General features: G+C 38.5%; 1 protein-coding gene across 1 annotated transcript; it reads left to right on the top strand.

The window, feature by feature from the left end:
* The first annotated feature begins 6,318 nt into the window (after nucleotides 1-6,318).
* LOC103194406 (flavin-containing monooxygenase 5-like) lies at nucleotides 6,319-41,536 on the top strand. The gene is made up of 8 exons (XM_007937792.1): nucleotides 6,319-6,453; nucleotides 20,028-20,216; nucleotides 25,958-26,120; nucleotides 27,965-28,107; nucleotides 32,502-32,701; nucleotides 36,379-36,731; nucleotides 36,875-36,947; nucleotides 41,161-41,536. The coding sequence occupies exons 1-8, from the start codon at nucleotides 6,319-6,321 to the stop codon at nucleotides 41,534-41,536; spliced, it is 1,632 nt and encodes a 543-aa protein (XP_007935983.1).
* Nucleotides 41,537-61,543: the final 20,007 nt, after the last annotated feature.

Raw genomic sequence — 61,543 nt, 5'->3', positions numbered from 1 at the left:
AAACTGTGGGCAATGACATGAGACAAAGTATATGCGAACTGCTGTATGGAAAGTGAATTTGCTCTGTAAATCTTCACCCAAATCACAATAAAAAAAAAATTGTGAAGCAATATTTACAGTGTGAGTTCATGTATGTAAAATTTACAAATACATGTTACTGTAGATTACTAATGTACTTAAATGTGTAACTACAGCATTACATGTGCACATGAAGGACACACACCACTCAACAGTTAACTTTGGGGGGGGGGATTGGAAAGCAGTGATGGAGAGAGGGGCTAGCTGTATCCCTAATGTTTTATTCCTTCAAAAAGTATTCTAAAGCAAATGTGCCAAAATGACAATATATGTAAAATCAGACTGGTGCATACATAAAATCTTGTAGCAGTATTTCCCAGTCCTTTTTACTTCATGGAACTATTCTTCATGGAAGTATTCATATTAAAATGATAAAACTTTTATGGCATAATGAGTCAACACTTGAGCTTGGTTATAGTTCAGTGTGACTGGCCTGGAGGAGTTAACAGCCCCAGGACTCTCCTAGTCACCCCCAAGGGCAGAGGGATTATAATATCCCAGAACCTACCAATTGTCACACACCAGAGCCATTCTACACACACTTGGGATGCTCTGCTTTATATTATGTCTTCGTTTTTTTCTGTAGGTTTGAGCTGTTCTAAAGTGAATTGGAAGCCATATTTCTCAGGTACCTCAGCAGAAGATTCCAAACAAAATAAATTGGACAGAAAGGGGGGTGATGATATTACCTCTTCCTAGGCACAATAAAGCTAACACATAGTTCCTACTCCTTTATGCCTTCACAGAAAGCCTGGTGGAGTTTCAGCTGCACTGAGTAGGGGGTAGAAGTACACCATGGTGGTAATGTTTGACAATGCAGAGACTAGAGAGGGATCTGGGAGTGCATTCCAGTCATACTGCTACTTTAATGCATCTGTAACTAGCATCTTAAACCAAAAAATCAAACCAGTTGTCATCAGGTTGACTCCAGTTCATAGTGACCCCACGTGTGTCAGAGTAGAACTGGGCTTCATAGGGCTCTGAAGCAGATCATCAGGTCTTTGTTCCAAGGAGCCTCTTGGTGGTTTGAACAGTCAATTTTCTGGTTAGTAGCCCAGCACTTAACTGTGATACCCAGGGGCTCCTACCAAACCAAACCAAACCCACTGCCATTGAGTCAATTCTGATGCATAGCAACCCATATTGGGTTTCCAAGGCTCTAAATCTTTAGGAAAGTAGATTGCCTCATCTTTCTCCCGCAGAGCAGCTGGTGTGTTTGAACCACTGACTTACTGGTTAGTATCCAAATGTCTTACCCACTATGCCACCAGTAGACATAAAGTGCTACACTATGCTAATGGTATGTTGTTGTTGTTGTTATGTGCCATCGAGTCGGACCCAATTCATAAGGACCCCTCCTTGGGTTTCCAAGGCAGTATCATTACGGAAATAGATTGCCCAACCTTCCTTCTGAGGAGTGGCTGGTGGGTTAGCAGTCACGTGCCTTAGGTACTATGCTGCCAGAGCTCCTTCCTCATGAATAGAAAGCCTACTGGCTACTTATTTTTAGAGGCACTGGCACAGAAACAATACCATAACACTTTTTGCAATCCTGTCTTTCTAGTCTCTTTTTGTCCTTTTCTTCTTATTATGAGGAGACCTGGTGTCACAGTGATTAAGCATTTGGCTGCTAACCTAAAGGTCAGAAGTTCAAACCCACCAGCCATTCCATGGGAAAAAAGCATGCCAGTTGCTTCCGTAAAGACTGTAGCCTTGGAAACCCTATGGGGCTGTTCTCTGTGCAATAGGATTGCTATGAATTGGAATGGACTAGATGTTTTTGGTATTCTTATTATGCAGATGAATGATAAAGACTCTGTAAGAATTTCATCTTGTTGTAGAGGTGCAGGATACATAAAAATACAAAAATACAGTGAAATCAAATGTATCCCAGGTAAGTGTTGAGGGTGTGCTCTCAGAGAAGACTTTCTAAATGGAAGGAGCACCGAGTGGTGGTGGTGGTGGTGGTACTGTTGGAACTGGAACCAGAGAGAAGAAATCAGGATAACACAGCAGTTGTGACAACAATCCTCAAACAAGTTTACACTATCAAATTAATATTTTTTTGAATATTATCAGTGAGAGTAAACAATTCATAGAAGATTATTTTCTTTAATGTGAACCTTTAACTCAATTCAGCCCTGTAGAGTCAACTGGAATTAGAAAATGTTGACAGCATGCTAATTTGTACAAGTGTATCAAACGTACTAAAGCCAAGTGGTGAACAAAGATAAACAAGGAGTCATCTTCATACATAAACCACCACAAAAAAAATTAAACTTAATGCAGAAGAGAGCAAAGTAGACAATGTATTCACTCTTCATGTTTCAGGAATATTCACATTCATTTCTCTGTCACACTGAGGACTTCAGAGTCAAATCTAACTTTTCTGTGGGGACCAGGTTTGCTGGTCCAATAGAGCCTGGTGGAACCACTGAGACTATGACCCCTAGCTGACCTTCAGGTCTGGAATTGAACCCACACCTGTTGTTTCCAGCCAAACAAAATACAGACATATGAGTTAAACATTTACCTCAAGTAGATACACTCCTTGGAGAGAACAATCATGGGAGAATGAAGGGCTGCTTATGCACAGGGAGACAGCTCAAGGGGCAGGAGGGTATGGAGGGATAGACACAGGGAAGAGGTAACTATGGGGAGGAAGTGGTAGGGGAGCTGTTGCATTGTGGTAAACTGTGGTCAATGACATGAGACAAAGTATATGTGAACTGCTGTATGGAAAGTGAATTTGCTCTGTAAATCTTCACCCAAATCACAATTAAAAAAAAAAAATCTGACTTTTCTTCTTACTTAAGGTTAGTTTTAATGTGTTTTATATTTTTCTCTGATTTTTTTTCTTCTGAAAGCCACCCCAGCTTGTTTCATGTACATATCTTCTTTTGTCTATATAAAGATATTTTATCTTTTGCTTTATAATTTTTTTTTCCCGTCATTATCCTGTTTATCTGAGTTCCTTTTTCCCTCTTTGTTTGGTTTCTATTTTTTTGTGTTATAGTCTTTCTTTACATACCTCTGGTACCCATTCATATTTAAGAGTGAAGAGAAAGGTTTATTGAAAATCCTATAGGCATAGGTAGGGCCCATCTTAGGGTGATTTCCACTGTATGGTCATCAGACAGAAATAGAGATTTCTTAGTGGAAAGTTCTAAAATGTCGATGGCACTGAGTCTGGGTTTTTTGGTTTAGTACTGGTCAACTCAACAACTATTTATTTAGGACCCAGAATAGCTATTATGCCATACATTGTGTTTAGAGAACAGTTGAGTAAATTGTTAAAATTTCCGTGGTTAAAGAGGTTATATAGTATATGACACCTATCTTTAAGAGTCATCCACAGGAAACAGAGGGAAAGTGTAGAATGAAGACTTTTATGTATGTTTTAGAGAAGTAGATGTCAATGTAAGATAAAACAAAGAACTTCCTAATGACTAGAATTTTTCAGAAACATAATGTACTACATTGTGAAAAGGGGCTCTTGTGGTACAATGATTAAGAGCCTGGCTGCTAAACAAAAGGTTGGCAATGCGAATCCACTCACCTGGCAACCTGCACCCATACTGCCTAGGAAACCCTACGGGGCAGTTTTACTCTGTCACATGGGGTCGCTAGGAGTTGACCCTATGACACCCAATAGCAATAACACGTTGTGAAGCAGTAACAGCTTCATCATTGCATGTAGTCTGGCAGGGGGAAAAAAACCATGTAGTCCAGACCTTGATAAGTACATGTTTAATGCTGTAAACTGAAATCCTATGTTTGGTAGAAGGTTGGACTAAAACACCTCTCTATTCCTTTCTAAGATAGGAACCTATCATTCTTCCTGAGTTAAAACTGAGAGCCCAAAGCTCAGATATTCTATCACCATCACTTTGTTTTAGATATATGTATTTTTTAAAGCAGAATGATAGAAAGATTAAAAATACAATCACTCATTACCCAAAGCCATTACCCAAATACAATCATTCATAAGATTTGCTGTATTTCTCTTTTTTTGATTTATAGTTTATTTTTTAACATAAAAGTGATATTATAAGCATTTATTGGAGATTATTTTCATTGTCCACTCTAAAAACTTTCTTAATAAAAATTATCTGAAGGGATCAAAAAAGTTTCAACTTGTCATCAGTGAGTTAACAACATTGCTTATTTCCCAAAACCTTGGCTATGTTTTCCCAAGCCAATGCAAATGATATTGCTTAGACAGTCTTTTCAAGTGCCAATTAGTATTAAAATTAACTGCAGACCAATACCGGTAGGTGAGTTGTAAATACCATCAAATTAGACATGGTCCCTTCCCTAAAAGGCTCATGGCGATTTTTTTAATCCAAATTAGAAGAGTCGTGGGAAGGGATCACACATTAACTAATTCAATAAGCTATAAAAGCCCGTACATTGCTGTGCAATGACTGTTTTCAAGAAGACAAAGGGAGCAACATAACTACTTTCACTGAGAAGCTGAAATTAAACTCGGATTTCCTTCTTTCTGAAGGTTGGTCTCTTATCTTTCCCTTATAATATATGTTGGGTTTTTTTGTGTGTGTGTGTGTGTGTTGGGGGGAATTGTGAGGATAATAATTAAAATCTTTTATCTGGTTATAGTTGTATGGTAAAAAATAATGCTCTTACTATTCAACCATGTTAGCAAGTGAAAAAAGAAGAGTTTAGAAATTAATTCAGTCACTTCAATTCAATAGACATTTATTCGGTGTCAGCAATGAGTCTCATATCTTTCTAGGTAGTTATTACTTGGTCAAAATAAGATAGACAGGATAATAAATAATAAAATCATGTGCTAGATGTAATAATAGCGGTCTATACAAGTCACTGCGTGTTCCCTAAGAAGAATGAACGTTAATATGCTTGAGAAGTTCAGGAAAGGTTTTACACAGGAGATAACCAGTAGAAGAGGGAGGACATCCTTGCAGTGGAAACAGCATTTGCAACATAGGGCATTACCAACAAGGCACTGTATATATGGGTTGCTACATGGTCACTACAAGTGAGTCAGCAGAGTAAAAGCACAATTTGCATGTATTTTAACCTTCACAGTTCCAATGTGGTGGATTTAAGTTTGTCTGTACTCCTTTCGATGGAGTTCTTGAGGTCAAACACTTTGTAATATTCTTATTTGTGGCCTCAGCAGCAGGCACAGTACCCAATACATGACTGGGACTCAATAAGAATTTGTTGAATGAACAAATAAATGAATAAATAAATGAATGAACAAATAAATAAAGCTAAGGCTCAAGGATCTTTAGTGACTTACCCAAAGCTAGATTTATCGATACTTTCCTAATAATTTTTGACTTACAAATTTTTCAAATTTCCCAATTATTTCAGTTAGTTGGTTTTCCTAGGTTGTTAAAGGAGAGAGAAAAATAGTAATATGTTGGTTTATTTTGTTTGCATTGGTTTTTCTGAAGCATGTTTAACATTTACTGCATCTTCTTTCTCTGATCTTATTTTTTCTTCAAATTGCTCTAAGATGGTTTCTGCTTCATTTTTTACTGAAACTTCTCTGGAAAAGATCAATGATGACCACTACAATGACAAATCTAATATTCAATCCATTTCAATTCTTACGGTACAAAAGTCACTAGACTACTTTTGCTCTTACTGTTATCTGCTGTCTGGAATGTCACACTCACACATACACCACACACACCACCACTACCACCATCACCACCACCCTTCCTGGTCTCTTACCTAGCTAACTCCTACACACCCTTTTGTTTAAGCTCTTGTGTCCCTTTCTCCAGAAGTTCAGATATTCCTTCCCAGTGCTACTGTGGAACATTATACTATACCACAAAGTATAATGTTATCATTGCACTTATCACATAGCATGGTAATTGCATGCTTGTCTCTCCCTGACTGTACAGAGAACTTTCTGAGAAACTAATTTTACTTTCATTTGTGTTTATACCTATCATAGGCTCTGATAGGTGTAATTATATTCTTCTTTCTCTCTCCCTGAACTATATAGAGAATTTTCTGAGAGAAGAAATTGGTTTTTGTATACTTTTGGTATGTAAGAGTGTCCCTTATATTTACCATAGACCCTGATGAGTAGTCAACATATTGGTGTTTTCATTGTCCATAAGAACCATCAAACTTTAGGACAGGAAACTATAGGTCTTTGCAACAAAGTAGTTTGTGTTTAAATGGAATGGAAGTTGATAAGAGAGCTCTCAGTTTCTGCCAGCCAGCTGCAGCACTATGGCCAAGAAAAGGATTGCTGTGATTGGAGCTGGAATTAGTGGACTGGGAGCCATTAAGTGCTGCTTGGATGAAGACTTGGAACCCATTTGCTTTGAAAGAAATGATGATATTGGAGGTCTCTGGAAATTTCAAGTAAGTTTCCATTTTGTCTGGTTTTAAGTATGTAACTTTTAAAAATGGCTGAAACCATTGGGATGATGGTGTTCTCAAATGGTATACAGCACTCCACATTTTAAGAATTACTTCTTCTTGTTGTTGGGTGCCATTGAGTCAGTTCCAACTTACAGCAGCAGATTATAACTGCCCCATGAAATTTCCCTGGCTGTAATCTTTATAGAAGTAGATCACCATGTCTTTCTCCTGTGGAGCTACTGCGTGGGTTTAAACTGCCAACCTTTTGATTAGCAGCTGAGCTTTGAACTATTGCACCATTAGGGTACTTTCAGAAAAATTACTTAAAGACTATAATACTCTTTCTTACATTACTATTTAAGGAAATATATAAATATCTGTCAATTTCAGGCTTACGCATGAAATTTGTAGGATTCTATTTTGGATAGCTAAGATTCCATATGACCATCAGAAATATTACAATGCACTGGAACTCTTAATTGAAAATTCTTTCAACTGATCAGGTGATATTATGCTCAATATTAGAGATGTCACACATTGTTTCTCTTGATTTAGCATGGTTATAGGTGGATTAAGGAGTTCTGGTAATGTAGTGGTTAAGGCTATTGGCTGCTAACCAAAAGGTTAGTGGTTCAAACCCACCAGCTGCTCCGCAGAAGAAAGATGCTTCTATAAAGATTTACAGCCTTAGAAACCTAATAGAGGTTGCTATGAGTCAGAGTTTGCTTGATGGCAGTGAGTTTGTTTTTTTTATTTCATAGGTGAGTTAGGACTGTCCATTGCTGACTTCTAGCATACAATTTTACATTCTCTTCTGGTCAACCCCACTGACCGGCTTCTCTTCTCTTAACTATCAGCTGAATTTTTTTTTTTTCCTCTCAGCTCTTGGTAGCAAGAGATTTACTGCCTTGAGCGGTTCAAGCTTGGTTTCAAATGTTGAATAGGCTTAAATTCCAAGTGACTCCAACTTATTTTGGTATTTCACTCATCTGTCATTGGAAATGTCCTTGACAGGTGACACTCTGATCAATATTTTCCAGTTCTGATAACCCTACACAGTCACCCTGCTCTGATGAAGGAGTGTTTTTGCTCACCAGTCATGATTGGCATCCTTATGGGTGTGATGGATGGGTTTATTTTCTTATCTTGCTCTTGGCTTTTATTCCCACCTAGACCATGTGTCAAGGGCTGAAATATGAGACCTTTCCAATCCTGTGGAGAGTGGGCTTATTGGCACTGTAACTGACATCACTGTCCCATAAGAGCTCTGATGGTGTAATGGTTAGAGCATTCAGCTGCTAACCAAAACATTAGTGGTTCAAATCTACCATCTACTCCACAGGAGAAAGATGAGGCAGTCTGCTTCTGTAAAAATGAAAATCCTATAGGGAAGTTCTACTCCATTGTATAGGGTTGTTATGAGTCAGTATTGACTCAATGGCAGTGGTTTGGTTTGGTTTTTTGGTCCCATAAAAGCCATTTCCTGGTGCCTTTGGAGTAAACCCATGGCCAAGGAACATTCCTAGCAGCACTCAGATGATCCAACCTTGTGTGGGGTCATGCAAATTTCTCTCTCTTTTTATGTATTGCTTTAATTGTCATTCAATTCTAAATAATCTATAACACTTATTTTGTTTATTTAATTCAAGAATTCATTCATTCATTCATCAAATATTTATTGAGTGTTTGCTATGTGCCAGACACTTTTCTAGATGCCGGAGGATATATTCGTAAATATAACATACAAAATGTCCAAGGGAGTATACATTGTAATGGAGTGTATAATAAATAAATAATATGATCCGTGGTGTGAAATATACTACTGTTGTTATTGTCATTGTTAGGTGCTGCAGAATCAGCTCCAACCCATAGTGATCTATGTACAACAGAACAAAGCACTGCCTGGTCCTACACCAGCCTCACAATCCTTGCTATGCTTGAGCCCATCATTGCAGCCACTGGGTCAATCCATGTCATTGATGGTCTTCGCCTTTTGCACTGACCCTGTACTTTATCAAGCATGATATCTTTCTACAGGGACTGGTCCCTTCTGACAACATAACCAAAGTCGGTGAGACAAAAGTCTGGCTGTTCTCCCTTCTAAGGAGCATTCCAGCTACACTTCCTCTAAGACAGATTTCTTCATTCTTCTGGCAGTCCATGGTATTTTCAGTATTCTTCACCAACACCACAGTTCAAAAGCATCAACTTTTCTTTGGTCTTCCTTATTCATTTTCCAGTTTTTACATGCAAATGAGGTGATTGAAAAAACCATGGCTTGGTTTAGGCACACCTTAGTCTTCAAAGTCTTTTGCAGCAGATTTGCCCAGTGCAATATGACGTTTGATTTCTTGACTGCTGCTTCCATGAGTGTTGATTATGGATCCAAGTAAAATGAAATCCCTGACAACTTCAACCTTTCATGTTAAGTATACCAAAAAGAAACCAAACTCACTGCTGTCAAGTTGGATCCGACTCACAGCGACCTTTCCTTGGTTTTTGGAGGTGGTATCACTACAGAAGAAGATTGCCCAACCTTCCTTCTGAGGAGTGGCTAGTGGGTTTGAACCACCAGCCTTCCAGTTATCAGTCAAATGCCTTAGGCACTACACCACCAGATCTTTTTGTGTTAGAATAGTAGAGAAAAATAAAACAGAAAATGAGTTTGAAGAGTATAATTTAAATAAAGGGTCATAGAAAGCCTCAGTAAAAAGTGATTTTGAAAAACAAATAAGAAAGCAATCCTTGACACTATCTAGGGAAAAGCATTCAATAGAATTTTCAAGTGCAAAGCCCAGAGCATTCCTGGCATGTGAGGGGAAGCACCAAGAGGCCAGTGCAGTCGAATGGTACTGCAGAAATATAAAAGATGGTTGAGGGGTAATGAGAAACATATAGACCATGATAAAGACTTTGACTTGGATGGACATTGAAAGCCATTAGTGGTTTTAAACAGAGTAATAATGTTATTTGACTTATGTTTTAAAAGAACCACCCCAGCCTCTCTGTTGGAATAGATCAAAGTGGGAAAGGGCTGAAAAAATCTGTCCTGTTTGAAAACTACTCAGTAATTACCCAGGTGTGAAATCATGGTAGACTGTACCAGGAGTAGATCAGAAGTATTTTTTCAAATTTCCAAATGCATGAATTAGTTTTTGGGAGGGGAGGAGGGATGTGTTATAGTCTTATATGTGTTGATTTTTTCTATTTTTCCTTGCATTTATATCATATATATGAAAGTTCTGTGGCTGTATTAGTTTCCTAGGGCTGCCATAACTGCTTACCACAAACTAAGTGACTTAAAACAACAGAAATATTTCCTCAAAATTCCGGAGGCTACAGGTCCAAAATCAAGTTGTCATCAGGGTCATGATCTTTCTGAAGGCTCTAGGAGAGGATTCTTCATTGGCTTTTTCTAGCTTCTGATGGATACCAGCAATCCTTGGCATTGCTTGCTTACAGCCAGCTACATCACGCCTATCTCTGCCTCCATTTCTACATGGCCTTCTTCCCTGTGTCTTTCTTTGTGTCTCCTCTCCCCTTCTTAAAAAGACAGCAGTCATATTGGATTAGGTCTCATGCTAATCCACTGTGACCTCATCTTAACTTGAGTACATCTGCAAAAACCCTATTACCAAACAAGGTCACAGTCACAGAGACTTCAACATATCCTTCTTGGAGGACACAATTAAATCAACACTAGTTGCTAAGCTTTTTAAAGTTTCTTGGCTGTTACATGTTCTTGGTGAATTGCTCCGATTATTAATGTGAAACATCTCTTTTCATTACTTTTATTTTCAATTATATTGATTTGGTATTAATATTACTGCACTAGCTTTTTTGTTAGAATTCAATAGCTTATCTTTTTCCATCACTTCATTTCCTAGGATGGTATGTCATTTGTTTTAAGTTTGTCTACATATACCCTGACTTTCTTTTATTATCTGATATGAGAGTTTCTATATATGTATAGTACTAATCTTAAATCTACAGATTGATCATTATTATTTGTGAATACACTTATATAACCACTACTCTGATCAAGATATAGACTATTTCAAACCACGTAAGACTCATTGGAATTCCAGAACAAGAAGATGTGAAAAAAACCATTGAGAAAATTGTGGAAGAGCTGCTAACAGAAAATATCCCCCATATCATGAAAGAAGAAAAGATATTATCCAAGAAGTTCATAGAACCCCACACAAGAGCAATCACAAGAAAAAACACCAAGGCATATTATAATCAAATTCTCCAAAATCAAAGACAAAGAAAAAATTTTGAGAGCTGCCCAGGAAAAAGAAATATTACTTATAATAATCAAACAGTTAAGCTGAGCTCCAATTACTTGGCGGAAACCATGCAGGCAAGAAGACAATGGGATGGCATATATAAAACACTGAAGGAAGAGAACTCCCAACCAAGAATCCTATATCCAGCCAAATTATCCATCAAATATGAGGGTAAAATCAAGGCATTCTCAGACAAACAGAAATTAAGGGATTTTGTAAAAACCAGACCAACCTTACAAGAAATGCTTAAGGAAGTTCTTCCAATAGAGAACCCACAACAGGGATCAACAAAATCAGGATACATGGTATCAACACTAAAACCAAATCAGAAATAGAAACTCAAAATAAAACCATAAAACATTGTACTCTAAAAACCAAGGAATTCAATCAGTACACAACAAAGCAGCTAACCTATCAGAAGGAACAAAACTTATAGGTACAAACTTCCAAATGGAGAGGAAAACAGGACAATGACTTCACAGTACGCACTGTTCTAAAAATGTAGAGACAAGAATATACTCCAAGGTAACCACAGAGAAAAGTAACAATCCCCCTAAGCAAATCCAGAAAGAAGGAAAACATATGGGTTTACTAAGCACAAAACCAACAATAAAGAAGAAAAGGGAGAAAAGCATTGGCCAACAAACTGAACTTAGCACAGAAAAGTATATGGACCAAGGAAACACCAACAACATAACAAAGAAACACAATAGAATGACAACAATCAATTCATATCTATCACTAATTACACTCAGTGTGAATGGACTAAAGGCACCTATCAAGAGAAAGAGAGTAGCAGACTGGATAAGAAAAGAAGACCCGTCAATATGCTGCCTAAAAGAGACACACCTTAAACAAAAAGATAAAAACAAATTAAGAGTTAAGGGATAGAAAAAATATATCAAACCAATGGAAACCAAAAAAGAGCAGGAGTGGCAATATTAATTTCTAACAAAATAGACATTAAGGTGAAAAATATCATAAGAGATAAAGAAGGACAGTATATGATGCTGAAAGGGTCAACTGACAAAGAAGACATTACAATAATAGTTATGCACCCAATGAAAGTGCTCCAAAATACGTGAAGCAAATATTAAATGAATTAAAAGGGACAATAGACAACTCTACAATACTAGTAGGAGACTTTAATGCATCACTTTCAAAGAGGGACAGGTCAAGTAGGAAAAAACTCAACAAAGATATAGAAGAACTCAACAATACAATCAACCAACTCAACCTCATAGACATATACAGACATATACAGAGCACAAAAGCACAATTCACATTCATCTCCAGTGCACATGGATCCTTCTCCAGAACAGACCATATGTTAGGACATAAAACAAGCCTCAATAAATTCAAAAGCATTGAAATAGTGCAAAGCATCTTCTCAGACCACAATGCTATAAAATTAGAAATTAATAATAGGAAGAGCAAGGAAAAAGCATCAAACACATGGAAGCTGAACAACTCACTGCTCAAAAAGTACTGGGTAATAGAACAGATAAAAACTGAAATAAAAAAATTCCTGGAAACAAATGAGAATGAAGATACATCTTACCAAAACTTATGAGATACAGTGAAAGCGGTACTGAGAGGACAGTTTATAGCAATAAATGCATACATCAAAAAAGAGGAAAGAAACAAAATCAACACTGTAACTCATCTACTCCAACAACTAGAAATAGAACAACAAAAGATCCCTACAGTATCTAGAAGCAAGGAAATAACAAAGATCAGAGTAGAAATAAATGAAACAGAAAAAAAAAAAATAGAGAAAACCAACAAAACAAAGAGCTGGTTCTTGGAAAATATTAATGAAATCGATAAACCATTGGCAGATCTAACAAAATAAAAGAAAGAGAAGATCTAAATTACAAGAATTGTAAATGGGAATGGTGTCATCACAACAGAACCAACTGAAATTAAAAAGATACTGACAGAATATTATGAAAAACTGTACTCTAACAGATTTGAGAACCTAGAAGAGATGGACAAGTTTCTAGAATCACAAGACCTACCTAAACTATCTCACTCAGAGATAGAAAACTTGTACAGACCTATAACAAAATAAGAAATTGAACAGGTCATAAAAAAAACATCCCACAAAAAAAAGCCCTGGTCCTGATGGCTTCACTAGAGAATTTTATCAAATATTCAGAGAAGAGTTAACACCTATGCTACGCAAGCTATTCCAGAACACAGAAAAAGATGGAATACTCACAAATTCATTTTATGAAGCAAGGCATAACACTAATACCAAAACCAGGGAAAGACCACTAGAAAGGAAAACTACAGACCAATATCCCTCATAAACATAGATGCAAAAATCTTTAACAAAATCCTAGCCAACAGAATCCAACAACTTATCAAAAAATTAATACACCCGGACCAAGTGGAATTCACACCAGGTTTACAAGGATGGTTCAACATCAGAAAATCAATCAGTGTAATCCACCACATAAACAAAACAACCATATGATTATATCAATCGATGAAGAAAAGACATTCGATAAAATCCAACATCCATTTCTATTCAGAACTCTCAGCAAATAGGGATAGAAGAGAAATTCCTCAACATAATGAAGGTTATATATGCAAAGCCAACAGCCAACATCATTATTAATGGAGAAAGACTCAAGGCATTCCCCTTACGAATGGGAAACAGACAGGGGTGTCCTCTATCACCACTTCTATTTAATATTGTATTGGAAGTCCTAGCCAGGGCAATAAGGCAAGAAAGAGAAATAAAAAGCATACAAATTGGCAAAGAGGAACTAAAACTATCTCTATTTGCGGATGATATGATCCTGTACATAGAAAACCCAAGGGACTCAATTCAAAAAACTACTGGAACTAATAGAGAGGTTAAGCAAAGTGGCAGGATACAAGGTCAACATACAAAAATCAGTTAGATTCCTCTTCACCAGCAAAGAGTCCTCTGATAAAGAAATAAGGGAAACAATACCATTTACTATAGCTACTAAACAGATAATATATCTAGGAATAAACCTCAGCAGAGACACAAAAGACCTATACAAAGAAAACTATAAAACACTGCTACAAGAGACAACAAGGGCACTACATAAATGGAAGAACCTACCTTGTTCATGGATAGGTAGACTAAATATTGTGAAAATGTCAATGCTACCTAAAACAATCTACACATTTAACACAATCCCTAACCAGATTTCAACAAATTTTTTAAGGACATGGGAAAACTAATTACTAATTTCATGTGGAAAGGAATGAGACCTGGGATAAGCAGAGCACTTCTCAAGAAGGAAAACAAAGTGGGAGGTCTCACACTCCCAGATCTTAAGAACTACTATACAGCCACAGTAGTCAAAACACCATGGTATTGGTACAATGATAGACAGATAGACCAATGGAACTGAATTGAAAGTCCAGATATAGACCCATCCATCTGTGGACAACTGATCTTTGACAAAGGTCCAAAACCCATTAAATGGGGAAGAGATAGCCTCTTTTACAAGTGGTACTGGCAAAACTGGATATCCACCAGTAGAAAAATTAAACAAGACCCATAGCTCACCCTATACACAAAAACAAATTCAAGCTGGTTCAAAGACTTAAATGTAAAACCCAAAACTAAAAAATTCATCAAAGATAAAATAGGGGCAAATCTGGGAGCCCTAATTTACAGCATAAATAGACTGTCAAGCACAACCCAGAATGTACAGGAGATAGAAGAGAAGCTAGATGACTGGGACCTTTTAAAAATTAAAATCTTATGTGCATCAGAAGACTTCATCAAAAGGGTAAAAAGAGAACCTACAAATTGGGAGAAAATATTTGCCTATGACATATCTGATAAAGGACTTATCTCCAAAATCTATAGAAAACTTCAACACCTCAACACCAAAAAGACAAATAACCCAATTCACAAATGGGCAAAAGACTTGAACAGACACTTCACCAAAGAAGATATACAGGCAGCCAACAAACACATGAGAAATTGCTCACGATCATTAAGCATTGTTGTTGTTGTTATGTGCCGTGGAGTCAGAGCCGACTCATAGTGACCCCTCCTTGGGTTTCCGAGGCAGTATCACTACGGAAATAGATTGCCCATCTTCCTTCTGAGGAGTGGCTGGTGGGTTTGAACTGCCAGTCTTCTGGTTAGCAGTCAAGTGCCTTAGACACTATGATACCAGAGCTCCCAATTAAGCATTGTTGTTGTTGTTGTTGTTGTTGTTGTCGTTATGTGCCGTCGAGTCGGCCGCGACTCATAGCGACCCCTCCTTGGGTTTCCGAGGCAGTATCACTACGGAAGTAGATTGCCCCATCTTCCTTCCAAGCAGTGGCTGGTGGGTTTGAACCGCCAGCCTGCTGTTTAGCAGTCAAGTGCCTTAGGCACTATGCTACCAGGGCTCCCGGAGGACATTATGCTGAATGAAATAAGTCAATCACAGAAAGAAAAGTACTGTATGAGCCCATTACTGTAAAAAGACAAAGGGTTTGCTTGAGGAAGGGAACCCACTTAGTAGGTTATCGGGATGGGGAGGGAAGAGGAGGGATTAATTTCGGGCTAGTTGGGGCCCACATGCTGATGTGGGTAGGGGGAGGTATATGCGGGAAGGATCTGTGACCATCATGATTACATTAGGAAATGGAGGACACCAAATTGTGCACATAGAGATAGATGACAGATGCTAATACCAATCAATGTGTCCACAGTATTGCATTGCCATTAACACCAAACACTAGGCTACAGATACATACATAAACACTTGAGAGGATCAGATTGGGGTCAGTGAACAGGAGTAAACTCTAGACCAAGAATAGATTCAGCTGGGGCTAATCTTGCACAGACACCAATGATACAAAATACCTGCATTCCTTAACAGAAACAATAGAGGAGAGACACAGAGTAATCTCTCACAGACAACCAGACACTCTGGGAGAGAGATCCAATAGATCTACTGTCTCAGGACCATAGTACAGGGGACACCAGACTCAATTGGAACTATAAAATACATAAAAGCCTAGCTCTGCATCCTACATTGGTGAGTAGCGACTGGGGTCTTAAAAGCTTTCAAGAGGCCTTCTAGGATGCACCTAATGGTCTCCTAGTGTCGGAAGCAAAGAAGAACGCAAAAAAAAAAGGGGGGGGGCATTTGAAAGCAATCAGCCAAAGGACACAATGGCCCTTGAGACCAGAAGAACTAGATGGTGCCTGGCTACCAGTGCCAACCACTCAAGAAAGGATCAAATCTGGAGATCCTGGATAGAGTGGGAGGGAAAACGTGGAACCAACTCAAAAAAACTCAATGACCAGAATTACTGGCCAGATGAAGTCTCGTGAGACCCCCAATACTATGCCTGGAATACGTTCTGTGCCTGGCGTGAAGCGCACCCCCAGGGGCTGGCTCTCAGGCCAATAGTTAACAAGATGTACATGCAAACCACTCAATCCAGGATGATGCACCCACATACTCTATGGTAATACATCTCTTAGAGCAATAAACCACAGGGCACCAGAGGACCAACATTCAAATTGAGGAAATGCAGGACAGACAAGAGCATATGAATATGAGGGGCACAGGGGGAGGGTTACAGGGTAGGGAGGGGAGGAGACTGGGTTAGGGTTGAACATGGTGAATGGGGAGTGAAACTGAATGTTCACATAGTGTTCAATGTAAAACAAGCTCTTAAATATATATAGAATATTTCCAGAACTTTAGAAGGTTCCTGTCAATGCCCAGTTACCCCTAGAAGTAACCACTGTTTTGATTTCTACCACCCTTCATTAACTTTGCTAGTACTTGGAATCATTCTGTTATACTTTTTGCGTGTTGAGTCTTTCACTTGTCATCTGTGTACTGAAATTCATCCAAATTGTGTGTGTGGGAACAGTTAATTTTTAAATATTTCTTTGTTATATACACGCGTGTGTATATACTGTAGTATTGCAGTATATGAATATACTGCAATTTATTAATCTATTCATCTGTTAATGATTACTTGGGTTATTTTCACTATGTGGTTTTTGTGTCTCATTTCTTTCACTCATCATTTGTGTATGTGATATATTCATGTTATAAGTATAGAAATAGTTCATTTTTAATTTTTCCTTCTGTGTAGTACTTCATTATATGAATATAACATAATTTACTCAGCCATTCTTCTGTTGATGGCCATTTAGGTTGTGTTTATTATTTGGAAATTATGAATAAAACTTTTGTAAACATGCTTATACATGTCTTTTGATTAATATGCACTCATTTCTCTTGGGTATATACTAAGGAGTTAAATTCCTGGGTCAAAATATAGACATATATTTAACTTTAATGGATACTACCAAACAGTGCTCCAAAATGGTTGTATCAATTGACATTTCCACTAATAATGTAGGAGAGTTCTAGTTGCTCCATGTCCTTGTAGACACTTAACATTGTCAATATTTTAATTTTGGCCATTCTACTGGATGTATGGGAGCTCTGGTAGCATAGTGCCTAAGGCACTTGACTGCTAACCAGGAGGCTGGGGGTTGAAACCCAACAGCAACTCCTCGGAAGGAAGGTTGGGCAATCTACTTCCGTAGTGATACTGCCTTGGAAACCCAAGGAGGGATTGCTATGAGTTGAGTCCAAATCAACGATGCATAACAATAACAATTAGATGTGTAGTAAAGGTTTTGTTTCACATTTCCCTCGTGAGTGTTGAGATTGAACATCTTTTTGTATGTTTATAGGCAATTTGGATATTTTCTTTTGTTAAAAGCTTGTTCAAGTCATTTTTAATTTAGGTTGTCTGTTTCTTTTTGTAAGAATTTGTTACACATTCTGTATATGAGTGTTTTGTGAATACATATATTGTGAATACCTTCTTTCAGTATGTTAACTTTTTGCTATCTTAATAGTTTATTTTAATAAATTTTATTTATTAAAAATAAATTCTTATTTATCAAATAAATTTAATAAATTCTTAATTTTAATAAGGTGCTCTAATACGTGCATCTAGAGCTATAAGTTTTCTTCTAAGCACTGTTTGATTTCATCTACTAGTTTGATGCATTGTCTTTTCACTATTGTTCAATTCTAAATATTTTCTAATATCCTTGTAATATATTCTTTAAATGTGTTGCATAATTTATAAACAAAAGGGAGATTTATAATTATCTCCCTCTTATTGATTTTTAAGTTAATTCCACTGTGGTTGGGAAATATATTCTGATTTTAATCTTTTGAAATTGTTTCAGTGGCCCAGCCTATGGTTTATATTAGTAAATATGTCATGTGCCCTTCAAAAGAATGCACAGTCTGCAGCTGTGGGGTTTATTTGTCTATATATGCCAATTACATTAAGCTGTTTAGTTGTGTTCTTTAATCTTCTATACCCTCAGCAATTTTTGTTTTATTGGTCTATCATTTGTTTGGTGAAATGAGTTAAATTCTCTAGCAATGATTATGAGTTTATTTTTCCTATTAATTCTGTTGATTAAATTCTGTCTTATACTAGAATTGACCTTTATATCATTATAATCTCTCCCTTCTTATATCTAAACTTGTCAGAATGTCTATCTTGTGTTCACTTGATATATCCATATTTCAGTCTAACTTTATCTATTATAAACAACATAAAAGAGCTCTGGTGGCACAGTGCCTAAGATATTTGACTGCTAACCAGAAGGTTGGTGATTCAAACTCAACAGCTGCTCTTGAAGGAAGATGGGGCATTCCACTTCTGTAATGATTTACTGCCTTGGAAACCCAATGGGGGTTGCTGTGAGTCAGAATTGACTCGATGGCAGTAGGGTGGGGTTTTTTGCTTTTAAACAGCATATTGAAGGATTTTGTCTGCTATTATTTATTTTTTAATTTGAATAACTATAGGTAATGAACTGTGAACAGTTGAGCTTTAGTTTACTATATTCTTTATTATTATTATTTATCTCATATCTTTGTTGCTTCTTTATTCTTTATTTCCTTCTTTGGTTTTATTCGAATATTTTTATTCTTCTGTTTTTTTCTACGCTATTTATTTATAGATCTAGTCTTGCATTACTGTTAGTGGTTATCTTAGAAATTTCAGTACGTATTTCTGACTTACTACTCTCTAGTTTATGTTTGTATTTTTATCAATTTTCCGAATAAAGCAACGATTTTATAACCATTTTAGTTCATTTACCCCTTTCCATTCTTTGTATTGTTATCATGTATTTTACTCCTTAAATATGTTATAAACCTTAGAAGATTTAAAAAAAAAAAAAAAGTCAATCTTCTTTTGTGCTTATCCACATTTTTATGTTTTCTAGTTTCCTCCAGTCCTTCCTGTATTTACATGCTTCCATCTTGGTTCATTCCCATTCAGCCTGAAGAACTTTCTTACATATTTCCAAAAGTGCTGAATTTCTGGCCAAAAAGTCTCTCAGCTTGTTTGTCTGAACATGTTTATTTCACCTTCATTTTTGAAAGATGTTTTTACCAAGTATAAAAGCCTAGATAAACATTTTTAATTTCAGCCTTTTAAATGCAGGTACGTGTCACTTAATGTCAGTTAAGCCAAGGACACAGCATACTTCTCCGTAGTTCCATAAGGTTTTAGTTTTCCTTTGTTTTTTAAGAAAAAGTAGTAGCTCTCCTTTTGTTTATTTCCCCCTACTAGTTTTAAAGACCCCAAACCCAGACTCTTGCAGCACTGGGCTGCAAGGGTGGGATACAGGCAGGAGAGGCAGAGAACGTGGCTCTGGGTATAGGGTCTTGGGCTTTGTCCTGCAGGCAGGCAGGGGGAAGAGTGGGCCAGGCTGTGTGCAATCCACTCCCTCCCCACTCTCTTCCCCTTACTTCTGAATCTCAGTCAGCTCACAGCACCCTCTCAGCCACTGCAGTTACCGCTGCACATTCCTCCAGCCTCTCCCAGCACCAATGGCAGTGGCGGTATCAGCAAGGATGACCAGAAGTGGGCTCCCATATGATCTTAATATGTTTTCACACAAGTCAAAATCACACAACGTTCTGTTTCACAGAATGTATTATGGACAATAAACAATGCATACCTGTATTTCATTGCATTATTCTTTACTTCCATTTTTTCTACTCAGAAGTCAGTCAAAAGCCTTATTGTTGATTCAGTGTAACTTTTCTCTCTAGCAGATAGGGACTGAAGGAGAAAATATTTATAGAGAAAATGAAAGACAAATTACTGGCTTATTATACTTGAGATTATTTGTCTCCTTTACTTAAACGATGTTATTTTTATTTCATTGTTATTTAAAAATTTGATATTAAGAAAGGTTTTTTTTTTTTTCCACTGTAGAAAAATACTTCAGAGAAAATGCCTAGTATCTATAGATCTGTGACCATCAACACCTCCAAGGAGATGATGTGCTTCAGTGACTTCCCCATACCTGATCATTTCCCCAACTACATGCACAACTCCAAACTCATGGACTACTTCAGGATGTATGTCAAACACTTTGATCTCCTGAAATACATTCGCTTTAAGGTAAAATATAAATGAAATATTGAATTGTGTGTTTCAGTGTTTGTGTGTATGCAAGTACACATATGTAGACATGAGAGTTACACTGGGAGCTCTGGCAGCATAGTGCCTAAGGCACTTGACTGCTAACCAGAAGGCTGGCAGTTCAAACCCACCAGCCACTCCTTGGAAGGAAAGTTGGCCAATCTACTTCTGTAGGGATACTGCCTTTGAAACCCAAGGAGGGGTCACTATGAATCAGGTCTGACTCAATAGCATATAACAACAACAACAGTATCAAAAGAAGAGAAGATTAATGAATTTCCACCCCTGGAAAATCATCATTTTAATGAGGTAGTGTCTTGAAGATTCATTTGAATGTGAAACTGGAAATTATTGCCCATAAGGATCCATTCTGATAATACATTAGTGTGGCGTGGTAAAGGTCCTCTCTTGTAGCCTCAAATTCAAAAGGTTTAAGGACTTATGATAATTCCAATAATAATTGACCCAAACTATACAGCCTGAGGAACATATCCATTTATGTATCTACCTCCAAAACCCAAAAAACAAACCTATTGCCTTCTCTTAGTCCTCTAATGCTGCTATAACAGAAATACCCCAAGTGGATGGTTTTAACAAATAGGTATTTATTCTTTTATGGTTTAGAAGGCTATAAGTCCAAATTCAGAGTACTAGCTCTAGGGGCTGGGTGAAGTCCCCTTGACCTTGGGCTTCAGTTCTGCCTCTTGTTCCAGGCCCATTGGAGCTGGAGGCATCTCCTAACTCATGCAGCTGCTGGCTGCTGAAGCTGGCGAACCCGAGGTCAGCAGGTAAAATGGCATAATCCCAAGATCAGCAGGCAACACTTCAGATCACTGGTTTAAGTCCAGGAACTAGAGATGAAGACTCAGCCAGATGCAGGACCCAAATGTGCCAAAAAGCCAGAAATATTTTCCAAAGCTCTCTCATATATACTGGAGGCAGGCCACACCCCCAACTCAACTCCCCTTCAACTACTTAGCTGCTCACAGCAGATTCCACCATGGAAGTGATTACAATCTCGTCATGGGGAATAACTACACCCAATTGCCAAGCCATTCAAAACCACAGCCCAGCCAAATTGACACACAACCTTTACTACCATAGCTGTCAAGTCAATTCTGACTCATAGCAACATTATAGGATAGAGTGGAAATGTCCCATAGGGTTTTCAAGGCTATAAATCCTTACAGAAGCAGACTGCTACATCTTTCTCCCACAATATGGCTATGAACTGCCAACTTTTCAGTTCACCGATGAGTGCTTTAACCACAGCACCACCAGGGCTCCTTTATCTACCTCCACCATCCCTAATACACACATATAAAATACATCTCTCTAAAAGATATGATCTAATTAGAGTTTTAAAATGCCCATTCTGGAAAATGGATTGGAGATGGTCAAATGTGTAAGCAAGGAGGCCATTTAGAAAGCTTATTGCTGTAGAACCCCTGGACCAACAGTTCTTCACCGGGACCATTGTCTCAACAAATGGAAACCCCTCTTTCTCAAAGTTATAGCCAATGAAAATAGAATAGTCAAAAAGCATGTGAACTCCTCACAGCTACTAGAAATAATTTTTTTTAAATGCAAATTCAAAGAAAATTTTTAAACTGTTAAAATAGTAGGCAATAATCATAATGATAAGATGCTCAGTACTCAGGGGGGCACAAACTGGCATCCTCTACAATGCTAGTATAAATTTATTCAAAAGTAATTTGGCACACAGCTTCAAAAGGCTTAAAACAGTCAAATCTTTGACTCTTACATTTGGGGAAATGTGCTCTAAAGGAAAAATAAGTAGTAATGGGAGTTGAAGACAGGGAACCAGGTTTCAGTTTTCTACTGTCTTAGGGATAAATTACCACAAAATTATAGTTGTGAAGAAAACCCAAACCAAACCCAAAGCCATTGAGTCAATTCCAACTCATAGTGATACCCACCGGGTTTCTAAGGCAGTAAATCTTTATGTAAGTAGATTGCCCTGTCTTCCTTCAGCTAGGAGTGAAGAAAGGAGATTTTTATTTGGCATATGCAGCAAAGAAAAACAGAGATGGAAAATGGACAGACATGTCATCAGAACATTGTCTACTGAATCTGAGGAGTATTACAAAACCAGCAGTATATGTTACAAATTACAAATCTATAAAAGTTTCATCTTTCCATAGATACGCACAAATTGTTGAATCATCGTGATTGTTTCTGTCAGTTAATCAATGGTACAAGTTTTCAGTAACAACAGTCAGGAGGGTCTTCATTGGTCCCACAACCCAAAACAGGAACAAGATAAAGGTGGTAACTGTCCTTTATCAAATGTCTTCTCTGTTATAAAAAGATATACCTAGGTAAGTTCCATAGTTCTTTGTGTGAGGCCCTTTTCTGTCTAGCTTTCTGAGAACAACCTGCCCCTCCCTGGGTGTTCCCAGAATTATCTCAGCTACTGTCTTCTCTGGCAGCATAGTACCTAAGGCATTTAACTACTAAGCAGAAGGCTGGTGGTTCAAACCCACCAGCCACTCTTCGGAAGGAAGGTTGGCCGATCTACTTCTTAGTGATACTGCCTCGGAAACCCAAGGAGGGGTCACTATGAGTCAGGTCTGACTCAACGACACACAGCAACAACAACAACACTGCCTCTTCTTAGCCTTTCTTGGAATTATCATTACCATATGGGTGAGTAAAGTTAGAAAGGTTGGGGAAGTAATACAGAAAACTCAAAATGGAGTCTGAACTTAGGTCAAGGTTCAAGGTGGTATTAGGGTTCCAACTGTACGTCTTCTGCAAACCAAATATCTTTAGATTTTAGGCTCTAATGCACTACAACAATCAGTTCTTAAATAAGCTAATAAAATTATGTTTCTGAACTTGAAAGGAGAAGATAAGCCCCTGAGCTTATGATGAGTCCACAAATTCAGACTCCAAGCAGCAAGGCAGTCATGCTCCAACACCATCATTTAAAATGGAAAATGTTACTCATTTGGATCTAATTACAAAAGTCATACACATTACACAGAAATGTGGGTGGGAAAAGCAGGGAGGAGGGGAAAATGACACATACAAAAAAATTTTTCATAATTCCTCTACCCAGAGCTAATAAAACTTAAGATTTTGGTGTGTGTTTTGACATCTTTTTCCTAATATAAGTATAGCATGCTAACCCCCCCCAAAAAAAGGGTAATACTGAACATAGTATACTACATATACTGTTATTTAACCTCCTCTTCACCACTTAATATATTATGAATATCTGTTCATGCCTTTAAATATTCTTCTATGGTGTAGTTTTAAATAATTATATAATATTCCATTCATATGAGAGTTCCAAAAGTGAAGTGCTTATGGGATGACATATACAAAATGCTGAAAGAAAAATATTGTCAGCCAAGAATTATATATTCAGAAAAGCTAACCCTTCCCTTGGGTTTCCGAGGTGGTATCTCTACAGAAACAGAATAGATAGGCACTATCCCACCAGAGCTCCCATTTCTCAAATATGATGGTGAAATTAGAACATTCTCAGATAAACAGAAATTAAGAGAATTTGCAAAAATCAGAACAACCAAATGCTAAAAGGAGTCCTCTGGATAGAGAAGGGCAGACTACAACCAGAGATTAAGATATATGGCAACATCACCTGGAAATCAACCCAGAAATAGAAGTATCAAAAATAAAATTAACCTACAAGATAGAAAATAGAGAACCAGAGATACCAATTTGGAAATGATGATAACTACAAAGCAAAAAGAGGGAATAAATGATTTAGTTACAGAGCTTCCAAATGGAGACGAAGTCAAAACGACATCAAGATAGAATGAAAAATAAAAAAACTCACTGCTGTGAAGTCGGATCCAATACATAGTGACCCCTCCTTAGGTTTCTGAGGTAGTATCACTATGGAAGTAGATTGCCCAATCTTCCTTCCAAGGAGTGGCTAATGGTTTGAACCTCCAGCCTTCTGGTTAGCAGTCAAATGCCTTAAGCACTATGCTACCAGAATAGACTGCTTTAAATTGAGAAGATAATGATAAATGACAGTGTAACCTCAAAGAACATTAATAAATCTTCACACCAAAATAAAAAAGAGAAAAATCATAAGGTCTCAGAAAACACTAAAACAATAGTAATGAAGGAAATGATTTTTTTTTTAAAAAATCCATAAACAAAATGACCTCAGCACAGAATAAGCTAAAAAATCAAAGGATACAAAAATATATATCAAGCAAATGGCAACCAAAAAAGAGCAGGAGTGGCATTATTAATCTCTGATAAAATAGACTTTAATGTAAAAACCAGGAAAAGAGACAAGGAATGGCATTATATAACAATTAAAGGGTCAATCAAACAAGAGGCATAACCATAATAAATATCTACACACCCAGTGAAAGAGCCCCAAAGTATATACATCAAACTTTAACAGAATTGGAAAAAGTGATAGCTTGTATGAGACTTTAAAATACCACTTTCAATGAAGGACAGAACAACTAGAAAGAAACTTAACAAAGATATAGAAGATCTAAACAACAAAACTGAAGTGCTTGACTTGTGTTGGAATGATCCCCAATCTCATCTTAGCTTTTGCTTATTTCTGTGAAACCCTTTAACAGATATAAGTACATAACAGAAGATTTCCCCTGCAACTATCAACCCGTTAGACAGACAGAAGTGCATAATAAAGGAAACATTTTTCTCATTGGTTAAACTAAGGAGATGGAAAGAATGTTCCTAAGGGAGGGCTTTGACACAGACCCTTATCAGAAATCCACTCAGCAGCCCTAAGGAAATATTTTTAAATAAGTACCTTGTGATCCCATATTTAAACTAACCAATCCAAATAGCCTACATCCATATCTGCAACCAATCACTGTGAAGCCCCAACTGATCCTGCAACTTCCAAACAGAAGCTTTCCTTACCTCATAAATATGCTTTTTTGTTACTCCACCATTGTGGAGCATTTGATTTCACTTTGTGAGATCAGATATGTCCCTGTTTGAACTGTGTTGAAACTTCAATAAACCTCTTTGCTTTTATTTAAAAAAAAAAAATCCATTTCTTTAGGCAAGGTGAATCATTAATTCCTCTCTTAAACTCTAAAAGTCAAGCCCAGGGAAAGCAGACAGGACTATCATGAAATATGGAAAATATGCAATAAAATCTTTACTTTGCAAGTCTTTCTGGAAGGAGAATATTAGTCCTGTTCCTTCAGTCACTGTGTTCTATTTTTTTTTCAGTTACAACTCATCTATTTTCCATTTCTATAGAAAATTAGAGGAGCTCTGGTAGCGTAATGGCTAAAGCACTAGACTGCTAACCAGAAGGCTGGCGATTCAAACCCACCAGCCACTCCTCGGAAGGAAGGTTGGGCAATCCTACTTCCGTAGTGATACTGCCTCGGAAACCCAAGGAGGGGTCGCTATGAGTCAGGGCTGACTCGACGGCACACAACAACAACAACAACGACATAGAAAATTAGGTGGTTAATTAAAGACTCCAAATATCTTGAAATATACCCACAGAAAACTTACTATGGAAGCATCCAGGAGTGGGAACTAAATGAGCATAAATGCTTCACACGGGTTGTGTTATTCAGGTTTACGAGTTGTGGTTTTAGTTTTTTTTTTTCTTTTTTGGATGGTGGTGGTGGTGATGATGATAGTGTGTGTGTGGAGGGCTTAAACATGAGGACAGTAACTGTGTATGATCTGTGCTTGTGCCCTGTTCTCAGACAAAAGTGCGCAGCGTGAGGAAGCGTCCAGATTTTTCTTTCAGTGGACAATGGGATGTTGTGGTGGAGACTAATGAAAAAAAGGAGACTTTGATCTTTGATGGGATCTTGGTCTGCAGTGGCCATCACACTGACCCCTACTTACCACTTCATTCCTTCCCAGGTATGTCACTAAAGATCTGTTGGGGAGGACAGAACTTTCTACACAAAGAAAAGTGATTAGACATAAATTCTATTACTGGAGTTAATGAAGTGTCTCTGGTAATGTTAAATAACAAACAACATAAATATCCATCATTTCTGTTAATTGGACAAAATAGCTAATAGAAATATGAAAAATAAGCAAAGTCTAACAATTTCTATTTTTTTCTTACCATATTTTCATATAACTTATAATAAGAAAAATTACCCCACGTTTAAACAGCTTTAGTTTTACATCTTTGTTTGATCTCACTCCATTCCAGCAAAAGTGAAATGAATAAAAATAAGGAAGAAATGACAGGCAAAACAAGCAAAAAGATGGCAAAATTTTAAAAACTTAGAAACTAATTCTCTGCAGTGGGAAGGAGATTATGGATAATACCACAAAGAAACATTAATTTATCATGTATTTTTACTGATGAAAAAACAAACAAAAAGCTTATTCCTACCTGTGCATTCTGTGTGATAAAATGCTAACCGATCTACATGTTTACAAAGCAGACTCTTGCTTTAAAAACAAAAAGCAAACTGCTCTACTAACTAAACCCTCTCTCCTTACTTTTCCCCCATTCTGCCTCTTTTCCCATCAATTGCTACCTGAAATTAATGAAGAAATAATTGATATCTAAGTGCCTTTGTATGATGTCTTAGAAACCATCATAAAAAAACTCTTTTTCAGAGGTTTGAGATAACCTGAAAATAAGAGTCCTTGATGGAAATCAAAGGGCTTAAATTTGGATTCCAGTTGTCCAGCTGACTAGCTTATTTATGTAAGACAAGTGCCTCAATGTTTCTGTGTCTACACACCAACATCCTCATTTGTAAAATAAAAGGTTTTGCTCTTCTGAATTTTAAAATGCAAATATATTCTGAAAATCAGGACATAATCTCTAACCATTGCATTTTTATCAGCTTCTCTTGGACTTCCTTCCTTGCCAGGAGCAGCTCCCCGTACATGTGGACTAGGTATATTTGGATAAGTTTCAGGGGGGTAAGACAGAAACATGTCTATAACGAGACAGTGTCTGAGACTGCCAGACACAGATTGAGAGCTGTGATGAAGCTCTCAGCAGAACCAGGGACAGCACAGGGTATTAGTCACTTGGAAGGCAGAGGAGATGTCAAATTGATGAATAACGGCCCTACATCTTCATGCAATTGTTATTGTTAGGTGCTATGCAGTCAATTCTGACTCATGGCAACCCCATGTGTGCATAGTACAACTGTACTCCATAGGATTTTCAAGGCTGTGAACTTTCAGAATCAGATCTCCAGGCCTTACTTATAAGGCAACTCCAAGTAGGTTTGAACTGACAACTTTTTGGCTAACAGTACTGCACTTAATCATTTGTACCACTCAGGGGCTCCATTACTAAATGCTTTATAAGGTCACTAGACTATAGGAGCACTGGTAGCATAGTGCCTAAGGCACTTGACTGCTAACCAGAAGGCTGGCAGTTTAAACCCACCAGTCACTCCTCAGAAGGAAGGTTAGGCAATCTACTTCCATAGTGAAACTGCCTCAGAAACCCAAGGAGGGGTCACTATGAGTCGAGGCCGTCTCGACAGCACATAACAACAACAACAGACTATATTTGGACTCCACAGGTACTAATTCTCCTTCTTTACTCTTCTTTTCCTGGGCTCTATGAAGTGTAAAGCATGTATGGCAAAAGATGGTACTTAATTTAGTGACCCAGGTGCAAAGTGTTGCTCTTTTGGATTATTTACAACTTTATTCTCTGAATTGAGTTAGCAATGTGAAGAGTATTCCTCAGAATGAGAAATTCTATTCTTCCACCACAGGCATTGAGAAATTTGAAGGCTGTTATTTCCATAGTCGGGAGTACAAGAGTCCTGAGGACTTTTTAGGAAAAAGAGTCATAGTGGTTGGCATTGGGAATTCTGGAGTGGACATTGCAGTGGAGCTCAGTCGTGTGGCACAACAGGTTTGTTTGTTAGAAATATCACCTGTGAGTACTGTGCTCCCTTAAATAATCCATCATATGAAACCAGTCAACAACTTCATTCATCAAAGCCTATGCATTTATGGGTGCCATCCAGAATATGGATTTGGTCTGTAAAGTATCAGAGAAGAAAGTAAAAAGCATGAGCCCTGGCCTCAAGATGTTTAACTTTAGGAGAACAGATGATAAATGCAGAAAAAAAAAAAAAAAAACCTTCTATTCACAGTGGGAAAACACTGGGTTGTGCAAACAGTTCATGTCCCTGGTTCCTAACTGAAAGGTTGTAAGTTCAAAGTAATCCAGAGGCACCTCAGAAGAAAGGTAATCCACTTCCAAAAAAGTCAGCCACTGAAAACTCTATAGAATATAAGACAACTCAGTCAATTGACATAACATAGCTCAAAAAGATAATGTTCTATATCCTAGTTTGCTGAGTTGTAGCTGGGGTCTTAAAAGCTTGCAAGCAGGCACCTAGATAGAACTATTGTTCTCCACTCATTTGAAGCAAAAGAGAATGACGGAAAACAAAGGCTCAAAGAAGAAATTAGTCCACATGACTAACACAGCCTACACAAACCATAACCTGAGACCAGAAAACCTAGATTATGCCCAACTACCACTACCAACCATACTGACCAGGGAGGAACACAGTAGAAGGTTCTGGATAGAATGGGAGAAAAATGTAGAACAAAATTCAAATTCCTCAAAAAGGCTAGACTTACTGGACCAATAGAGACTAAAGGAACCCCCAAAACTGTAAGATACCTCTGAACTTGGAACTAAAGCCATTCCCACCCAAAAAAAAACCCAAACTCACTGCCATTGAGTCAAATCCAACCCATAGCAACCCCTCCTTGGGTTTCTCAGGTGGTATCACCACAGAAGTAGATTGCCCAACCTTCCTTCTGAGGAGTGGCTGGTGAGTTTGAACCGCCAGCCTTCTGGTTAGCAGTCAAATGCCTTAGGTGCTATGCTACCAGAGCTCCCTTGAAGCCACTCCCAGAGGTCAACTTTCAGCTAAATAATAGATTGGTTTATAAAATAAGTACTGTTCTTCCTTAAATAATCAACTATATGAGACCAAGGAGTCAACATTTACCATAAAGCAAAGATGAGAAGATAAGGAGGGACAAATAGAACAAACAGAATGGAAATATTGAAAATCCTGACACATTGTGAAAAATGTATCCAATGTTACCAAACAGTTTGTATAAAAATTGTTAAATCCCAACCCAATTTCCTGTGTAAACTTTCACTTAAAACACAGTAAAATAGTTACATAAATTTTTAAGAACAAATAGATGGGGGGGGCACCTGTGGAGCACACACAGTTGTACTCTGACACACATGGGGTCACCCCGAGTCAGAATTGACTCACTCACTACTTTCTTTCATCAATTACAATTACCTGAGCTAATTAAGTGAAAGATTAAAATAGATAAAACAAAATATTAGATAATTAATCTGACTTTTCTCACTGCCACAGCTGACAAATATTTCAAAAGGAATAAAGACAAACAGAAGGGAGTCAAGCTAGGATCATTAGGTTTCAGTGGTAGGATTAAAGAACAGAAAAAAGGAGAATGGATGCGGATAATAAACATAACATATAATCCTCTTTTACAAGAAGTACTATCATGTATCTGTAGTGCTGGGGGAAGATAAAAGGAAATAATAAATTCTGCTTTACCTATGTTTCATTTCACACAAAAGCAAGTTATCCAAAAACACCATTTATTATTTATTATTCAGCATTACTTCTTCCATTGAAAAATTAATAATATCTAACTTTAGAAGAAAATTAGACAACTTTTGAATTCAGGATTATTGACTACTTCAATAGTCTTAATTATTTTAAAAAACAAAACAAAACCCTAGAAAGATGTTCAGATATCCTAGTTATCTTTACCTACTTTTATTGATCTTTATTTCTTATCATTTTTCTTCAGTTTTTAAGAAAAATCTACTTACAAATGATTTGCTTACAAAATTTTTTTTAAACATATAACCTTGGTCTCCAGGGCTCATCTCCTCTGTCATGTCCTCACAGATCTGGCCAATAAGAACTGAGATTCAATATGTTCCTCACCAAATTGCAAAAGCACCCATAATCAAACAGTTAACATATTTTCTAATTGTATCAGAATATTGGGAAAGTTTACAAATATATTACAAAAAGGTTTGAAAAGAGATTCTGGTGATATTCAGTTAAAAGCAGCACACTATTACTGATTAGCTCACATAATTGTCTCTATGAGTCAGATCCGACTCAACAAGCAATAAGTTTGGTTTGGGTTTTTCGTTTGTTTGTTTGTTTGTTTCAGATAATTGTAACTGGTGAAAGAAAAACCAGTTGCCCAAATGGATGCAGTGTAGGAGGCACTTACTCATTTATGCCAAGAAATTTGGAAGACAGCTACTTGGCCAACTAACTAGAAGAAATCCATGTTTGTGTCTATTCCAAAGAAAGGTGACCCAACAGAATGTGGAAATTATTGAACAATATCATTAATATCACAAGCAAGTAAAATTTTGCTGAAGATAATTTTAAAGTGGCTGCCACAGTACATTGACAGGGAACTACCAGAAAGTCAAGTTGGATTCAGAAATGTATGTGGAACAAGGGATACCATTGCTGATGTCAGATGGATCTTGGCTGAAATCAAAGAATACCAGAAAGAAAGTTACCTGTGTTTTATTGACTATGCAAAGGCATTTGACTGTGTGGATCATAACAAATTATGGATAACATTGCAAAGAATGGGAATTCCAGAACACTTAATTTTGTGAGGGAACTATACATAGAACTGTGCAAGAGGCTGTCATTCAAATAGAACAAGGGGATACTGCATGGTTTAAAATCAGGAAGAGTGTACGTCAGGGTTATATCCTTTCACCATACTTATTCAATCTGTATGTTGAGCAAACAAACCAAGAAATGTATTCTATGAAGAAGAATGCAGCATCAGGATTGGAAGACAATACATTAGCAACCTGTGATATGCAGATGACACAACCTTCCTTGCTAAAAGTGAAAAAGACTTGAGGAACTTACTGATGAAAAGCAAAGACTACAGTCTGCAGTAAGGATTGCACCTCACCATAAATAAAACAAAAATCCTCTCTGAACCAATTAGCAACATCACAATAAATTGAGAAAAGATTGACATTATCAAAGATTTCATTTTACCTGGATCCACAATCAATACCCATGGACATAGCAGTCAAGAAATCAGACATTGTATTGCACTGGGCAAACCTGCTTCAAGGGATCTCTTTAAAGTGTTAAAGAGCAAAGATACCAGTTTGAAAACTAAAGTGCACCTAACCCAAGCCATGGTATTTTCAGTAGCCATATATGCATGTGAAAGCTGAACAATGAATAAGGAAGACTGAAGAAGAATTGATGCCTTTGAATTGTGGTGTTGGAGAAGAGTAATAAAAATACCATGGACTGCCAGAAGAATGAACAAATCTGTCCTGGAGGAAGTGAAGCCGGAATGCTCCTTACAAGCTAAAATGGCCAGACTTCATCTCACCTACTTTGTTCATGTTGTCAGAAGGGACCATTCCCTAGAGAAGGATATCATGCTTGGTAAAGTGAAGGGTCAGCAAAAAAGGGGAAGACCCTCAACGAGATGGATTGATACAATGGCTGCAGTGCTGGGCTCAAGCGTAGCAAGGATTGTGAGAATGGCAATGTTTCATTCTGTTATACATAGGGCCACTAGGAGTAGAAATCGACTTGTGGCATGTAACCATGGTGCTGAAAAATTTCATTAATTAAAGTTTTTAATGTACATTTTATTTTGATGCAAACTATAGAGTGGAATTCTATAGTAGTTAATATAATCATTTACTTCTAAGTTCAAACCCTTATTTATATATAAACACCAAACCAAACCAAAACCCACTGCCGTCAAGTTGATTCGACTCACAGCAACCCCTCCTTGGGTTTCCGAGATAGTATCTCTACAGAAGTAGATTGCCCAGTCTTCCTTCTGATGAGTGGTTGGTGTGTTTGAACCACTAGCCTTTTGGTTAGCAGTCAAATGCCTTAGGCATTACTCCATCAGAGCTCCTATACCACGTTCATACCCAGCAATACTTTTTACAATAGGATTTCAGAACCATCCAGATTAATGAATAAAAAAATTTTTCATCTGAAAATTTGATATCATAGATGCAACATTTTTTTGGAAATCAGTAGAGAGCTCTGACAGAGCATTGAATGGTGACCACTGGATGGTATTTCACTTCTTATTCCTCAGTAATCAACATTCCTAAAACTGGGTAAAAGATAAAATAGGAATGAAAATCATCTCATTTACAGGGTTGTGTCCTTTGCTAGCTTGCTTTCTCTCTCTTTTCCTCAGGTATTCCTTAGTACTAGACGAGGAGCATGGATTTTACATCGTGTTTGGGAAAATGGGTATCCCATGGATAGTTCCTTCTTCACTCGATTCAACAGTTTTCTCCAGAAAATAGCAACTACGGCACTAATAAATAACCGCCTTGAAAAGATACTGAACTCAAGATTCAATCATGCACATTATGGCCTGCAGCCTCAGCACAGGTGATAGTTTGTCTTAATTTATGTATCTATATGTATATGTAAAAGAAGATTTCCTTTCAATTTCTAAGAATTTGCATTTATGGTGGTCTGTTAATCTCACACATTTATTAATCTAAAGCACTTATACTAGTACATAAGAGCACTGATGGCACAGTGGTTAAAGAGCTCAGTTGCTAATTTAAATGCTGATAAGTTGAACCCAACAGCCACTCCACAGGAGAAAGATGTGGCAATCTGCTTCTGTAAAGATTTACAGCCTTGGAAATCCTGTGGATATTCTGCCCTGTAGGGTCACTATGAGCTGTAATTGACTTGATGGCAGTGGGTTTGGTTTTTGGTTTGTATACTGGTACATAAATGTGAATTTGTTTCTTGATGCCATTTATTCACTCTCATTCATTCGACAGTCATTTATTATTTCATTGCTATGTGCCAAGCACAGCAATAAATAATGCATTGTTGCTCTCTTCAACTAAGCTTCAAGTCTAGAGGTAAGTGATAAGTATGAAAACAGATTAGAGCAAGGTTGTGTGATTGAGGCTGCAATAGATGTCAGTGTAAGATATAGTGAGTCTCAAAGTAGAAAGTGGTTAATTTAACTAAGGGTGGGTGGGACTGTCAGGAGAGCCACATGGAAGGGTAATGTCTAACCTTTGCTTGAGAACCCCAATGACTCCAGGTCTTTCCCCTGGAGATGCCTTGGTTCAGAATCCACCTTTAGCTTCCAATGAAAAGACAAAACATAGAAGTGACAATAATACAAAAATCTAAGTTAAGGAAAGAGAAAGAACAGAATGAAGAAGATTAAAATAAAAGTATTGACTTAGGGGATAATGGTCTGATATTATAAAGAAATAACTTCCTTTCATGTATGACTACTTAATTATCTCTAGAAGCAATTCTGAAAGGGAAATTCCTGAAATATTTTAGCAAATGAGAAAAAAGAAAGTGATGTTTATTTGTTCAATCATTAAAAGTAATTAATGAACATCTACTAACTACTGTAAATGCAGAATGAATCTGTATTCCACTTGAAGGAGACAATTTTTTAAAAAAAGTGGTTACAGAATGTGATGAGAGCTAGCAAGGAAATGAATAGGATCATGTGATAGAGAAACAGGTGGGGGTGGGTAATTTAATAGAATGTTCAAGATAGCATTTATTTTTGAGGGGTGATGTTTAAGGTAGCTAAAAACAACAAGGAGCCACAATGAGAAAAGTCAGGAGAGAAGGAGTCAGATAGAAGAATCAGCAAGTACAAAATTCTTGCACTAGGGAGGGCTTCGTGCAAACTGAGGAGCAGAAAGAAGACCAGTGTGACTGGAGCAAAGTCAGAAAGGAGAGAATGGTATGAGAGAAGCCTCCAGAGAGAGAGGCAGGAGCCAGGCCATATGCTTCTGGGCCATGGGAAGAGGTTGGATTTTTATTCTAAGAACAATGGGAAACCAGTAAGCATTTAAAGCATGGGAGGGTCCTGATTTGAGTCACATTTTTGAAGGACCACTCAGGCTGCTCTGTGGGAAGTGGAAAGTCTAGAGGTTAGGGGTGGGATCAAGAGGAGAAAAAAGGAGTGTAGGAGAGTAATTCAGTTGGCGTGGATTACTATGATAGAAGAGGAGAAGTGGATAGATTGAGGATATGCTTTGAGAATAAACCTGTGGTTCTTGCAGATGTAGTGAATATGAAAAGGGATAGCAAGAAAGAAAAGAAACAAGTACTCTTAACTTTTTTTACTTTAACAAGTGGGACATTGTGCCCTACTGGCACAGTGGTTAAACATTTGACTGCTAACTGAAAGATCAGCACTAGGAAGGGGCTCGGCTAGAACCCACCAGCTGCTCCATAGGACAGAAGACCTAGTGAACTGCTCCTGTAAAGATTACAGCCCAGGAAACCCTGTGGGACAGTTCTGCTAGGTCATGTATGATTCCTAGGAGTCAGAATCAACTCAATGGCACACAATCCCAACAATGGAACATTTACTGCATTGAGGGTGGGAAGCAGTCAGGGAAGGAACAGGTTTAGAAGTAAAAATTGAGAATTCTGTTTTGTCCTTGTTAAGTTTGATATGCCTATGAGACAGGCAGACAGAGATGAATTAACAAACAGGCGGTTGACTATGGGGATCTGGAAATCAGAGAAGAGGTCTGAGCTAGAGCTATAAATCGTGAAGGAAAAAATAATTTGACTGAATAATTTCTGCTTGGTTCACTCAAACACAATCACATTACTATTGTATTCCATTCTTTAAATATCTTTGATTACAAGGAAGAAGCAAAAGAGACAATTTTGGAGACAGAATGTGGTAGCTAAGGTTGTGTGTCAACTTGGCTGGGCTATGACTTGGAGTAAGTAGCTTAGCAACTGAATGCAGTTATTCCCTATGATGAAATTGGATAAGGTGTAATCGACTCCATGGTGGAGTCTGCTGCGAGCAGCTGATTAGTTGCCTTTGGACTGTGGCCTGCTTCCAGTACATGTGGGGAAGCTTTGAGGAAGGTCTCAAGCTTTTCGGCACATTTAGATAACCAGTGGCTTGCCATGTTTCCTGTTGATCTCGGGATTGTGCCATCTTACCTGTTGATCTTGGGTTTGTCAACCTCAGCAGCCAGCAGCTGCGTGAGTCAGAAAAAGCCTTTAGCTTGCTCCAGTGGGTCTGGAACTAGCGATAGAGCTGAAGTTCAAGGTTGAGGGGTCTCCACCCAGCCCCTAGAGGTGGCACTCTAAACTCGGACTTCTAGTCTCCTAAACTGTAAAAGAATGAATTCCTGTTTCTTAAAGCCATCTACCTGTGGTATTTCTGTTATAGCAGCACTAGAGAATCCAGACACAGAACAACAGGAATATGACTCCCTTTCCCTCCAATTCCAGCTCTATTCATCTTCCTCCCCTCAGCCAAAGAGTTGCTGAGGCCTAAGGGCGACAGATGTGAAGTAAAGCTTTGGTTTCTATGCAAGTCTTTCCCCCATGTGCCAGTTAAGTGCCTAGAGATCAGCGTCAGGGAACTCCAACAGGAGAACCTGAGAGCGGCAGTTTCCGGGAAGAACTTGGTGTAGAATTCTTTGGTGAAGTTCAGTGTCAGACCTGCATGAAGAATGCCTGGTCTCCCTAGCAGTGATAGGGTTAAGAAAAAAAATAATAATAATGAATGAGTGGGCTGAGTCTTCTCTAAGGCCAGGAATCCTTGTCAGAAGGAGTGTGGGAACAGAAAGGTTCCCTCCAGGTGCCTCATCAAGGGAAGGGCTATTTGCATGTTTCTCTTTACTGTTGGAACACATCATGTTTTACCATCTGCAGAACAGCAGCCATGAAGGGTACTTCAATAGCCAGACCTTAGCTCCAGTGAACTGTCCAAGAAAAATACCATCCCAAGTAAATGAAGCCAGCATCCAGAGAGTGTCATATTAGTTAGAAAAACAGAACACATACCTAAGGAGATAGAGGAGGAAAGAGAAGTTGACCTGAATAAAAATATAAAGTGATCTTAAGGAGGTTCAAAGATGGCACAAAATATTCTTTGGAGTTTAAAAATGTCATTTCTCAACTAAAGACAAGAATAGATAGATTGGAGAAGGATATGGTGAGCTTTGAGAACTGAATTAGTGTTGTGGGAGATCAAGTGCAAAAAACTTTTCTCTTTGTATCGTCACTTACTTGGGATTTTTGTTTATATACAGACCTTTAAGTCAGCATCCAACTGTCAGTGATGACCTGCCCAATCACATACTCTCTGGAAGAGTCCTTGTAAAGCCCAATGTGAAGGAATTCACAGAGACAGATGCCATTTTTGATGACGGCACCATAGAAGAAAAGATTGATGTTGTCATCTTTGCTACAGGATATAGTTTTTCTTTCCCCTTCCTTGATGATCTGATCAAAGTTACTAATAATGAGGTGTCTCTATATAAACTTATGTTCCCTCCTGACATGGAGAAGCCAACACTGGCTGTCATTGGTCTTATCCAGCCACTAGGTATAGTCCTACCTATTGCAGAACTCCAGTCACGCTGGGCTACACGAGTGTTCAAAGGTACGTGAGTAAATGCCAAGGTAATGCCAATATATTGGCTAAATTAAATTCTCAGTTTCTTTTTGACTCTTTTTCTCTTCTTTCAATAAAGTGTGCCCCTCCTATACTTGGAACCCTGCCAGACTCTGAATTTTCTCTTCTAGGGCTGAGCAAATTGCCCTCAGTAAAAAGCATGATGGCAGATATTGCCCAAAGGAAAAGGACAATGGAAAAACGGTAAGTAAATAATTATTACAACAAGTTGGGGAGCTCATGGGGTCATGGAATTCCTAACCTGGGATTCTAACTGTACACTTCATCTCACTCAATTACATGAGCTTTTTTTTTTTTTTTTAATTTTTATTGTGATTTGGGTGAAAGTTTACAGAGCAAATTCACTTTCCATACAGCAGTTCACATGCACTTTGTCTCATGATATTGACTACCATTTACTACAGTGCAACAGATCCCCTCCCTCTTCCTCCCCACAGTTACCTCTTCCCTGTGCCCTTCCCTCCATGCACTCCTGCCCCTGAGCTGTCTCCTGTGCATACACAGCCCTTCTATTCTCCCATGATTGGTCTCTCCAAGGAGTGTATCTGTTGTTGTTGTTGTTATGTGCTGTCAAGTCAGCCAAGGAGTGTATCTACCTATTGTAAATGTTCAGCTTATATGCTTGTCTCTTGTTTAGCTGGAAGCCATGGGAGTGGGTTCAATTCCAGACCTAATGGGTAACTAGGGGCCATAGTCTCAGTGGTTCCATCAGGCTCTATCAGATCAGCACACCTGGTCCTTTTTTTTCTTTTTAATGATTTTGAGTTTTGTTCCACATTGTTCGCCCACTCTGTCCAAGATCTGCTACATAGATCCCCCTCTGAGTGGTTGACAGTGGTAACTGGGCACCATATAGTTCTTCTGGTCTCACAGTCCTATAGGCTGAGGATCACATGGTGTGCCAGTTGCTTGGACTAATTGTTTCCATGTGTCTTTGGTTTTCTTCATTCTTCTCTGCTCAGGATGAAGAGACCCATCATTGCATCTAGATGGTTGCTTGCAAGCTTTTAAGATCCCAGTTACTATTCTCCAAAGTAGGATGTGGAACAATGTTTTCTGTAGTATGTTATGCCAATTGAGGTTTATGTCCCCTGTGACCATGGTCCTGAGCCCACAGGTCCAACTACTCACTCCCTCTGGGTAGCTGGCTGTGGCCAAGAAGTGACTACAACCTTGCCCCTTGTCAGCTCTACTATAAACCTGGGAATTCTTACAGCACATACAAATACACTTGTAGAAACATTGTCTGCCAACCCTATACATGGTCTTGGGCACACTACCCCCTGCATGGACATACCTAATAGTTCAGCCTATCCACCCATCTATTCGCTCGTATATCATGTTTGCCTTCACTGATGACACAGAACTGTATGTGCAAAAGGGTTCATCTTTGCTGTCTGAACCTCCCACTCACCTCTCTATGTCTTCCTCTTCCTCGATGCCACCATGTTGATTACTCACAATTATGTGAGTTTTTCATTTTCTTTTTCCTTCCTCCTTCTTTTCAAGGCACTACAGACATTTCCTAAGGAGTTGTGATGGTTAAAGCATTGGGCTGCTAACCAAAAGGTTGGCGATTTGAACCCACCAGCTACCCCATAGGAGAGAGATGAGGTAGTCTGCTACCATAAAGATTTATAGTCTTGGAAACCCTACAGTGCAGTTCTACCTGTCCTATAGGGTCACTGAGTCAGAGTCAACTCCATGGCAGTGGGTTTTTGGTTTTATATACATTTCCTGCATTATGTTATTATGCAACACAAAAATAGGTATGAATCTTAGTCCCCTAAATCAGCTATGAAGACTTCTTTATGGCATATGAAGTCTGAATTGCGGCCCTCAACCTACTAAACTTAGGGAATTCTGTCTCTGTCACTATTGAGGTATGTTCCCAGGACCTCCCCAGTATCTAGGAAGCTAGATTTTACCCAAAATATAGGAATAGTCTGATTTCCATCCCATCATATTTCTTACTGACAACCTCAATGCTTAAATCTAAATTCTCTCTTAACATCTAGAGGCATTTGGCTTTCCTGCCTTGGTAAGGTAAAGAATGATTGCTGGGGTTGGAGACTTCGGCAGAGATGAGCTTCCCTGGAACACCACCCAGCCATTCTTTCTGAAGACTTGCCAGGGCTTTCTAAAGACTATCTCACAGTAGACTTCTCTGTCATACACTGAAGTCTCTCCCTCTCCTCTCTTGTTGCATTCAAAGATATTTATCATACTCTCTTTCATGAGCTCAGAATTTAAGGAAACAAAAGCTAGGAGGGGAAACATCTTGCAAGCACAGAGTTTCTATGGTCATGTAAGAAAAAATTTCCCTGAAACAGGGGAACACAAAAGGCTTGGCCATTTTTGTAGAATGGTGGGATATAGGGATATAGATGGACACACACAAATTCCTATCTTAATAAATTACCATCACATTGTTTCAGGATCTAAAGACTTTAATGTGTGCGTGTGTGTGTGTGTGTCCATATCAACAAATGAAATGCATTCCCATCAACCCACCATACTTTATAATAAGTTTTGAAAAAGTTACACCCCAGAAAATATCATTGGTTGAGAAAAGTCAAGTTCCATACCCTTCAATAATTGGAAGGAGATGGGATGAAATGTTTCTAATTCATTTATTAAAAAATTATGCTGTGCCTACCATGCTGTGCATATTGCTAAGCATCTCAAATAAGATTATGCACAAGGTAAATGGAGAGAGTTATAAAACTGTTGTTTCTACTATGTAACAATACCTGAAACCAGCCTGTTTTACTGAGAAGAGGGTACAAACTCTATGTGATGGAGAACAATCCAGAACGTGGATCAAATGATCAGTCCATGCAAGAGAGAGGCCCATTCCCACAGGCCTCTAAAGTGACATTTTGTGCATCTTGTATCAGGAAGACATGCTATCCTTGCCCCCGTATTGTACAGCAGGGGTGGACAGGGTACTGCTATCCTATGAAACATATTTGTGCAAATTTTAAAAGGGCACTCTTTCGTCAAGACACTTAACTTCCAAATGCTAGAAAAGTATCAAAATAAAAACCAAATCCACAATATCTATAATATGAATGGGGCCTCTGGGGTTATGCAGTTATGGCCTGTTGTTGTTGTTGTTATGTGCCGTCGAGTCAAACCCGACTCATAGCGACCCCTCCTTGGGTTTCCAAGGCAGTATCACTACGGAAGTAGGATTGCCCAACCTTCCTTCCGAGGAGTGGCTGGTGGGTTTGAACCGCCAGCCGTCTGGTTAGCAAGCAAGTGTCTTAGCCACTATGCTACCAGAGCTCCATTATGGTATGCATGCTCAGAGCTGAAACATCTGGGTCAAAGGAGAGAAGCCCAAACAGCTGTCATTCCCAGCAGGGCTGCAGAGCCACTTTCCTCTGCAGAGAAGACTACACCCACTGCACCTTAGCCCATTGTAGCCACTAAGCTCCTGAGCCAGGTTACCAGTGATTATCCATTTATCCATTACCAGGCTGACTGCTGACATTCAGGGGGCTAGGAATTAAGAGTTTTCCATCCTATCTATGCAACACAAAAGAAAGTATTTAACTAGACAATAATAAAGCTGTTTAAAACTATCATAAAGAATAAGGAATCACTGCTGAAACCAATCTGTAATTCAGTCACCCTGGTGCAATAAAAAATGAATGGATCTAAGTAGGAGCTCTGGTAGCATAATGCCTAATGCACTTGACTGCTAACCAGAAGGCTGGCAGTTCAAACCCACCAGCCACTTCTTGGAAAGAAGGTTGGGCAATCTACCTCCGTAGTGATGCTGCCTCGGAAACCCAAGGAGGGGTCACTGTGAGTCGGATCCAACTCGATGGCAGTGGATTTGGTTTGGTTTTTGGTAAGTATGGAGAACTTAGTTTCTTTCTATATCCACTTTGCCATTAAACAGGAGCTCTGGTGGTATAGTGCCTAAGGCATTTGACTGCTAACCAGAAGGGTGGCAGTTCAAACCCACCAGCCACTCCTCAGAAGGAAGGTTGGGCAACCTACTTCCGTAGTGATACTGCCTCGGAAACTCAAGGAGGGGTTGCTATGAGTTGGGTCAGACTCGACGGCACATAACAACAACAACTACTACTGAGTGGCCTAAATGGTTAAGGGCTCAACTACTAACTGAAAGGTTGGTGATTCAAACCCATCCAGAGGCACCTTTGAAGATAGGCCTAGGGCTCTGCTTCCAAAAGATCACAGCCTTGAAAATCCCATGGAGCAGTTCTACTCTGCACACATGGGGTTGTCATGAGTTGGAACTGACTCGATGGCAACTGGTTTGTTTGTTTGTTTGTTTTTAATGAGTAGAAGTTGTGAAACTTCTTGTAATTTTCTGAGCATACAAATCTCTGTTCTCCCACACTCTACCTTTCTGTTCCAGGTATGTGAAGACCCCACGCCACACGATCCAAGTAGACCACATTGAGTACATGGATGAGATCGCCACCCTAGTGGGAGTGAAGCCCAATCTGTTGTTCCTCTTTTTCTCAGACCCAAAGCTGGCCATGGAGGTTTTCTTTGGCCCATGCACCCCATACCAGTACCGCCTGCAGGGCCCAGGGAAGTGGAACGGGGCCCGGAGAGCCATCCTGACACAGAGAGAGCGCATCATCAAGCCCCTGAGAACTGGCATTAGTAGTGAGGACACTCACTCATCATTACAGCTCTCTTGGATTAAGATAGCACCAATTGGGCTGGTATTTCTTGCTGCTGGCTTATCATACTTTAGATATATTCATCATGGGAAACAGAAATAAATGACTAGACATTGAGTGCAAAAGCTCCTAATAGTTTCTACTCATCCTGGATCATTGTATCATTTTTAAAAAACAATTAACATATTCCAATATTATTTAATAATACTATAACTACTATAGAAGATGTTATCCAGATATATTTTACCAATAGATTTATTCCTAAAAAAAAATAGGTACGCATTGTGTTTTTGCAAATAATATAGCAATATGAATGCATAAGGAGAGCCTATGACTAAAAAGAATCCTGTATAATCCCTAAGGATGCTTCTGCAACATAAAAAAAAAAAAAAAAAAAAAAGTGTACCTAAATTACTTTCGTAAAGCTAGAGTCTTCATAGGAATTTATGAATGAATTTTACTTTATCATTGATTTTGTTTTCTATATTATCCTTTCTTCCTTTCAAGTAATTGTATGAAATTCTCATCTAGACATGAAAGCTTCACTTTACAGTAGTTAAAAGACACAAAGAAAAATATTTTAGACTTCAAGTGATTAGAAACTGAAGACATCTAAAAATATTCTTCCTTTATTAAGTTCATTTGCACACAATCTTTGTGTTTTGTAGAAACAATTAAAGAAAAGGGTGCAATATATTTCAGAAGTCAGGATGAGTTACTCTACTGAAGAGTTACTCTGTAACATGTGGAGTTGTCATGAGTGGGAGTCAACTCCACCAACAATATTAGTTTCATGTTGCTGCAGTAACAAAATACTATAAATCGACTGGCTTAAAGCAGCATGAATTTATTATCTTCCAATTCTAGAGGTTTTGCTTGACTAAAATCAAGGTATCAACAGGACTACATTCCTTCTAGAGGCCTTAGGAGATAATGGGTTTCTTTGCCTTTTCCAGCTCCTAGAGGTTGCCTAGGAGCTCTGGTAGCATAGTGGCTAAGGCACTTGACTGCTAACCAGAAGGCTGGCAGTTCAAACCCACCAGCCACTCCTCGGAAGGAAGGTTGGACAATCTACTTCCATAGTGATACTGCCTCGGAAACCCAAGGAGGGGTCGCTATGAGTCGGGGCCGACTTGATGGCATATAACTACAACAACAACAACAGAGGTTGCCTACATTCCTTGGCTCATAGCCTTCTTCATCTACCATCCAAAATGCATCTTCTAAGATACATCATAGGCAGCTAATACTCTCCTATCATTGGAAGTGAAGAAGAGTGCAAAAAATCAAAGGCATTTGGAGGTAATCAGCCCTAGGACATGTTAGGAGCTCTGGTAGCATAGTGCCTAAGGCACTTGACTGTTAATCAAAAGGCTGGCAGTTTAAACCCACCAGCCACTCCTTGGAAAGAAGACTGGGTAATCTACTTCTGTAGTGATACCGCCTTGGAAACTCAAGGAGGAATCGCTATGAGTCAGGGCTGACTCGACGGCACATGACAACAACAACAACAACAGGACATGATGGACCTCGAGACCAGAACTAGGTACCCGGTTACCAATGCCAACCACTCGGGAAAAGACCAAACTGGAGATCCTGGATAGAATGAGAGGAAAAATATGGAACAAAATCCAAAAACACAATAATGACCAGAATTACTGGTCGGATGGAGTCTGATGGGATCCCCAATACTATGTCCCTGGGATACACTTCAGGTCTGGATAAAACTCACTCCCAGGGGCTGGCTCTCAGCCCAATAGTAAATAAGATGTACATGCAGACCTCTCAACCCAGGGTGACGCACCCACATACTCTATGGAGGTGCATCCCTTGGAGCAATCAACCACAGGTCACCAGAGGGGCAACATTCGCATGGAGGAAATGCAGGACACACAGGAGTGCCTAACTATGAGGGGCATAGTGGTGGGGGGAGGTGTTACTGGGAAGGGAAGGGAGGGGATGCTAATTGGGGGGTGAAACCAAATATACGCAAAATGTTGAATGTAAAACAAATTCTGCTCTGTAAACTTGCACCTAAAGCACAATTAAAAAAAAAGATGCATTATAGCATCTTGTCTTCTCTCCAACCTGTATTTCCATCCTTACATCTTCTTTCTAACTCTAAATTTATTGCCTCCCTCTTTTAAGAACTCTTGTGATTTTACTGGTGCTACCCAGATAATCTAGAAAAAAAAAATCTCCCTATCTCAAGATCCATAACTTAATCACATATACAAGGTCCCTTCTGCCATATAAGACAACATATTTACAGGTTTTAAGGATTAGGACATGAACATCTTTGATGGGCCATTATTTGGCCTACCACAGGATCCCTAGATGAGCATATACTACTTTTTTTTTTTTTTTTTGATAGTTAACAGTTTTAAAAAGTGAGGCAGAGTGGCAACAGAGAGGAAAATGTGATAATAGTCTTGCCTTGAAATACCTTCATAAATTAGAAGTCAAATTTAGGAAAAATGTTCTACATATAGATCTGGTATAAGTCAGAATCAACTCAATGACACACAGCAATAACAACAAGAAAAGAAAGGAAGGGAATTAATATTACCATGAGTTACACTGAGCATTGTTTTCCGAATGCTAGAAATGTAAATCTTTGTAGGAACCTTGTCTCCAGAATGTCTAGCCCCAGAAGAGCCAATGAGAAGTTGAGGGAACTTGTAATTGCTAATTGTAGTGTCCAACTGAGGGTAGAAAACAGGATGGGTAAGAGAGAGCTGTAAATATCATGAGAGCTACCTTTAGATGTTGTGATGAAAACTGTAGATGCAGATAAAAGAGATTAAACAAGCAAGGTAGCAAGCAGAGATGAGGGAAGAGAGATGCCAAGCCACATGAAGATTGATCATGATCAGAAGCTCAGAAGAGACAAGGACCTTCCTCCAGACTCGACACAGAGGGAAAGTCTTCCCCTAGAAATGGCACTCTGAATTCAGATTTCTAGCCTCTTAAACTGAGGAACTACAGCTGGAATGCTTCCAAGAAGCAAGGATGGTGAAACTTCACCTCTAGTACTTTGTACATGTTATCAGCAGGGACTAGTCCCTGAAGAAGGATGTCACACTTGGTAAAGAAGATGGTCAGAAAAAAAGAGGAAGCCCTTCAACTAAATGGATTGACACAATGGCTACAACAATGAGCTCAAACACAGCAACAATTGTCAGAATGATGTGGGACTGGGCAGTGTTTCATTCTGTTGAACATGAGGTCACCATGAGTCAAAACACAACTCAAAAGCACCTAAAAACACAACAACAAAACTGAGATTATAAAAGCAATCTAACAAGCAGAGATGTGAGAAGAGAAATACCAAGCCACATGTAAAACATCCAGGAGCAGAAACTCAGAAGAGACAAAGACGTTCTTCCACAATCAACAGAAAGAGATAGACTTCCCTAGAGCCAGCACTCTGAATTCAGACATCTAGCCTCCTAAACTGATATACTACGTGCCATTGTGATGTAGAGTAAGCGATGAGAACCACTGCTCTATAGTCAATGTTCCATGAGGGTAATTAACTCAAAGGCTCCAAGGAAGTTGTGGCTATAAGACAATGTATTGTGCAGAACACAGGTCTCATGCTCTGAAACATGTTTTAGGTTGTCTATTGATTTCCTTAAAAATTAGATATGAACAGAGTTGTCTTTTCTTCCAAATATTTGTTCTCTATATTAATATTATCTTCTATTTATACACTTATTATGTAACACCGTATTTTAAAAAAGGAAATTGTAAATGCAAGGAAAAAAGTATTCTAGGTGTGGCAGAGAAAATTTTGAAGTAATGAAGGAGTTAATTAACTAACATATTACATCATTTTCTCTGGTTCTGGCCAGAAGCCAGTGTTTATCTCAAACCCAGCCACGTGGTCTCCCCATCCTTCCTCATTCTTTGATATGTATAATTGAATTTCTCTTAAATTTAGGTAAAGTAGTATGTAAGTGAAACTTCAAGGCAATTTTTTTCAGTCCCCTCTTCTCCCTCCTCTGCCTGCCCAACAGAACACCATTCCTGTGACCCTTCTGCCCTCATTCAGGAGTATTGACCCTACTTACACTAATGGAATCATGTCAGACCAACAATCAATGGGCCACTTCTCCTCAAAGTATTCTGAGGTTTTATTCAGACATCTACATATTGAACATTAGACTGTGACCTTTAAAAGGATAGGAACTTTGTTTTATTCATTGTTTTATATTCAGGTTCTATCTTAGTTATCTATTGCTGCTATAACAAAAAAAAAAAACCCACAGTAGATGGCTTAGCAAACAGAAATTTATTTTTTCACAGTTTAGGAGGCTAGAAGTTCAAATAAAGGGTGGAAGCGTTTCTGTCTTTGTCAGCTCTGGAGCAAGGTCCTTATCTCTTCATCATCTGCTTTCTGGTTCCTGGTTTCTTGGACATCTCCATGTGTCTTGGCATCTATCTTACCCCATCTCTGCTCTGCTCCCTTGTTTAATCTCTTTTGTATCCCAAAAGAGATTGACTCAGTAGAAGATCAACATACAAAAATTGGTTGGATTCCTTTACATTGATTTTCTGAAAAGGAAATCAGGAAAACAATACCATTTACAATAGCCACCCAAAAGATGAAGTACTTAGGAATAAATCTAACCAGAAACTCAAAAGACCTATACAAAGAAAACTACAAAACACTATTCCAAGAGACTAACACGTACTTACATAAATGGGAGAATATACCATGCTTGTGGAAAGGAAGACTTAACATTGCAAAAATATCAACACTACACAAAGCAATGTACAGATATAATGCAATACCAATCCAGATTCCACCATCATTCTTTAAAGACGTGGGGAAACTAATCACTAAGTTTATATGGAAAGGAAAAAAGACCCCAGATAAGCAAAGCACTACTAAAGAAGAAGAAAAAAGTAGATCTCACACTCCTGGACCTCAAAACCTACTGTACAGCCACAGTAGTCAAAACAGCCTGCTATTGGTACAATGACAGACACATAGACAAATGCAACAGAATTGAGAACCCAGAAGTAAATCCATCCACCTCTGGACAGCTGATATTTGACAAAGGAACAAATCCCATAAATGGGGAAGAGATGGTCTCTTTAACAAATGTGCGGTAGTGGTGTTGTTTGCTGTCGAGTCGTACCCAACTCATAGCGACCCCTTTTTGGGTTTCCAAGGCAGTATCACTATGGAAGTAGATTGCCCCATCTTCCTTCCAAGGAGTGGCTGGTGGGTTGGAACCGCCAGCCTTCTGATTAGCAGTCAAGTGCCTTAGGCACCAAGCTACCAGAGCTCCGCTTTAACAAATGTTGTTGTTGTTGTTATGTGCCGTTGAGTGGAACCCGACTCATAGTGACCCCTCCTTGGGTTTCCTAGGCAGTACAGTATCACTATGGAAGTAGATTGCCCTATCTTCTTTCCGAGGAGTGTGGTGGGTTTGAACCATCAGCCTTCTGGTTAGCAGTTAAGTGCCTTAGGCACTATGCTACCAGAGCTCCTTTTTAACAAATAGTGCTGGCAAAATGAGATATCTATTTCAGAAATATGAAACAGGATTAGTATATCATACCACATCCAAAAACTAACTCCAGATGGATGGAAGATCTAAATGTAAAACCTAAAACCATAAAAAGCATCAAAGAAAAGACAGAGGCAAACTTAGGGGCCCTAATACATAGCATAAATACACTATCAACATAACTAAAAGTACACAAACAGCAGAAGATAAACTAGACACCTGGAACCTTCTAAAAATTAAATCATTATGTTAATAAAAATGATGATGTTTTTGGGGTCCCAGGGAGAGACCCCAACCCACCAAAAAGGGACCTTTTCTTCCACTGACCAAGAATGACCAGGTGAGACAAAGAAAAGATTTATTATAGGAAGAGTCTGGCCAGAGGACATGGAGAGGATTGTAGGCATCACAAACCCCATCTCTCCAAGCACAGGGTGGGAGATGTTTATAAAATTTCTGGTAAATGTTTTCTTCACTAAGTTTCTGGGAAAAGCCAGGTATTTCAGGGGAAATGGTAGGTTCTGTGTTGAGTTACGGTCTTTGTGGTAGTTAAGTTTGTGTGTCAACTTGTCTGGGCCTGGTTGAGTGGCTGGGTAGCTGGATGTATTATTCCCCATGATGAGACTAGTAATCAACTCCATAGTGGAATCTACTGTAAGCAGCTGAGTAGCTGCCTTACGGATGTGGTCTGCTTCCTGTACATAAGGAGAAGCCTTGGGGAATGGTCTCTAGCTTATGGCATGCTTGAACCCCTGCATATAGCCATGTTGTTGCTCTGCCAACTTTGGGACTTTCAATGGACTTGAATTAATGGCCTGCCATGTGGTTTGGTAACATCGGGACTGTGCCTTTTTACTTGTCAACCTTGGGTTTGTCAGTCTCAGCAGCCAGCAGCTGTCTGAGTGAAGAAAAACCTCCAGCTTCAGTGGGCCAGGAGCAGGAGGCAGAGCTGAAGCCCAAGGTTCAGGGGCTTCCATGCTAGAGCCTGGCTTTGAACTCAGACTCAAAGCCTCCAAACTATAACAGAATAAACTCCTGTTTCTTCAAGCCATCTCATTTGTGATATGGTCTTGTCAGAGCGGTACTAGGTAACCAAAACAGTCTCTCCCTATCCAGAGCAAAGAATAGTGAAAATCAAAGATGCAAGGAAACAATTAGTCCAAAGGACTAATGGCCTATGTGAATCCCAGCCTCCATAAGCCTGAAACCAGAAGAACTAGATGGTGCCCAGCTACCACTCCTGACCATTCTGAAAGGGATCACCATAGAAGGTCCTGGATAGAGTGGGAGAAAAATGTAAAACAAAACTCAAAATCATTAAAAAAAAAAAAGATACTGGGCTTCCTAGTCTGATGAAGACTGGTGTAACCCCTGAAACTATGGCCTTCAGTCACCTTTCAAGCTAGGCACTGAACTTAACCCTCGTGACTCAACTGGCAGCCAAACAATAGACAGGCTTATAAGGTGAACAGTAGTATCAGAAGGGTATGCATTCATTAGAACAATCAACCACGTGAAATCAAGAGGGTAGCTTTCTTCCAGGGATAGAGCTAGGAAGGCAGAAGGATGAAGCAAAGTGGTGGGTGCGGGAAGCAGGAAGAGTGTTGTTGCAGTGTGGGGATTGAGTGAATGTCACAAAATAGAATGTGTGTGGATTATTGAATGGAAAACCAATTTCTTCTGTAAACTCTCACTCAAATCACTATAAAACAATTTAAAAAAAAATAAAAGAGATTGATTCAAGATATATCCTATACTAACTCTGCCTTATTAACACAACAAAGACAACCCAATCCCAAATAGGATTAGATTCACGGGAATAGAGGTTAGGATTTACAACACATATTTATGAGAGATATAATTCAGTCCATAACAGTTTCTAAAACAGTGACTTGTATGTAGCTGTTGAATGCTCACCATCAAAACTGAGAAGAGTATATCTTTCATTTGAACCTATCACTATGGAATCATCAGGAAGATAAATGGCCTGTAACACAACTTTTGTCACCCTCAGTTGCAAAGGAGTTGGCAGTGAACTCTTAAGAAAGTGATGCCTAAAAGCAAACCGCCATTGGGAAACAACACCCAGAAATTCATCAGGAAAAAAACTAGACAATCTAAGAAAAGTATGAGAATAAAAAAGAGGTAAGATCTAATAGAAAAAATAGTTAAATAGTTAAATATTTGTTTTAATTTCAGTTAAGAACTATAAAAATATTTTAGTTCAATTGCTTCACTGTTATTAGTTACCGTAGATTCCAACTCATGGCAACCTCATATGTGTAGAGTAGAACTCCATAGGATTTTTAATTTTATTGTGCTTTGGGTGCATATTTACAAAGCAAATTTGTTTTACATTCAACAGTTCATGCACATTTGATTTCATGCTCTGATTACTGTCCCTGACCATAACAAACTCTCCTCACCTCCCATGCCTGTGACTACCCCCTCCCTGTGCCCCTCTTAATCTATGCACTCCTGTCTGCCCAGCTTTCCCTCTATGTGAATGCTGCCCTCTGGTGTCTCATAGCTGATTGCTCTAAGGGGTGAATCTCCTTAGACCAGGTGGGTGCATCGCCCCGGGGTAGGTGTTCTGCATATAAGTCTTTTTCTTGTCGGGCTGAGGCCCAGTCCATGGGAGTGCATCCATTTCTAGGCCTGAAGGGTAACATGGGGCCATAGCCTCAGGGGTTCAAGGCTGTGAATTTTTGAAGCATGTGGCCAGGACTTTCTCCTGAGGTACCTCTGGGCATGTTTTTACCACCAACCTTTCAACTAATGTTGGTGTTGTTGTTATTTGCCGTGGAGTCAGACCCAACTCATAGCAATCCCTCCTTGGGTTTCCGAAGCAGTATAACTATGGAAGTAGATTGCACAACCTTCATTCCAAGGAGTGGCTGGTGGGTAGTCATGTGCTAAACCATTTGTACCACCAAGAGAAGTAGTTGGACAAAAATCCAAGACATATTTTAGTGGTCATTGATAAGATCCAATGAATGATATAAAAAATCAAACTCACTGCAGTGGAGTTGATTTGACTCATAGCGACCCCTTCTTGGATTTGCGAGGCATTATCTCTACAGAAGTAGATTGCCCAATCTTCTGAAGAGTGGCTGGTGGGTTTGAATCATCAGCCTTAGGCACTACACTACCAGAGCATCCAATGAATGATACAGTATGCCAAAAATAATTTTAAGCTATGTGCCAATGCCAACATAACATAATATTTTTTGAAACATAATCAACATTTTTCAAGATGCTTTGAAATATCTGATACTCTAGGCCTGCACTGTCCAAAAGAGTAACTACCAGCCATTTGTGGCTGCTGAGCACTTGAAATGTGCACAGTTCAAATTAAAATGTGCTGTAAGTGTAAAATATACACCAGATTTCAGGCTTGGTAAAAATAAAATCTCTAATTAATACTTTTTTTATTTTGACTGCATATTGACAACATTTTAGACATGTTTGGTTAAGTAATATACATTACTAAAATTAATATCAACTGGGTTTTTATTTGTTTGTTTTATACTCTTTCCATGTGCTAATTAGAAATGTTTAATTACATATGTGGCTTGCACTGCATTTCCATTGGATAGCACTGTTCCTTATTCCTAAGTATCTTTATATATTTTTAAAATATAGTATCAGTCAGAATAGAATAGCTCCATCAATATGAAAGGTGGAGAAAGTGAAGCAGAAGGTGAGAAAAAACACTAACCTTCTAAGGTGACAGGAGTCATAATTCTGGGTAGATTTAAAATCAGATTCTTAAAAGGAACATTAATACAATTTGGTTTTTGATTCATGGTCTTCACCACATTATCATTGCCATTGGATATTCTATTCTTGGATAGTCCTGTTTGGTAATATTGACAGCAACTGGCCAAGAAAGAAGGGATTTAAATAACATATACTTCAAGTTTAGAAATAGATTTTTGCAAAATAGTATGTTTCATTTTTGTTTGGCAGCTGTGGTAGCTGGTTTGAAGCATTCTACCCTTCCCTTACAGGAATCAAGAAGCTCAAGGGCCTATACCTTTACAGTTGGGAGTACAAGTATCCAAACAACTTTGTGGAGAAGAGTTATTGCGATTGGCATTGGGAATTCTGGAGCAGATGTGGCTGGTGAGATCGGTCATATTGCTGAACAGGTTTAATATTATAAAATGATTTCATTTTTTGATGTAGTCATGATAATGGTAGAATGTGAACCATGAAGAATCTAGGCTTCTGCTATTCAGTCTTAACTTCTAATTCTCCAATGTGGTAATGGTGCTTTTGTCTTCCATCTATGAGTGAAGGGAGCTCTGGTGGCATAGTGCCTAAAGCACTTGACTGCTAACCAGAAGGCTGGCAGTTCAAACCCACCAGCCACTCCTCAGAAGGAAGATTGAGCAATCTACTTTAGTAATGATACCACCTCTGAAACCCAAAGAGGAGTCACTCTTAGTCAGATCTGACTCAATGGCAGTGAGTTTGGTTTTGGATGAGTGAAAAGGAGCTCAGGTGATGCAGTGTTTAAAGCATTTGTCTGCTAACTAGAAGTTCAGTGGATCAAATCCACCAGCCTCTCCATGGGAAAAAGATAAGACAGTCTGCTTCCATAAAGATTTATAGCCTTGGAAACTGTGTGGGGAAGTTCTATAAGGTCCTACGAGTCTTGTTTTATAGGGTCGCTATGAGTGAGAATGAACTCAATCACAGTGTATTTGAGTTTGGATGGGTGAAAAGAATATAAAAAACCAAAATTATGGCATCCTTCCACATCACAAATTGGAGTCATGAAAGAACAGAGTAAGACTAGAGTGAGAGAATTTGGTAATTACTTAGTTTTAGAGTTCCAGAGTGAATCAAAAGTTGGAGGTTCAAGTTCTCTCAGAAACTCCTCAGAAGAAATACTTGGCCCTCCTCTGGTAGCGTAGTGCCTAAGGCATCTGACCAATAACCAGAAGACTGGCGGTTCAAACCCACCAGCCACTCCTCAGAAGGAAGGTTGGGCAATACACTTCAGTAGTGATACTGCCTCGGAAACCCAAGGAGGGGTCACTATGAGTCAGACCCAACTCAACAGCAGTGCATTTGATTTGGTTTTGGAAAACCCTATGGAGGAAACAGTTCTACTCTGACACACAGGGTTGGAATCAAGTTGATAGCAACAGTTGTTTTCTGTGTCAGGGTTTTTTGTTTGTTTGTTTGTTGTTGTTTTTGGCCACCCTAGAGAAATGAGAATTTTCGAACTGAAATGAATTTTACAGAAAACACCAAAAACCTAATATTGAAAATAAAATGTTACCAGAGGGAAATACATGCCAGCATGAGTGAAAATGCACTGATGATTCATGAGTAAGTTGCTAGGAATAGGGCAGAACTTCTGCAGACTCCCATCAACTCTGTGACAGAATGAAAGGAACAGGAAAAGAGGAGCTATTTTCTCTCTGCAGGGGTTGTTGTTGATCCCCAGATAGACCAGAGGGATCACTCTCCACAATTCAAAATTAATTTTCAGTTTTAATTCAGGATTTCCAGGAAGAAAACACAAAATTTCCAACACTTAAAGTCTCTTGTATGGAGGGTATCAACCAACCATTCTGGGGGTTCCTTGCCCATGCCAGGTTTTGTATACAAGCTATGAGAAGAATGAGTTATGATCCCCGTGCTTAAAGACTTCACTATCTAATGGCTTATTTTCATTAGAAAAAAAAGAAAGGAAGAAAGCTGTAGCTTTATTTTAGGTTCAGTCACATGACTCAAAGATAGACAAAATAAAAAAAACCTTTTTCAAAGTATATCATATATTTTTCACGGACTTCATACTTTTCACATTGAATTTTCCCTGCTTATATTTTTGCTGTTTTCCACATTTTGTAGCTAGATATTTCTCCATCAATCTGAACTGTAACATAGTAGAGTTGAGAGGGAACTTGGATACTAATTCATAGCTCCCAAATTATAATAACTTATTTATGTCAGTTTATTTTTTCATGTCTAAAAGATACCATCACTCTAAAAACAGTTGTCGTCAAGTCAATTCTGACTCATAGTGACCCCATCTGTATCAGAGGTGAATTGTGCTCCATAGCATTTTCAATGGCTGTTATTTGGGGAAACAGGAGGGTTTCCTGCAATGTTCCTAAGGAAGCACATCTTCACTGGAATAGCCACTTATCAACCCTATTCTGGCTCCTACCACCTAGATAAATATCTTGTCCTCCCCAGAACTAACAAGGTAGTCTGTGTGTACTTGTTATGACACTAAGAATGTCTTGCATTAGTTTATGTGTAATTGACTCAATCCTGTTCCCACCAGCTTGTGTTCCTTGAGAATAATGTATCTCCCTGAACCATACTTGGTGGTGCCCCATGGGTTTTAGTCTCATTAAACATTTATTGTTGTTTTTGTTGTTAGTTCCCTTCAAGTTAGCTCCACTTCCTGGTGAGCTCATGCATGGCAGGAAAAAGAGAGAGAGAGATGAAAATGTAAGGGAGCAGGGAAACTAGATTAATGGAAACAGAACAACCAGAACAGAAATAATAAGAATGTTCACACATTGTGAAGGATGTAGCCATGTCACTGAACGATTTGTGTAGAAATGGTTGAATGGGAACCTAAACTGTTGTGTAAACCTTCATCAAAAGCACAGTAAAATGCTATTAAAAAAAAAAAAAACAACTAGGCAAGAAATAATAAAGGCTGGAACTAATGGCATGTCAGTGAATACAGAGAATTGGTTCATCTTAAGAAGAATCTAGAAGGAAAAACATATGTGACTGCATAATTAACTGTATGAAGGATGTGTGATTCTAGATTCCTTAATGGGGAAAAACTGTTGATGAGATGGAAGAGATAAGTATTAAAAAATAAAGTAAACCTGAATATAAGGAGCCCTGGTAACATAACAGTTAAGCACTTGGCTCCTAATTGAAAGATCGTCAATGCAAATTCACAAGCAGCTTCACAGGAGAAAAGACCTGGCTATCTGTTGCCATAAAGATTACAGCCCAGGAAATTCTATAAGGCAGTTCTATTCTGTCCTTTAAGGGTCACTATTCATTGTAATCAACTCAACAAATAGCAAAAGGCCTGAGAATACATTACTAATTTTATTCTAATTATATAATTTTATACTAATTTATAGCTCTAACCTTAAATTACAATTATTAAAGATCTGTGTCACTAACTACAAATTTTCCAATGAAAATTTAAAATCATGGAGTTGTATCCTTATTCCACCTGTCACATACAGTTAAAGGTATGTGTTGATCATAAACGTAAGCAATGTAGGTTCCTAATTATACTCTAAGAGTTTAAGGTACTTAGAAGGTCTTCTGTTCATTATCTCTTCCCACTTTATCAACATACCTGCAGTTTCACTATTAGAAATTAATTATTTTTGCACTTTCTAAAATTTTTATTTTTAATTTTTAAAAGTATCCTGCTAAAATTAAAACACCTATGGAATTTAAAAAGAAAAGAAAAAACTGTAATCAGGTGAATTTGGGTATCCATTCATTGAGTCATTTCCTGCAGAAAGCTGATTTAAGGTAAGGCTTTATGGGAATAGAAAATGGAGAAGGTAGGAAAACAAACAAGGGAGAACATAACTATGAATATATTTAGGAAAGTAACAAAGTTAACCTATTTTACTCTGCCATAGGCCAGCTGCAAGCATATGGCTCATATTCTTGACTCATTTACAAATTTCCTATCTAAATTGATCCTTTTAATAATAGTAATAATAAGTTTATATCAAAATAAATCAGAATCAAGTTTGACAGAATTGCACTGTAATTTCTGAGAACCAGTATAAACTAATGAATTCATGCATTTTCCTTATGTTCCTAAATAATTTTCCCCAAGTTCTCCAAGCTCTAACCAGTGAGAAATTAGAATTCTATCTTTTCAGGAAATATCACTGGATGAGTCTTCCTTGATGGGTCAGAATATGATACCAAAGAGAAGAGGCTTTCATTGGATCCTTTACATTCCAAGATATAAAATTATGGATTAGGTAAGTTAAGAATTTACAAGATGCACTGCTATTAACTAAACAAGATTTGTGCAAACACCCAGGTGGCTTATGCTGCTTCTGTACCTTACATCATTCATTTCTTGAAGCCACGTGGTTTCTTCCTCAGTGAAGCCATTTCTAGTAATAGCTCTTTTGATTTTTGTCCAAAAATCTCTTCATTTTTAATAGCACATGATCCAGCAATCCCACTACTAGACATACATCCTAGAGAAATAAGAGGCATGACATGAACACTCATGTTCACAGCACTACTCACAAGAGCAAGAAGATGCAAGTACCCTAAATGCCCATCAATGGAGGAATGGATCAACAAACTATGTACATACACACAATGGAATAGTACACAACATTAAAGAACAATAATGAATCTGCAAAACTTCTCATAACATGGATGAACTTAGAGGCCACTATTCTGAGTGAAGTTAGTCAATCACTAAAGGACAAATATTGTACAGGACCACTGTTGTAAAAAGGCAAGAAAAGCATTTCACAAAAAAAATAAATGTTCTTTGATGGCTACTGGGGTGGGTAGGTAAGGGAGGGTAAACCACTAACTAAAGGGTAGACATATATTAACTTGGATGAAGGAAAAAGAAAGAAAAGAAAAAGAAAATTTTGATATTTCCATAAATAAATAAATAAAATCAGGAAAAACAAATCTCTTTATTTTTGATTCTTTATCATGAATCTAGTTTATGTATATTGGTTTTCATAAAATATATATACATATAGTTAGGAGCTCTGGTAGTGTAGTGCCTAAGGCACTTGACTGCTGACCAGAAGGCTGGCAGTTCAAATCCACCAGCCACTCCTCAGAAGGAAGGTTGAGCAAGCTACTTCTGTGGTGATACTGCCTCAGAAACCCAAGGAGGGGTTGCGTCTGACTCAACGGCACATAACAACAACAACATACATATAGTTTCTATTTCTCCTAACAATTATATGTATATACATATTTTTTTTCCCTGACTTCCACATTGAATCCATTTCCAGAAATATAAGCACCCAACTACAATGGAGCCATGTTCTGTAGACTGTGGAGTGAGCACATAGTCCAGTGCTTCTCAGTGACTAATCACTATTGGATCTTATTAAACTACGTGGTCACATTTAGCACATCTGAGGTAGGACTGAGATCAAGCTCCCTGCTGATGCTAATGTTAGTGGTTTATGGACCACACTTACAGAAGCACGATTTTAGCCAATCAAAACCACTAAAAATCCTGTGAAATTTTGTAGTATGCTAAATGTTTGTGAATAATTATATTGGGAATCCACCAATAAATGAAACTAAAAGGATGTTTGAAAAATAACAAATGAATATGATGGTGGCCATATGAGAAATCAGTTAAACAATCATTCACCATACTGACAAATTTATAGTTTTCTACTTGTACCTTTTATTTTATTGTAACACAATGTATATAGAGAAAAATACAAATGTATCATGAGTATACAGATTGCCGAATTTTCACAAACTTAACACACATCCATTGAACCAGCACTCTGATTAAAAGACAGACTATTATAGCACTACAGAACTCCATTTGCACTCCTTCTCAGTCTCACCCTTTACACCACCACCACCACCGAAAGTAACCACTGTCCTGAATTCTACTAAGTTTCACTTTTATTCTTTTACATAAATGGAATCATAGAATATGCGCTCTACTGTGTCTGGCTCCTTTCACTCAAAATTGATATTTGTGAGATTCATCTACATTCTATGATTATTTATTCTCACTGCTATGTAGTCTTCTGTTATGTAAATCAATATACCACAACTTCTCTATTCTGTGTTGATAGGCATTTAAGTCTATAACACACAGCAATGCCATGAAGATTCTAGTACATGTCTTTTGTTAAATATATATACACATTTTTGCTGTGTTATATACCTAGAGGGTTATTGTGGTATAGTAAATTACCTGGTATAGCTTTTCTAGCCATAAATCTTTGTAAACTCTGTGGTGGAATTTGCCATGAGCAACAATCAGGCAATTTGCCTGATTGTTAAAGTGTTTCTGTTGAGTGTAGCACTAAGTAATTTTCTGGAAAGTTTGCTCTCTCTCAGGTGTATAGAATTCTGATATTTGGAATGGTTAGTTTGGCCACTCTGCCAGGCTCAAAAAGGAGCCCTCCTAGAGGCAGGAGGAGTCTCTCTGACTGCTGGCTGAGAAAGGCATGCTGCTGAGAGAAACACACTCCTGAGAGACATGAGAGACACACACTGCTGAGAGAGAGATGCAAGAGACATGCACTGCTGAGAGAGACTGAGAGTGACATGCACTGCTGAGAGAGACTGTCAGCTGAGAGAGACTGAGTGTGTTCCTGAACTTGAGGTGTAGCTTGTTTCTTCCCTAACAGACCCCATAATGTGTGAGTTCTGTGTGGCCACCGCAGCAAATTATTGAACCCAGCAGAGAAGTGGTGGGTGCTGCAGAAAGAACAGTTGGTGTTAGGGCTGGTGAAACGGCTGAAGGGAGGCAGCATGTCTGGCCTAGCAGGAATAGGCCTTGGGCTGCTCCTGATGATTCTGTCTTCCTCTTGTGGGGTTAGAGGAGGTCAGAAGATGTGGCCTCCTTGCCCCTTTGGCAGTTATATAATAAAAAATTATTTTATACATATGCATATTCTGTGATAAGTGGAGGAAATATTGATGTTGTTAGGGATTTCATTTTACTTGGATTCACAAACAATGCCCATGATAGCAGCAGTCAAGAAATCAAACAACGTATTGCATTGGGCAAATCTGCTGCAAAAAACTTCTTTGAAGTGTTAAAAAAGCAAAGATTATCACTCTGAGGACTACAGTGAGCCTGACCCAAGCCATGGTATTTTTGATCACCTCAGATGCATGTGAAAGTTTTTTTTTAACACTTTAAAGAAGTCTTTTGCAGCAGATTTGCCCAATGCAATATGTTGTTTGATTTCTTGACTGATGCTACCATGGGCATTGTATGTGAATCCAAGTAAAATGAAATCCTTGACAACATCAGTCTTTTCTCCACTTATCACAGAATATGCATACATATAAAATATTTTCTTTTCCTTTCTTTTGGCATTTTCTTCAAAAAAAACCCAAAACACTGCTGTCAAGTCAGATCTGACTCATAGCGACCCCTCCTTGAGTTTCCGAGATGGTATCACTATGGAAGTAGATTGTCCAACCTTCCTTCCGAGGAGTGGCTGGTGGGTTTGAACTGCCAGTTTTCTGGTTACCAGTCAAATGCCTTAGGCATTTTCTTAGGGAGTTAATTCTTCAGGAGGAAAAAAAACAAAAAAACAACCATTTTGATGGTATTTTAAAGACTCATTAAGTGAATCCAAACATATTCTGTAAAATGAAATTTTAATATACCAGATGGCCCCTTTATTCTGCAAGCCTATCCTTTTCATATTTTGAACACTCATCCACTAGATTATGTTTAATAAGGCATTTGACAGTATCATGAGTAGGACTTACTTTTGTACCAACAGGCATTTGGCACCTGATGAAGCAAAGAGGGAAATAATTTAGAAGGTGGCAATGAAATTACCTCTCTTTATTATATTTCACTGAATTTATTGTGTCTTTCACTACTCTAAACTTTATTTTATCATACTCTCTCTCTCTCTCTCTGACACACAAATGCACACTCTACCACCTTCTTGTTTATTATTTGCTTTTCTTCTTACCAAACACACTAATTAAAATTGTCATGGATTGAATTGTGTCCTCCCAAAATATATATCAACTTGGCTAGGCAATGATTCCCAGTATTACGTAATTATCCTCCATTTTGTGATCTGATACAATTGTCTTATGTGTTGTAAATTCTAACCTCTATGATGTTAATGAGTCACAATTAGAGGCAGTTCTGATGTGATCAGCTTGATGATTGTAAAATGATTAGGGTGGGATGAATCAGGGTCACAGCCCTGATTCAACATAAGGGGGGTTGAATCACCTGCATCACCTTTGTCTTACAAGAGAAAACAGGAGAGAGAAGTGAACAGAGGAGAGGGACCTACTACCACCAAGAAAGGAGACCTAGAGGCAGAGCACATCCTTTGGACCAACAGTCCCTGTGTTGGGAATCTCCTAAACGCAGAGAAAGGTTGATGCCAAGACACATGGCAACATCTCCAAGGGGTGCTGAGCCCACAGATGTTGAAAGGAGACAAAGACTTTCCTCCTAAATTGTGAGCCAACAGAGAGAGAAAACTTTCCCCTAGAGCTAACACCCTGAATTCAGACTTTCCGCATCCTAAATTGTGAGAGAATAAATTTGTTTATTAAATCCATTCACTTGTGGCACTTCTGTTACAAAAGCACTAGATAACTAAGACAACAGTCTTGAAACATTTCCCATTACTGTATACTTTATAAATATGTGATGAGAGAGACTTTTGAGCAGGTTATACAGAGTTTGAGGAGCTCTGGAAGATTAAAAAATATGTAAAGAGGAATTCTTAATATTCGAGAGTGTTCACATATTTAAACTAAGAAACAACTTAAAAACCTGACTTCTGTTAAAGGAAGACTAACTTCCTTTTCTGACAATTTCACAATGACATTGTTTGAAAGGAAAATATATTTCCCTTCTAGAATTTCTTATTAGGGGTTCACTTAATGACTTCCATAAAGATTTTTTTATTATTATAACTATCTTTTGAAGCTATTCCTTTTCATATAGCTATCTCCCCCAGCTTTCCTGAGAGTCTTCAAATTTCTATGTTTTTGAGGGCTGAACAAATTATTCTTCCTGAGTGACATGATAGCTGACATCAAAAGGAAGGGGGGAAAAAAGCAAAATGGTAAGAAACTTAATTGTTGATTCAGGTAAATTAAACCTGTTTAGATTTTCCTCATTATGTAGCTTGGGCCTAAATGAGATGCTGCTATTGTTGGGTGCCATCCAGTAGGTTTAACTCATAGTGACCCTATGTACAACAGAACAAAACACTAACCAGTCCTGCACCATTCTCACAAGCATTGCTAAGCTTGAGCCCATTGTTGCAACCACTGTGTCCAACCATCTTGTTAAAGGTATTTCCCTTTTTTGCTGACTCTCTACTTTACCGAGCATGAAGGCCTTCTCCAGGGATTGCTCCATCCTGAAAATATGCCCAAAGTACATGAGATGAAGTCTAGCTACCCTCACTTCTAAGGAGCATTTTAGCTTTAGTTCTTCTAACAAAAATGTGCTTGTTCTTCTGGTAGTCCATGGCTTATTCAATATTCTTCCCAACATCATAATTCAAATGTATCAATTCTTCTGTGGCATTCCCTATTCATTGTCCAGCTTTCGCATGCATCTGTGGTGATTGAAAATACCATGGCTTGGGTCAGGCACATTGTAATCCCTCAAAGTGATATCTTTGTTTTCTAACACTTTAAAGAAGTCTTTTGCAGCAGATTTGCCCAGTGCAATATGTTTGATTTCTTGACTGCTGCTGCCATGGGCACTGTTCTGGTTACTTAGTGCCGCTCTGACAAGAAAATACCACAAATGGGATGGCCTTAACAAACAGGAGTTTATTCTTATAATTTGGAGGCTTTAAGTCCAAGTTCAAAGTGCCAGGCTCCAGGGGCTTGGTGAAAACCCCTCAACCTTGGTGTCCAGCTCTGCCTCCTACTCCAGGCCCACTGGAGCTAGAGGCACTTCTTCACTCAGACAGCTATTGGCGGCTGAGGCTGAGAAGCCCCAACGTTGACAGGTAAAAAGGCACAGTCCCGATGTTACCAATCCACACGGCAGGCCATTAACTTAAGTCCACTGTATGTCCCAAGGTCGGCAGAGCATAGCAGGCTGCTGAGCAACAACATGGCTATATGCAGGGTCCAAGCATGCCATAGGATAGCGACCATTCCCAAAGGCTTCTCCTTATATATAGGAAGCAGACCACATATCCAAAGGCAGCTACCCAGCTGCTTGTGGTAGATCCCACCATGGAGTTGATTACCTGTCTCCTTATGGGGATTAACTACCACCAGCTGCCCAGCCCACTCAACCAGGCCTCACCAAGTTGACACAGAAACTGAACTACCACAGGTACTGTTTGTGAATCCAAGTAAAATGAAATCCCTGACAACATCAATCTTTTCTCCACTTATCAGAATGTTGCTTATTGGTCCAGTTGTGAGGATTTTTGTGAAGATTTTTGTTTTCTTTATGTTAAAATGTAATCCATAATGAAGGCTGTAGTCTTTGATCTTCTTCAGTAAGTGCTTCAAGTCCTCTTTGCTTTCAAGTAAGCAAGGTTTTCATCTGCATATCTCAGGTTGTTAATGAGTCTTCCTCCACTCTGAATGCCACATTCTTCATTTGTCCAGCTTCTTGGATTATTTGCTCAGCATACAAATTGAAAGGATCCAGCCCTGACACACACCTCTCTTGGTTTTAAACTACACAGTATCTCTTGTTCTGTTTGAACAATTGCCTCTTGGTCTATGTATAGGTTACCCCATGAGGACAATTAAACGTTCTGGAATTCCCGTTCTTCACGATGTTGTTCATAATTTGTCATGATCCAAACAGTCAAATGTCTTTGTATATTTAGTAAAA

This window comes from Orycteropus afer, unplaced genomic scaffold (assembly GCF_000298275.1).
Source record: "Orycteropus afer afer isolate SDZICR_OR568_19922 unplaced genomic scaffold, OryAfe1.0 scaffold00044, whole genome shotgun sequence".
Classification (NCBI taxonomy): domain Eukaryota; kingdom Metazoa; phylum Chordata; class Mammalia; order Tubulidentata; family Orycteropodidae; genus Orycteropus; species Orycteropus afer.
This window is presented reverse-complemented; position numbering and strand designations above follow the sequence as displayed.

What these genes read in the sequence shown, in the direction of transcription:
- LOC103194406 (XM_007937792.1), top strand. Translation starts at nt 6,319, where the DNA reads ATGGCCAAGAAAAGGATTGCTGTGATTGGAGCTGGAATTAGTGGACTG. An exon ending in TCAGTCGTGTGGCACAACAG is followed by an intron (nt 28,108 to 32,501) that starts GTTTGTTTGTTA and finishes TCTTTTCCTCAG; the next exon opens with GTATTCCTTAGTACTAGACG. An exon ending in GGCTACACGAGTGTTCAAAG is followed by an intron (nt 36,732 to 36,874) that starts GTACGTGAGTAA and finishes TTTCTCTTCTAG; the next exon opens with GGCTGAGCAAATTGCCCTCA.